The sequence below is a fragment of the Pezoporus flaviventris genome, unplaced genomic scaffold (assembly GCF_033815535.1).
Source record: "Pezoporus flaviventris isolate CSIRO_AGI_PZ_B2104156 unplaced genomic scaffold, CSIRO_AGI_Pfla_v1 ptg000050l, whole genome shotgun sequence".
Lineage (NCBI taxonomy): Eukaryota > Metazoa > Chordata > Aves > Psittaciformes > Psittacidae > Pezoporus > Pezoporus flaviventris.
This window is the reverse complement of record NW_026892598.1, coordinates 1,206,641-1,273,236: the sequence shown is the minus strand read 5'-3', so window position 1 is coordinate 1,273,236 and position 66,596 is coordinate 1,206,641. Positions and strand designations below refer to the sequence as shown.

At 38.0% G+C, this 66,596-nt stretch overlaps 1 protein-coding gene across 4 annotated transcripts; it reads right to left on the bottom strand.

The window, feature by feature from the left end:
* Positions 1–24,986: 24,986 nt before the first annotated feature.
* On the bottom strand, positions 24,987–65,602 carry CEP120 (centrosomal protein 120). Of its 4 annotated transcripts, XM_061468667.1 has the most exons (21): positions 65,516–65,602; positions 63,356–63,512; positions 62,384–62,498; positions 60,553–60,694; positions 58,906–59,054; positions 57,512–57,709; positions 55,303–55,530; positions 54,840–55,047; positions 53,610–53,723; positions 52,214–52,388; positions 49,722–49,871; positions 48,675–48,857; positions 46,315–46,411; positions 46,075–46,227; positions 45,301–45,390; positions 44,680–44,772; positions 42,833–42,994; positions 39,372–39,494; positions 37,867–37,965; positions 28,161–28,306; positions 24,987–25,590 (listed from the first exon to the last, which is right to left on the bottom strand). In XM_061468667.1, exons 1-21 carry the CDS (start codon positions 65,565–65,567, stop codon positions 25,356–25,358), a joined length of 3,069 nt encoding a protein of 1,022 aa, XP_061324651.1. In that variant the 5' UTR covers positions 65,568–65,602; the 3' UTR covers positions 24,987–25,355. The 4 variants fall into 4 exon arrangements, with proteins under 4 accessions (XP_061324651.1, XP_061324654.1, XP_061324652.1 ...); XM_061468670.1 differs by lacking the exon at positions 39,372–39,494; XM_061468668.1 differs by lacking the exon at positions 53,610–53,723.
* Between the last annotated feature and the right edge of the window lie 994 nt (positions 65,603–66,596).

Here is a 66,596-nt window from a genome sequence, read left to right as displayed (position 1 = left end):
ATCCTTTCTTCCTGCCATGGTGAAGGAGAAGGCTTCCTCCCCGCAGGAGCTTAGCTCAGCAGACAGGCAATTCTGGGATATGAACAAAGCAGCTCTCACTGCAGGACCTGGGGCTGGTCTTCTGCCTGAGTTTATGGGTTTAAAAAAAGAAATAAATTAAAAAGCCCCCATAGACCCAATCTGGATTTCTGGTAAGCAGTGATTGAAGCACACATCTCTTTGCATTGCTGCTTCTGCTTCTCTTTTGCTCCTCTCATCTGCTCACACAGCTCCGCCATGCTTCAGGAGATGTCACCTCCAAGACCCTCTTCATCCATGCCTCTGCAGATTGCTGCTTTGGACAGAAAATTGATTTTTTCTGGGTTGTGGTGTGCAAGGGAGCTCTTCCTTCCAGACCCAGGGCACAGGAGAGCTGTGGCGAAGCGTCATTAGACTGTTCATATGTGAGATGCCAGAAGCACTTTTCTGGTGAAAGAAGCACGTATGTACTGCTGTGCCCTTCATTCTTGTCTTTTGGGTATTCAAAGGACATGTCTCTGCCCACACATTGTAACTTTGAAAAGGAGGGATGAATGCTGAAATCTTTATTCACATACGTACTCACTTTTGCACCTGGGAGCAGAAGTGAGACTGCAGTGTGCTTCTGCTGACAGCAGAACTGTCCATGACAGCAAGATTTCTTTGCAAAAACTAGAAAGTTCAGATGAAATCTTGTTGCTGTGAGAAGTCCAGTGGTATCTGGTGACCAAGAATGTTTGAACAGGCCACAGAAAAAAAATCAGACTTGTGAAGATTTAGAAAATTGGAATCTGCTACAGCCTGACTTTCACACTTTTGCTAACGGTTAGAGTACTCTTTGTGGTCTCTATAGGTAATAGAAAGACTCCCTCAGCTAATTTTCATACTCTCTTGGTGGGACAAAAAGACAGCAGATCATTCATATAATTTCAAGTCGGAAACCTTTGTTTAAAAGTCTAATTTTCTGGTTAAGTGGCTGGAAAACATTCAATAATATTTTTGGAGGTATGGGAGACAAGTACCATAAATTTGATTTTCAGATATTGTGGATCTTTGGTGATAAAATTTAAACATAAATAATAAAGCATCTTCTCCAGATTATTTAAACTGCAAAGGCAAGTGTACCTGCTATATATTAACACTGTCAGCCACCTAGGCATTACAGTGGATTTTTAGTGTGTTTCATCAAAACACTTAAAGGCACTTTTTAAAATATATGACCCCCTAAATAAAAAAACATAAGACATAATCTTCAAAGCACACTGATTAATGCAAAATTGACTTGAACAAATGCAGCTTATGGCCATAGTCCAGGAAGCTCTCTTGGTGCTAAAGAGTTTCATACAATAGCTTTCCATTTTCAAAATCAAATCAATTTTTACTTACAACATTTTGAAAACAGCTACAGCAACTTTCAGTCAACTGCCCAGCAATAATTTAAAATCCCTTACTATTAAATTGTAAAAGTTTGAGTCATGGGAAGAGGACAGTGCTGTAGAGAGCTGATTTCCTGACTGTCATCACCCCAGAGCTGTCAGCTGCTGTGCAGTATTGCCAGTGTGGAGATAGAGATGGAGTGGGCCAAATTATTCATTATGAATAAGTTATGTGATGAATTGGTATCTCTCTTTCTTTTGCCATTTTTTTTTTTTTTTTTTTTTCCTTCATGGACCTCTACTGATTTCTCCAGATATCTCCTCAACAGATAGCCCCAAAATATTTATGTGAGCAAAACTCAGACTAGCATTTTTGGGTGAAATAGTCATGTGTCTACTGATGTTAAATGAGTATATAAAAGATATCAGATCATATGAGATGGTGTCTGCCTTACCTATGCAGTACCACTTTGAGGAAAATATCTGAAATTGTTTGCCGGATTAATCTTTGAATGTCTGCAACATCTGAATGTCGGACCACCAGATAAAACACAGGCAGATATAAACACAGGCAGACATAAACAAAGATTTAAATTGCAAAGAGCTTAGCCAGCATACAAACTTTGGGAAAATGTAGCTAAATACTTCTTGAATAACACCTTCATGCAATAGGACAGTCATAATGTATGCATGCCGTGCTCGGTCCTGGGGCTACAGCCTTAGCAGTGAAACCATCAGGCTGTAGCACAAGTCAATGGGGGGCTCAGCCAGGAGCGGCAATTGGCTTCTGGTTTCCATTTTGGAAGTTAAAACTATTTGAAACAGAAAATTACAGTCCCTACTCTGTGCATTGGCTGGAGCACCTTGTGATGACATGGGCACAAGTGCTTCACAGGAAGGATGTTTTTCATCTTGCAAAGCCAGCAACAAGACCATTCAGGGTATGGATGATTTGTGGTGCTCTTTCTAGAGGCCTTGAAACTGCTTAGAGGGGTTTGAAGTGCCATTTTTCTCCCCACCCAACGTCACGTTCTTCCTCTCCTTTCAAGGAAGCACAGGTCTGATGAAGATGTCCTTCTCACAGCTTCTAAGAGGTCACAGATGCCTGGTGGAAATTGGGGATGGGCAACATGGAGGTGCTATTTGAGGCACCTCACCCATAAGTGGATCAAAAACCAGTAAAGCTCTCATGAAATGGCTCACCACATACAAAAAAAAGAAAAACAGGAAATGAAAAGAGAAGCAGAGAGAATAAAAATTCAGAAAAACTTTTCAGGGTTTCAGCATCAATATTCTTTTTTATAAGACAAAAATGTTTGAGTAATTTTTTATGCAATGAAAAGCCTATTTTATTGACTGATGAAAACTTTATGATAGCTTTATGATCTGGTCTATAATTTCTAAATTGTTCAGGAACTCCCTCCGGAGAGTCTCTGATGGCAGCCTGGGGAACTTGCAGCCTCAGAATCTAACAATGTCACAGCCACAGCTACCACTCTGAAAGAACACAGAGCAGGAAAAGATGTGGGCAGCATGATGTTCAGCAGAGTCTTTGTCAGACAGGATGATCTTTTGCACTTGGTAAGTGGAATCACTGCAAGGCTGCTGTAGAGTTTGGTTTTCCTGCAGTCTGTTTCCCATGCAAGGAAACGGACTCACATTTTCATCACATTTCCCATGTAGGGGAATATGGACACGCTGGAGACTGGGCAGGTGAAACCCTCTAAGATGAGCTTTCCTATGGGGCTTAGAAATGGCTAACAACTTCCATGGTCAAAGCAACATATATGCAGTTGGGACTAATCAGAGCCATTATCCTGTGAAATAAAGGCTGTAGTTGTTTAAGCAATTTCAAGAACGAAATTGGGTAGTTCAAAACCGATGGAAGGACATCATATGCAAGCAGCATGTATACTGGGAGTGCAGCAGCCTACAGGGTTCCCATGTGTGAGGACAAGGAAATCTTTAAAACCTAAACTTGAAGTCTATAATGAAAGACTTGCCCTCACTGGGTCAGGTCTTTCAAAAATACATGCAATAAGAACATTTTCTACTTCACAGTGATTCACAGCTGCCTCTGGGGGCCACTGCAATAAACTGGAAGAACAGTCTTGGACATTACAGCTCAAGTAGTGGGTGGGAACCAAGGGTCATCCCATCAAAACCCCTTTCTCAGCCGTGCTGGATCACAAAACCCGAACGCTTGAGTTGATGCAAGAGCTATAAAGCTCCTCTTTGCACAAAATGTGTGTTTTATATCCCCCCACTGCCGTGATATACGAACAGTTCCAAAGAAATGACATGGTGGCTCCTACGTGGCTTCAGCAAAATGTGTAGGGGGGAAGAAAAGAGAAAGATGATATATTTTCCTGCATTTTCCACTAATAAATCTCCAGTCCATGCAAAAACATTAGGATGTTTCTCTGCATGTGTGGTGTAAGAATGAATGCATCGTTTCTCACAATGAAGAGTTACTGCTTTCTGTTGTTGACACAGTAATAGCTAGATGTGTCTTCCAATTACCCCAGTGCTGTAGGCTTTTTGGTTTTTTGCGTGTGTGTGATTTCTGGGTTCTTCTGGGCTTTGTGAAAACCTGGTAATGTCATGCATATTCTGTCCATAATTTTATACAGGGAGGTTAATGAGTGCATGCAACATGATAACTATGGCAGAAGACCACTGTGGGCTGTTGCCAGCTCAAACACAAGTTGATCCAGATCAAATAAAGTTGTTCTATAGCATCTTGAACTATATGATGCACTTACTTAGAAAAAAATACACATTTCCTTACAGAAAGGAGTTTACAAAGGGTGTGATATTTCTATGGGAGTAGTCGGGGGCCTCTGGGGCATGGCTGGTGCCAGGGTGCTGAGGGGCACTCTGTCACAGAAGACTAAAAACTTCAGGGTAATTGGGTGTTTGGCACTGACACTGTAACTGCTGAGGGATACTCCTCGTGTTGCCCATCTCCACCTAGCAGGACAGCAGCAGGCTCGTGCTGGAGACAAAAGTCAGGGCTGCCTTTCTGCCTCCCTGCTGGGCATGCACAGTGCCTGCCCCTCCAAAATGCTTTCAGCTCCTCTGAGCTCAGTGAAGAGAACAGCCTTCAGCTAGTTAAGCGATTTGTTTGTTTTCTTCCCAAGGTTTTTACTACCTTTCACCCTATAAAACTGTTTTCATTTTGATGTAGGACTATAAGTATGGATTAAAGACTTTTGGTGAGGCTAGATAAGTGTATGGGATGGTTTTTATGCTCAAGATGGCAGTCTTGAAGCTCTCTCCAAACTTGGTTTTGGTTGCTGCTGAGACACAACATATTGAAATATGTTCATTATTTCAATAGGGAAAAATAAACTAGAAGTAGCTAAACTTATATAATGTTTTTCTTTCCTTCCCCTGCCCCCATTCCCTCCAAACCTTACATTCTTTTGTGTTGTTCAAGTTCCCCAGTGCTTTATACAAGGATTCAGAAGTCTGGTTCTCTGGAAACAATTGTTATGTCAGCTGACATTAACACAGCAAGCACTTTAACTATTTTTCCAACATATCCATCAAGTGCAATGGCCAAAACATTAATTTTCATTATGCTTTAACAAAGTTTCTCATTTTCCTCTAATTCTGTCACCAGACTGCCTCCATGCAAGACTACTTCAGAAATATATTAAGTCATTTAACTAAAAGGACTTTGGGAAGCTTTATTTTTAGTGACTTTGTGCCTATATGTTTGTGAATGTTCTAGGCCATTTATGACAAAAATTTGATCCCCTCCTGTCCTAAGTTAACAAAAACCATGTATGCTTTAAATCAGCAAAAAAAATGTAAAATTTTATATTGCTGTTATTAAATTGGAAACTAGGCATAACCCTCTAAGATCAGCAGAAAATACACAGAAAAGAATAAAGATGAACTCAGCTGCCGAAACATGTATCAAGACTTTCTTGCTACCTACAAGCATAGGGCTGTGTGGGCTACTCCTGAAGATCCATCAGCCAGTTTCAGAAGTCTCAGTTCTGAATTTTTGCTCATTGGATGAAGGAAGACACTGTTCAAGGATATTGAACAAGTGTTCAGCTTTCACTGTTCAAGAAAGTGCAAAGCAAAAATAGATGGATTACTACTTTTTTTTAGTCATTATTTAACAGTTATAGATAGCTATCATTTAATACTGAAGATGGGCAAGTCTAATGTTTGAGAGCTCTGATTTTCAGAACAGTGACAGTGTTTTAACTGGGCTGGTCTAAGGCAATGATACATATGAAAACTTAACCACAAATAAATAATGTATGTATGTCCACTGTGAGATATTGCAGTTTCACAGTGGGCAGGGGCTAAAAAATACCAATAAAATCTCAGTTTATTATTATAACAACTGATACATGTTCCTATTTTAGAACTACAATACAGTAAATGCATTAAGCAGAGGCTGTGCTTACTTTTTAAATGAATCATGTGACCCCATCTGACTCACCAAACTGTACTTTTACCTTCATATATTACAAAAAAATGTGCCTAAGAACTGAAGTTGAAGGAAGTAAGATGCTGGTCATGCCACTGGGAGAAGAATCATGCCAGATTAACTCCCATGTGCTTTCTGGGTGTGCTGAAGATTTATAAAATAAATTCCCATCAACATTAACAGAGGTTAGTATAGCAAATTGACCTTGTAAATCAAGAATAGAATAGACCCTATAATATATATTTTGAGGTATTTATCACTTTGCTGAGGCAGACAGGATTTGAGCATGTAGGTCAATATCATGGTAACAGTAATTCTGCATTCCCCTGCCTGCTCAGCTCATGCAGTCGCTGGCACTGCTCAGACTGAAGGCTGGGAATCATTTTCCCCTGGTCCACAGAGACCAGCACAAATAGGACAAAGTGGTATGTTGAATTGCATCGCCTTTTTTGTTACTTCTGCAAGTGCACTTCTAATTTTCTATATATTTTCAACTGCTCACTATTTCCTCTAGATTTCTTCCAAGCTCCACAGGATTTTCTTTCCTAAGGAAAAGGTATATTTAGGTTATTCTCAGTTTAATCCCATGTCATGATAGAAAAATGAAGCAGGCCATGGTTGAATATATATTCAGAAAATTTCAAAACATTTGAAGTGGAATAAAATAAATAATCCTGAGGCAAATGACATGTTAAAATCTCTAATTCAACTAATATATTTCAGAAATGCGCAATGACTTAAAGAATACATTGCAGCCTTCAGGTGATTGTTAATGCACATAAGTGTTTTGAAGGAAAAAAGGTATTTTGTGTTATCTGCAAAAAGCCCTCTACAGTAAGAGTCCGTATCTCCAGGTATTTCTTTTAAAGGGGAACAGTTTAATAAAAACAACAAAGCTAGAAACCAAGAACATTAACTTTCACTTTGCCTCGCTACATGCTAGTACTCTTGCTGTAATTATAACACAGAGGTCATTCCAAAGGAATTACCAGCCTTCAAATGATATGAGACAATTATTCTCCAGGGAGACGGGCAAATTTGTAAGACAAATACAGTTGAAATTTCAGACATCAATCTCTTTTTTACCATAGCATGGGAACAAGGGAGCTGTGAAATGTAATTTTACCCTAAGGCCCAACAAATGATCACATTAAAATGATTTTTAAAAAGACTTTACATCTATTATATCTTAGAAGTGAACGTAGCATTAGATTTTTCTAAGGCTTCCTGTGAATAACAGTGTTTAATAAAATCTGTAAAAAAGCCACTTTACAGACGCCCAAGTTTCCCACTAGCCCTTAAGCAGGGCAGCTGGGCAATCACTATAGGCAGCCTCATGTGCGGCAGTGCAGGCATTGGGTGCTGTGCCCGCAGCAGAGCAATGCCAGGACCTGGTTTCCTCGCCCCGTGCAACGCCGTAGCCGCGGGGGCTTGAGTCAGACCCTGCCACACCACCTCCCACTGCCATGTACTTCTGCTTGCAGTAGGTCTGTACAGGATGGGGCTTCCCAAAGTGGATGTCTTCAACGTGTCCCAGTATTCCCCAGACTGGAGGAGGCTGAGCTGGTTTCACAGGAGTTAACAAGAACCTGTGGTGGACAGGAGCCTTTTTTGCCTGGTACTGACAAGTGAGAGTGCAATGTTTAAGGGAAAAAAACCCCTTCCACTTATCTCCAAAGCACCTGGAAGAGCTTTCAGTGATCACCCCAGGCAACTGTGAACCACAAGGATATCTGTTAATGGAATACATCACCTGAGGGTGTAGGGGAGGTAATAAAACCTCAAAAGGTGGTAACTGTGGACCCGTTGCTTTCTACACTTTTGTCCTTCAGCTTTATGTCACCTCCCACCAGCTCAATTTGACATTAACCCTGCACAGCTTAAGCCTATCTGTCAGAGAAATCTGTGATTGGTAAAACCCATCCCAAAAATTTGCTCTCCCCTCAATGTGGGACTGGTGTGCCCAGGCACAACAGCACCAATACTCATGTGCAGAAAGTGGAAAACCCTCTTGCAGGGAGTCACTCAACCTATCTTCTACATTTACACAGTGCCACTCATGCCAGCATCAATTTGAGTGGACTACTTATGTAAGCAGGATTTAGCCCTGCTGTGTGCCATAGTCAAAGTGGTGAATTGGAAAATGGATATAAAGGAAATGGTCTTTGGCTAAATTTTGATTTACAGAAACCTATAGCAGTCTCATTCTTCAGATAAGTGCCATTATCCAACTGCTATTACTCAAGAAAACAGGTTCCTCAGAAATCTCTACAGCTGACATATTGGAGTGTGACCTTGCACAACCTGGCAATGCAACTCTGCATGTTTTTATTGTATTTAAATAGGACCATTAGTTTTATTCATATGTGGAACTTGGACTTAACTTTAGCATCATTCTTGCATTGCACATGCAATGTGCCCATGTAGGCATGTTTTCTGCAAAGCAGAGGAGAGAAGGCATGTGTGAGGAGGGTGTGCATTGTATATTTGTGTACATACTTGCACTCATTTTTTCAAGGAAGCATTCCTGTCCCTGTGACGCCTTCAGTTAGCTCCTGCCAGCACGATCCCAGTGTAGCCTCTGCAAAGATTTAGGTTTACCTACTGACTTCCACTGCTTATACAAATAATGCTTCCCAAATGGAAGCTGACAAATTAATAAGAAATATAATCACATCCTGGTTTAAATGAGTGAAAAGCAAAGCAACAGCTGTCTGACTGATGAAGATGATTGACTGTGGAGAGCTGTGATGAGTTTCTTTGGTGGGGAAAGTAGTCAAAACATGACGACCAGCCCAAATAATCTCATTCTATCCCCACACCACTTTTTTTAGGGTACAGTAACTTTCCCAAGAGATATAATGAATTGTCAGAAAAAAAATAGAAAACTGGCATGATGAGTGCTAGGCATCTCAAAGTTGCCATATGATGTCTCACCAGCAAACACTTTGACCACCTTATTGTAGGAACACTTTGAGTGCCCCTGCAAGTTCCCAGAAGTATAAAAAGTTATGAGTCCCTGATGCTACATAGTTTCCCAAGTCAGCTTTAAACTAACACGCTATTGTATTATAAAACAGGCAAAAATGAAAGGAGCAACACAAGCCAGTAAAAAAAAGCAATAAACCATAAACCCCCCAAAACCTTAGAAATATACCTATTTTTTACATACATATATTTTTTTTATTTGTCTTAAATTATTCTTTACCCCAAAACACGGGTGACAAAACTTTCATCATTTGCGTCTTACCTGCATTTATTTTAAGGGCACAGGAAGTCCCACTTGATGAATTTGGTGTCAGCAGACTCAGCAGCCTCAAGGGCTGGGAGAAAACTGGTGACCTCTTGTCTGAGAGTAGGGCAAAATGAAAAGTGAATGTCACTACATGGCAATGACAGAATACATGGAGGCACCTGAAGGAGGTGTCACAAAGAGGTCCAGATATGGTAAAACAAAACTGTCTGAAGATTCCTCTGTATCAGAAAGTAAGCTAAACTAAAACTCCATCTCACCAGGTTCTTTTGCGCATGACAAACAAAATCTCCAGTTTTGAACAACAAAACTGTGAAGAGCTCACAGCCCTGATTAGGAGGGATAGCTTCCTACAAATATGGAGGAAGTCCTTCCTCCTTACTTTTTCCATTATCTGATTTAAGAGAATTTTAAAGTATGCATCTAGCACGTTTGTTGCAGGTAATCATATTTCTTTATGACCATTGTACACTCTCATTTTTTCTATCACCTTTTACTCTATTCAAATGAAATACTCATTTGCCATGAAACTAATTGGAGGGAGGGGAGATGGGGGAATTACCTAAAAGCTCTGGAATCTTAGAACAGCCAGAGCCACATATGTCCATAAGGATCCCAGAATTCCTTAGAAAGCAAAGCAATTTTAAGGAACTGATTTTATTTCTCCTTCTACCAGAAAAAGAAGAAAAACTGCGAAGAGCCATTGAAAGACTGTTTTCACTGTAAATCAGTACAAACAGATTCAAGAACTGCTGTACTTGGATCAAGACTGTATCTAACCCATAGTCAACCCAACAATTTAATTTTCAAAACTTGGCTTCCAGTATTGGAAGCATGAGATCACGCCAAGATACGTTGCCAGCAAAAGGCTGGAGCTCAAAGCCAGTGTTGAATTACAGAGCCCAGAAGGTTTACGGAAGTGTTTAGTGAAAATTGTTTGCAAATGGGTTTAGAAAAACTTTCTGCCTCTTGCTGGCTGCTTCACGATCTGGCCCTGTCAGAAGAGAGTCTCTTTTCTGATCAGTCTGGCAGGAATATGGAGGATCTGCATGTGTGCAGGCAGCATGCTTTGTGCCCAAACCGACGTCCTCAAATGAAGCTTGAGAGTCATTCTGAAAGACGTGCTGTAGCCAAGGCAAGTGCTCTCCTGCCAAAGAGGCTACTGGACCACATCCAGGCATAGCTGGATGAAATGTAAAGCCCTCTGATAGACAAAAGTGAGGTTGCATGGTTTAATGGTCCCTTCTGGACCCAAATATTCCACCAAAACTGGCATATTTATTGCCTTTTTTTTTTTTTCCGTCTTTATCAGATGCACTGTTAAAGTGGAATAGTTTAACAAGGAATAGAAGTAAACTATGAACACAGGATTTTGCCCTGAGCAAACCAGATTTGTGTTGGATTTCTCAGGTTTGTTCTTGTATCTGATATCCATTTAAAGGAATTTCATGGGGCCTGTAGGAATTGTGCTAATCAATGGATAGTAAATTAATGCTTCTAAACAGCTTTGTTGTCCCTATACCCAGTACAGTCATCACTTACGTCAGGACTTGCACAGGAGTGGTTTTGGCTCTACCTCTGTTTCAGGAAAGCCCTGGGAAAAGGTTGCTATAGTTAAATGTATTGTCCTAGCTCATTCAGAGCAGAACAGAAATGGGAGATACCCATCAGCATAAGCAGCTCCTAGAGGTCACAGGGAAACATATTTGCATTTCATTGAGATACATTTATTTCTATTCCTTTGCACAGCAATACAGACGAGTGCTTTTTAGTGGAACTGATTATGTTTCACTTGTAACAGCACCTACCTATTTGTGATTACTGCTTTCTGGGTTTTTTACTTAAAAATTTACTTATTTTTTTCATTTGAAATCTTTCTGAGATTTCCTGCTTCTCTCTGTACTCACTGAGCTTATGTATTTAGCTTAAGTGGGGGGAAATGTATTTTTCAAAACCTACTCGTCCCCTCTAACGAAAGCTCCAGCTTTGGTGCTGTGTCTAACATTTGTAAGAGCACATTCACCATGTTGTGAAGATAGAGTGCTTATTAACTGTGGATGAAGTACTTTCTGCCAAAAGTCACTAGGGAATCTCTCAGAAGTGCTGACATTGCTCAGATCAAGGGTTTTCTATATGCATTTCTTAAAATAACTCTGGGGACAAATCATTCAGAGCTATTGTATCATTGTGTATTATTGTGTATGGCTTCTTTCTCTCCTCTGCACTTGTTCTGCTAGGCCTGTTCAGCACCCCATTCAGCACCTATTTGTTTCCCAACATGATGTTCCTAGAATGCAAAGCAATAGAGGGGGACCTTGCTGTACTGAGAACAATGCAATAGGATTTCTAGGTTTTTTCCTATTGAAAGACTGAACATTGCACTTATACAAGCTGGGTGCTGGTCCCAGCCATGCCAAATGAAGTCTATTTGTATGTATCCTTGGACATACATAGGGAGATGTGTGCAAGCACCCTCCCAGTATGAGTTACCATGGTCTTATTCCATTCTTTTCTCATTTTTTTCCCTGAAATTCTCCACATGGCACCAAACCAGCAAGGAGAGTCTAAAGTACAGGTATCTGTACTTCTTAAACCATGTGCAGGTATTCAGATTTCTTAAACTAGACAAAATGCCACCTAGGTTGGTAGCACAGGACAAACAGCCTGGCATCTGTCCTCAGCCCGGCCTGCATTACTGTGGGGGATGTAAACCACTGAACATGTAGTTTCATGCTCAGCTTGGTGCGCAAAACGAGTTCTGTAGAAGATACAGTTTTCACCCATTGTGTTACCAAAGTATCTCAGGCTTAGTCTAAAGGGGCCTTCTAGGAGCTTGGGCAAGTATCTGCGGGGGGATGAGACATTTGCACTCCAGCTAGACTTCTGCTACAGTACAAGAAAAAGACATTAACCACTCGACCTCTGCTTCTCTGTCAGGAAAAGCTCACCCTCCTCTGACCCTGCACTGGATGTGAAAATACAGAGACAGGAGCTGTGCACTATCAGCACAAGGCAAGTAGGGGGCTCTGAAATGCCAGCTGGAGCCAGGTGCATACTTGAGATTGCTGTGTGGAGGCACTGGTCTTGCTGCATCCCTCAGTTTGCCCATGTGATGCTCAGCATTGTTTTGACAGCAGGGTCAGCCCCTGTGCTGAGATTTTAAGGAGAAGATGCAAAGAAGTCAAAACTAATTATTTCTCTCCACAGCAAATAGCTCCTCACTGAGGAGGAAAAACCCAAGGCATGACACCTTTCCCTGTGAGTAATCAATATTGAGCCATGCCAGGCCATTTCTTAAAGCTGAATCCTTTTAGCCAAACAAAGGATAAATGAGACTGTCCCAGCAACACTGTAATATTTAAAGCCAGCTGTGCATGTAAGTGATTTCCTAAATAACTGGTCTTAAGGAAGCTGATAGTGGTTGAAAGATCCACTCACTGATCACAAGCCTGTTCTGCTAATGCAGTATTTTTTTTGTCCTTGAAAAAAGGCATGTTTGATATTACATGAAAGTTAGGTTTAAACTTTAGCGATGGGCTGATTGGCTGCCTGCTGTTTTATATTGAAAAACACATTGCCTGCTTACCTGCAGCACTGTTCTCTCTAATTGATTCTTTCCTAAAGGTATTTCCCACTCTTCTACATCTTTCCTTCACTCTGATTAACAATCATAGCATGATCTCATCAGTGCTCGACAAGTATTGATGTGCTACAGTATCATGAGGCTAATAAAGTGTATTATCCAGTATTTTCTGGTGACACATAAAAACTCCCTTATGAAAGACGCAGGAGACAGAATATAATATAAATGCCTTCCTGGTAACAGCAGAGTACTGTGGGCCCCACGGCGCTGGTGTGAGTGCATTATTTAATGGAGTTCTGTTGGGCAGCATGGTGGGGGGGAAGGCAAAGGACAGGGCGAGGGGGCCCTGGGGCTGCAGACCCTGCTGTGCTGTGGCTGCAGAGGATGGGACAGGGTCAGGCAGGACCTGGAGCACTTTGTGGGAAAGCAAAACCCCCAGGTACTCTCCCTGGGTGCTGCCCCAGCACCTCAGCAAACTCCTCTGAGACCAGCAGACCTCTGTGAGACTCTGCTTGCTGCCTTCACTTGCTGCTGCTTTCTTTTCCCTGTTACCTCCACACTGCCCTGCTAATGCGAGAACATTATTAGAGTACAATATTAAACATTCACTCTGTAAGTCCATTCCTTTAAAAAGGATGGGTGGAAACATACATCAGGTATTTTGTTCAATTACCCTTCCTCCTTATTTACAATTATTCCCTGAGCACGTGTCAAACATTAAGCAATAAGGGTGAAAAGGCTGAATTACTTTCTTGTCTCTGCCGTGTCATGACACAAGCGTCAAGCCCAGCAAAGCCACATGCCCATGAGGACAGCAGCGTTGTTCAAGGCCATGAGCAAAGCCACGGCTCCAGCTCTGCAATTCTCTGCTAAGTCCTCTGGACCCTCAGCCATACCGGGGCTGGTAGAGGCAGGTCTGTGCCTGGGGCAGGATGATGGAGTAGTCCCCCAAAGACTGGGCGAGCACCCAGCCACTCAGCAGGTGCCCTGCTTGCACCAGCCTCCCTAGGGAGGTGTGATTTGGGTTATGTGCTCGCAGAGCCCCAGGGTGAAGCTGGGCTGAGCTGCTTTCCCCAGACCCCCACTTCAGGAGAAGCTCCTTTTGCAGATGATCCTGAGCCTCTCCCCTCCCTTCCCCTTCATTTGCCAGTAAACTGATTGCTCCTTTATTTTAAAAAGCACGGATCCTGAAATTCCCATTCTTGAGTGGAAGGCAGAGGAGAGTCACAAGGTTAAAAACTCTCAGCCTCACTGGGGCCACTCTTGTGATGGAAGGAAAGAGAGCGAGAGAGCGAGAGAGAGAGAGAGAGAGAGAGAGAGAGAGAGAGCGAGAGAGAGAGAGAGAGAGAGCGAGAGAGAGAGAGCGAGAGAGAGAGAGCGAGAGAGAGAGAGAGAGAGCGAGAGAGAGAGAGAGAGCGAGAGAGAGAGCGAGAGAGAGAGAGAGAGAGAGAAAATCCAACAGGAGGTGCAGCAACAAAGAAAATCCCTTTCCTATCAAGCCCTCTTTCCCCAGCATCTGTGAATGCCTCACCTCCTGCACAGTCTCCCAGTATAAACTTTGTTCAGCACACTCAGGGTAATCTTTTCACATCATAAAACTTATAATCCTCCTAAAGTGGTTTCCTAGGGTTTGAGGTATGATGCACTTATCAAATAACTGAAACAAATAAATCAGCTTATTAAGGCTATGGTCAGTGTGTGTGTAGCTGTGTACGCAGGGAGGAAGCCAGTGCCATACCAGCATTTGTATACATTAGCAACAAAGCTGTCTGTGACAAGCTGTCCTCTGCACAACTAAATATTTAGTTGCATATCATAAGTAACTTCTTAAGTGATTAAAGCAAGAGGGTACTCCCTGTGCCTGCGTGGGGAGCCAGGGTGTCGGGGTGAGCAGACGGATGTGGAAAGGAAGGATGCCCATTGCTGCAAAGACCCAGGACCCTGTAGTGCAGCTACTCACTCCATGATAGCCCTGGCTCCATCCAGCACTGGGTGGCCTGGGGCATGCTCTGCTGTCACCCATCTCTGCTGAGGAGCTGACTCCAAGTAGGGTCCACCTGGCTCTCGTGCATATTAAAACAGAGTTCAAGCTTTCAAATAGTTGTTGCCATGTTTTACTGGTGTTATAGCAAGGTTTATTTTTAACCAGGCCTGTATTTATGGATTCCCATGGTGGCATGTGCAAAATTTAACTAATAAAGTGATTTCATATTGAAGAATTATAGACTACATGCTCCCTATTCAGTATAAACACCTTGTTAATAAGCTTAAAGCCTATTAGCTTGTAAAAACTGACTTGGAACAACAGGCTAGAAAAGCTATCCTACAGAACTTGCTCCCTGTATTTTTTCCTGCATGTATATTTAAGACTTTTTTCAGCGTTCAAGAATCATTACAACAGTGCTCACTTAAAATGTTGGTATTGTTGGCATATAGATACCTGCTTAAGAGTATCTCTTGAGTTTGGTATTTCAGCTAGAGAAAAAGAGAAGATATCAAGCCTGCCTTAGGAATATGGGCCCAGTTTTTTGACGTAGGGGACCGTCATCCTCCTGCTGCCTCCTGCCCCTGCGCCTGGCTTTCGCTCTTCAGAAGTTGTTTCAGTCCTTCCATATTCTGAGGAGGAACTCCAGAGGCAATTTAAACTGTTTTCAAGATCCCTGATGTTGTTTCTGCCTCTGATGTTGTTTCTGCTTCAGAATGTGCCATGTACAGGCAAAGGGCAGACCAGAACCAGGCCGTTGCGTGACACAGATGAACCACCCCTGGAAGAGGGTTGGCGGAGGCTGATGGTGGCGGTGACTAGGGAGCATGGATGGGGCTCTGCCGCACTCCCAGGTGACTGGCACATCATCCTGCCTCCCCACCAGCCCCAGGGGGCAGCCCCTTCCCTCCCACCCCTCTCTCAGGTGTCTCAGCTGACAGGGAAGCTCCAGCTGTGCTGGGCCTATCTGGGCATCTGGAGTACATTTTGCAGAGGCCAGTGTGGGATTTGGGCAGCAGCTCCAATGGGGACAGCAAAACCCCAGCACTCTCTATTCCTTGTGGAGATGTTTGTTTACATCCAGAGGCCGAACTGGCAAAATGATTTCAGCTACCAAGAAAAATGCCTAGTTTGCTCTGTTGTCCAAAGCATGGAGAAACATTTAAGACTTTGCTTCCATGAAATGCTTCTCACAGACTGTGTAAGTTACACCCTGGAGGGCAGCATGAGGAAGACAGTAGCACGCATAATTTTCTTTTCTAGAACAAACTGGGTTAATAATAATAATAAAATTAAAGCTAAAATAAGTATTCACTAGAACATAATTTCAGTCTGTCATTGAAATAATCTAAATTTATAAGTTATCTAAAGTAAAGTGAGCTGTACTAGCCTCTAGCAGCTCTGAAACCATTATGAATTATTGAATATGTCATATTTTTTATTATTATTGACATAATAAATATATTTGCTTGAAAACATCCAGAGCTGCATAGGCATGGAAGTATTTATGAGCCTGGGCTCTTTATAGCACTGTTTTACACAGTGCTGTCAACTGTGGAGGGGAAATAGAGAGAAGGTTTCACCTCTGATGTTCTTGTTAACAGATACAGTGCTTCAGTCAGCCCCATCTCTACAAGACCTTGTCTTCATGGGAAATAATAAATAAAAAATAAAATAAAATAAATAAAATTAAAAATGCAAGTGGTGTGGCTGGATTTCCTATATTTTTAACTATTAGTTCTTGAACCACCATCAAATCTGAGTTCCTGCAAACTGAAATAATACTGCTTTTGGTAAGGCAGGGCATCTCAGGCTTTAAGTTACCACCAGATCAGCTCGGGAAGTCATGAAACCTAAATACATGGTCAAAATAATGGTAGACTTGTCAAGCAGTGTTGAAAACCTTTGCATGCAGCAGCTGTGAAGGTGCCTGCAGACACAGCAGAAGCTGCCACTGCTGGAGAGACTTTCCCAGCTTGGGTGGGATCTCCTGTTCCACCGCATGCATTTTCCCAGAGGATGATCAGCCTGAGAAACATTGAAATGTCAGGTAAAAAATACTGCGGTGGGAATTGCTGGGCAAGACAGTGTCCACACACAATGAAATCAGTCCTGGCTGAGCACCTTTGCAATCCAGACATCACAGCTTAACCTCACCACAGCACCTGGTGGGTGCATTGGGCGCTGCTAAGGCCAAATGCCGACTACCTTCTGCATGACTTCACACTCCTCTCTGGTACAGGGTGCAAAGTACCTGTGGGGAAAGTTCTCCTTCTGCAGCAAAAGCTGCATTTTCTTTTTTTGCCTGTCTCCCTAGGTAGTAAAATGTATCATCAGTGGCTCTTCAATTTCCCTAAGTAAAAAAACAAGCAACCATTAGCTATGAAATCACAGGAGTGCTTGCTATAAGAAAAAAACCTAGCAGCATATTTTAAAGAGCTCTCCTCCCAGGAATGCAAGCCCAGACAAAGATTTAGCCTGTTCTTTAATTTAAGTCTGGTGGAGCAAACATGTCATACCTCAGATACTGACCACAAATCAGCCTTTATTCAAGTGTGAAAATTAAGACATAAATTGCTGGCTGCTTAGCTCTCAGAACAAAGTCATGCTACAAAAAAATGTGGTATTTTGAAGAGAAACAGGAAAAAATTTATCAAGATTTTTGTTATTATTGCATTAGCCTTCCGCTTGATCTTACTAGCTATAGATACTTGATGTCGGCTTAAGTGCTTTCCATTCTTCCCATAAGCAAATTCTGGTTGAATACTATATATCATTTTACTCTTGCTCACTGCTAGTCTCAGTACCTCATTACAGCAGAGCACTTTTTGAAACTGAGCTATAGCCTAGATACATGATTGCATAAAGTTTTAAATAAACATACAACATCTATGTTATGTTGTTTCACAGGGATGATTTATAGTCATTTTCTTCTTCCAGTCCTGAGCTCTGGACATAAAAGACACTGAGCTCTCTGCTGTTTATCCAAGCTAAATCCTCTGTTTGTTCTGCATAAGCGTTCTTGATTCTTTAATATATTGCAGGCTTTAGCTTCAGGTTTATTCCCTCTGGGATGGTGGAATTAGATGCATTAACTGACAAAGATAAGGTACGGACATTGCAGCTTAATGGCCGTTAAAACAGATACTGTGATAACAAAAATGGAGATAGGAAAGGGAGTTGAGGTTGTGATGTTTTAAAAATATGTATTTACAAGATTTAGATCAATAAGTTAAGATTTCAGAAATCTCCATAAGGAAACCTCCAAATGACATTGGGATTTTGGTTGGCTTTTATTTCGTAAGGGTAAGAGAATCAGAAATGTAAGATATTGTGAACTAGGTTACACATTGCCTCTCATGTCTCCAAAGACAGCACTGTTTCTTCCTACTAAAATGACATTATGTAATCTGGATGCTGTACCACCAAAATACTGCTCTGTGCTACAGAAGAAAATTAAGAAAGTTCTGTAAGATAATGCAAGTCTCTCAGCCTGAAGAAAACCTGGGTGGATTCTTTCCTTCTTTCATCAGCGTATTTAAATACATACGTATATATACGTTCAAACCACATAGGGGTAGGCTGTTTACTTCATGCTGATATTCTTCATTGTAGCCCTTGTTCTTCTATTATAAAAGCAGATAACACTAAATGACTGTTTTCTTCTATGATCTTAAATATTACAAATTTTGAGTGAAGCCCACTTAAAGTTTTTTTTTTTATTCCAACTCAGTATTCATTCTTAATTTTTCGTGTAAAAACAGTGCTAGCATTTAAAGATCTAATGTCTGACACAGAAGAAAGATTTAAAGAATTACAGTTTTTAATGTGACATGCCCTAAATCATCTCTTACTACAGTATAAAAATTAAGCTCAGATTTTAGAAACCCTAAATGTACTTTTATTTTTTTTCTAAGTCAGGATTAACTGACATATAAGTAACAGCCCAGGCACTTCCTCTGCCAAAAATTATCTAACTAAAAGTTTGAATCTGGCAGTGTAAACAGCAGCCCCGCTTGTACTCATACAAGCTTGTTATTTTGTGGTACACAAGCTGGTATGTTCTCCATGCTCTGTAATAGATTGCATTCCATAAAGCATGAAATCCGTTTTTATCTGAAACTTGAGTGGTAAAATAAACAGCAAGGAAAATAAAGACATGGGCAGTCTTTTTTTTTTTTTAATTCCACAAGCATTTATTTTAGCTCAGATGCTTTCCTTTTATAGTGGTGGGATATATCCAGGAGTAACGGGCAGATGTTGTGAATTACTTATTCAGTGAGCATGAAAGGAAGGGCAAAAAAGAAAAAACCCTCAGCTCTTTGTGAACAATTCCTTGAGTATGCATAAAAGCTATCTTTTCAAAAAAACCCAGAAAACTAATTTTCTGTAGATGCTGATCAAGATTGAAGTTATGAAGTATATAGAGTAACATGTAATTTCTCTGCATATTTAATTTTCTTTTTTTTAATTATTCTTAATTGTAAAGAAATCACCCAATTTGTTTATTTGGAAATCTGTGGTTCTCTTCATTAGGTGTACAGGAAAAGTCAAAAAAAGGGGGAAAGGAGGTAAGAGTTCACTCTGGCAAAAAAAAACCTGGGAATTTGATGGTATACACAGAGAGGTTTAGCTTTTGTGAGTGGCAGCAAGTGGGTTTCTTCCCTGTGACGGCAAGTGCAGTGGAGCAAAACCACTGCTTCCTCCTCCTTCTCCCCCTGCTCTCTTCTGTGACCCAGCAACCCCTGGGTTTTTTACTGAGCTCCAAAACTGGATGTAGAACTTGTGATCACCTCATGGGCACAATCACATCTGGCATGGGGGCATGGGTAATCTGCTCAGCAGTGGCCAGTTGGTTTTACAACATTTCAGAGTTATGTTGCTAAGAGTTGTCCTCCTCCCACTTTCAAGACTCATTTCCAACAGTGTCTGCCATGTTTGTTAGGATAATAAAGATTTGCTTTTATTATTATTTCAATACTAATAAGTTATGAAATGATTGTCCTGTAAAAAGTTTTCATTAAAACCCTTGCAATTACTTATTTGCTCAATAGACAAGATATGGCAAACAATGCTTTACTTTTTCTTTTCCGAACTGTAACAACCAAGCATTAGCTAGTGTCCTGGGTTCAGGACGCAGGCCTAAACCACAACAGCTAGCTATTCATCAAAACATCCACATAATGAGGAATCACCTTTATCTTACTACCAGAGAGACAAAAGTAAACAGTACTGCCCCAAACCATATATTTTGCCTTTTTTCTGCTTTTTTATGTTATTTAATGAATATGAACAAGATTAACCTAGCCTTTATTGGAAAATGGTATGCTTAGACTCCCTTAATTCCCCTGCAAATTAGAGAGTTATACATAAGGATTGAAATATTTTCAATTTTTTCTTACAGCACTCACAGGAATTGGTAATTAGCCAGAAGAAAGAAAGAAGATACTGATTTGTCTACTAAAAAAGAGCAAAATAAATAGGTTGTACTCATTTCCTGAAGAGTAGAAGCTACTAAATACCCCTTTTAGGGCATTAAGATGACTGTATCCAATACAGATAGTCTGAGTTTAAAGCCATTTGTGAACCACTTAGACAGAAAAGCTTTTCCCACATTATTCCCATTTTGCTGATAGGAAGTGGAGGCCCAGATCCCTGTTCGAGATCACTCAACACCCCTACAACCAAGATGGGCAGAGAAACCACAGACTGTGCCCAACCCTCTGCCTACCAGTGACAGCTTCTTCATGAGCAATTCAGGAAAGATTTTGCCATGTTGCACCAAGTATTGCAACACAAGTTTTTGATCAGGATGGCAAAGCATTGCTTTTCTCTTACAGTTAGAGAGATAATGTCTTTGAAGGTGTCCTCTTGCTAAGCCTGCCTATTTCTGCTTAGGCTATGACAAGCCACCTGTATTCATCATGATGATATATGTAAACGAAATAGGAATCAGTAGCATAAAAATGTTTATTCTCAGGTAAAACTCTAGGACCATTTTAACGATTTGCTGTATATAGGCAGTAAAAAGATACAGTCATGGAATTTAAAAAAAAGACCCTCAACCAACTATCGGTTCTGCAAGCTGTGGTAGGATGGGACAGGTAGAACTCCCTCTAGAGGTGCACAAGCGTGCTGCTGAGGTGTGCAGTTTTTCCACAAATAGCAGTGCCCTCTTATGGAGATACACCTATAGACACATACACCTACGAGCTCCCTGTGGAAGTGGTATCTCTTGCTTTTTGACATCCTGGCTTACGTTTTCATTTATTTTGGGTTATTAGCACAACTTCTTCAGTGCAACAATTGGTTTATTATTAGAAAAGTCAGGATAAATGAAAAAGTAAGAGTACTTAAAACATCAAGTGACTCCACATTCAGAAAAACTGCCATAAAAAAGTCATTGCTCTACGAGTATCAAAAATGTTACACAATTCAAACAGCACATCCTCTACACCACGGTTCCTGAAGAAGGTAGGCTCTGGGGTTTACACCATATATGCACTGATATTCGTGAAAGCACAGCCACAGCATTGGCTTAAAGTGCTGGCTCAAAGAACAAACTATTAAGCTGTCTTATCTATTTGGATAAGATGCATCATGTCAACTTCATGCCTGGTATGAATAGGACTCAACCTTCACAGGGTGTGTCTGATTATAAAGCTTATGGTGCCTTTCAGCCCTGATCTGCATGAGCTTTTGTACCACAGTATTAGTCTTGTTCCCAAAGACTGCCTTTTCAGGTGAACATTATCAATGGTCCAGTGTCCAATACAACCAACATCTCAAAATGTGATCAATAAAATTATTTTCTGTATCTCCAGAGGTGAAAAACAAAACAAAAAAATCCCCTCAGTTATGCTAAGCTATTAAGCAAATACCTCCAAAACCTAAACTCTACAAAACATTCAGCCCGGAGAAGAGAAGGCCACGTGATGGTCTCATGGCAGCCTTCCAGTTTGTGAAGGGGGCCTACAAGGGTACTGGGGAGGGACTCTTCATCAGGGACTGTAGTGACAGGACAAGGGGTAATGGGTTCAAACTTAAACAGGGGAAGTTTAGGTTAGATATAAGAAGTTCTTTACTGTTGAGCGTGACGAGGCATTGGAACAGGCTGCCCAAGGAAGTGGTAAATGCTCCATCCCTGGCAGTGTTTAAGGCCAGGTTAGACAGAGTCTTGGGTGACATGGTCTAGAATGTGTGGTGTCCCTGCCCCTTGTCCTCTGACAATTTTTACAGGTCTTTTCATAACACAGTTGAAGCTCTGTGCACATACAATAATTGTGGAACTCCATCTCCCCCTGTAAACCCACTTTAAATTTTGATGCCGTATTATTTTGTCAATGCAGTTATGTCTTGGTAACTGCATCACCCTCTAGTCAAACATTCAGTAACACTACACTTTTATAATCATCTACTCTCTATGTATATTGTTAGAACAGAACTTTTTGTAGTAATACATAAATTGTTTAAAATGCTGTCAAACTACTACAGGTACTTCACTTGGAAAAAAAAAAATACTGGACTACAAAGCAGTGGGTGTCACTTTTCCAGAAGCATTATTAATGGGGACTATTTTAGTCTTCAGCGATGGAGAATGATAGGCTGTAGCATTTCTTCAAGTTAAGAATAGAAAAGAATTGTACTTCCAAGAATTCAACTACTCTGCATTAAAGCCACCATGGGGTTACTGTACATTTATACATCAGAAAGTCAGTAAATTATTTTTCTATAAATTAGTCTCTCAAAGTTGACTTTTTTTTCTTTCAGTTCTGAATGCCAAACTCCTGACTGCTTCTCTACCACAGAGACTTCATATCTGGATAGCCGACATCTGTAAAAACATTTCTAATGAAAACACTACTAATACAACCCCCTGGAGAAACAAATGAAATGAGATCTAAGTATGCAGCCGCCTTTCTTCAGTTCTGTCTTTAACAATAGCGAGGCTAGTGCTTCGCATCCAAGCCTTGACACAGGTCATGATCATTTAGGCACAGTAGTAGGAAAATAAATAATTGTGTAAATATGTAATAACTGGTATAAATACTTCAGCAGCACTTAGAAGATATGATAAAGGACTTCCGTCTTTAGTTGTGCATTAGGGTTTATCTTGGGGACTGGAACAGAGGAGCATTCAAGCTGCAGGAAGGAGAATTATGGATTCAATACTTGAAGTTCAGTGCCAGACGTAAGACTACTTTCTTTTCCACAACAGCAGTTTTGAAAGTGTATTAGTATTGAAAGTATTTAATACCTGCTAAAGTATTGTAGAAACAGTGATTATACCTTTTATCCCAAAAGCCAATATACTGGAAGGTTCAGTAATGTACTTAAATAAACCAGTTTCAAAGCAAACCACTGCCAACTGCTTGCTAAAATAATTTTTCATATTTTTCCATAATGCATTCCATTGGCTAAGAATTTAGAGAATTTTTTTCTGATAAACACTCTAACAATTAAAAGGGAAAAAAGGTCTGTTTATTTGTAACAGTTCTTAAAATCTTAGCTAATGCTCCATATCAAGGTGTATAAACATACTGCTTTCAGTTTCTCTGCCTCAATTTTCAACCTGTACTAAATAATTTGACCCAACTCTTTGATAGTAAAGATTGGTAATAACAAATCCCCTCCCAGTGTAAGAACCATTAGCACATATGGAGACAGGAGGGGGTATTCTGCCTGAACATTATCATAAAAGAGAACAGTGTTTCTAACTGCTCTCACTTTTACAGGGGCTAAGGCTTCTCCTGTCACATTACTAGAAACAGGAAACAAAACTTTCTGCTCAAATACATAGTCACAAACCAGGCATAAAATCCTTCATAGTTATTAAAATTTTCAATTTTATTTAAGTAACACACCTGAAAAGTCCTAGGATACCATTTCGTAAAATAACCAATTACAAAAAAATCAGTCAACACAATGTGTGATCTTCAAGTCTAAGGCACCCTCCAGCGTTTGAAGAAGAAACTACACTTCCAGCAAGTGAGCAAGCATTTGAAGACAATCAGCATGAGCAAGTCTCCTGTCAAAATAGAAGCTCCCCAATTAATCTGCAGTAATTGCAGATGAACATGCATCAGTGATATGACAAAGCCATGATGTTAGAAAAGTTGTAAAATTATATTTTTAAGGATTTGTATTGGATTTATGAAAGTGTTATTTGCTAGCGGAGAGGGATCTCTTTAAGCACACTAATCTGAAAAATATAGGAGTGTGCAAACTATTAGAAAAGCATTTCTTACGAAATCTGGTATTGAAAAGTAATAATTCCTCACAGAATATGATCTCTGTGTTTATACGGCTTGTTTAAAACTTCTCTAAAGGAACAAAGAGTTTATTTAACAGGAGATGCGTCCATAGTAAGGAAGAAGAAAACCAATACACCTAGAGGCAAAACCAGATACAAGATTAAAAAAATAATTTATAATTAATATGATACAAAACAGAAAGGTCACATGAATACAGCCACATCTACAGAAGCTCACTCATTTTTTGTAAAAAATAATGAGAACTTTTTTTCATTGGTATCTTGGTTCATTCTCAAAGTAACAAATCCTAAGATGTTTTCAGTACTTGGCATTCTAATAGAGAAACATTCTGCCTACAGAACAGACAAAAATGCCTTTTGAAAGCACAGTGTTGTAAGGTAATGATATTAGTTAGATCTGCACAAATAATTTTAAAATTACTGAAATAGAATGAAAGCTGGAAACCAAAATGTTTTCAACTGTGATTATGCTAACAAACCAACCTTTCCTGCAGAATTGAACACCTTGAGACTGCTCACTTTCATACTTACATAATAAAACAAAACCTTACATATAATTTAAGTGGTAATGAGATAATGCTTTGAAATATATGTTAAGTAAGTGCAAAGTGGTTGCAAAGATCTTGATTAAGGAAAACATCTTTATTTAGAAAAGCTCTTGTTTATGTATGTGTTCAGAATTTAAAGTGTATAAATTCACTGAAGTAGTACTTCCACTATCTCATTAGGGATGAATATAAGAATGCATGCATACTTTTGAACTCCTGGGTTCACCTATATAGGTCTAAGTGCAAAACTGCTAGGATTTTCACCATGTACAAGCAAACAAGATACTCAGTAACTGATTCAGTTTCATAAAGTTTCAGAGATATGCCCTCAGCCTCGTCTCTTCTTTCTACAAAACTTAGTCATGTTAGTTCATTACAGTTAGAGAAGCAAAATTTGATTATTTTGTGATTTAATAAAAAAGTGACATATGGCTGGTGCTGCACTTAGCTTCAGAATTAAGAGTTCTGTAATGGAAACAGCTGATGTCACAGCTGAAGGAATCTTTTCAAAAATTGAATGAACTTATGACAATATGGACCAACAATCTTAGAGTACATACTAAAAACATTACAAATAAACATAGCCATGGTGATGCAAAAAGAGGCAGAAAACATTTCAGAAGAAACTACAAAATATAAATATATTTACATATGTATACACATGAGTATAAAAACATTAAAAAACAGCTGTCACCACTATAAAACTTAAAACTGCACTTAACTTCACATTTTGCAAATATTTACATCCACTTCAGAAAGACCTAACAATAATGTGCAAAATTAAGCATTACCTTATGTATTTGTAAGGCAATACAAAAAATCACTCTGCTCAAATTTTGGTTTTTATCAACTCTTGTTTGTGTTTATTTAGTGATGTTCCTTTTTGCAATAGCTTCTCTGATTTGACGATCAAGTTCACTCACAATATGGTCTTCATGATTATATACTCCTGTTCTCAACAGGGTATCCCTCTCTTCTATTAGACGAGAGAGATAATCATCTGTGTTCTCATTTAATTTTCTAGAATTAGAAATTCTATTAGCAGAATTAGCTCTAATATCTTGCAACTGCTTTCTTTCTTCTTCTTGTTGCTTTAGCCTGATGTTGATAAAATGGAAAGAATCAAAGGATGAGCTGTATTAAAACCCTCTCTGATTATGTTCATATTAAGTCTGTAGGTTATTTATCTACTTAGTAAAATAAAGAAATCTACAAAAGGCAACAAATTACCCTCTCACTTGGGAAAAACAACCATAAGTAAAAGAAATCTTAATATAATACTTAAATTCTAACAATACTTTTTCATAATTAAATTCTAATAATATCTTTTCTATATGCATATGTAACAAATAGCATGCTATCAAGGCTCCCATTCTGATAGTTCAAGCAAGGTTCAAGGTATAACAACTACTGCAGACAAGTTTTCAGAGGAAAACATTAGGTAGATTGACAATTTAATGTGTTCAAAATACGAACACTTTATTTTCTTAATGCAGCAATTATCCATAGAACAGAAGGTTTGAAACAGAAAAAAGCCTGATGCTGTACAACTACGACTAACATGAAAAACATGTACAGTGTCCTTAATCATACATTTTCTATACTGCAGTACTGTTACATTTTATAAACGTGAAATCTTTACCTAAGGGGCACTAAACTGTGTTCTTTCAGTGGACTGACAGCCAATTATTACCTTCGTTTCACAGAATCATAGTATGGTTAAGTGTGGAAAGGACCTTAACTTCATCTAGTTCCAGCACTGCTGCCATGGGCAGGAACACCACAAACTCTAGACTACGTCACCCAAAACTCCATCCAACCTGGCCTTGAACACTGCCAGGGATGGAGCATTTACCACTTCTTTTGGCAACCTGTTCCAGTGCCTCACCACCCTCACAGTAAAGAGCTACCTATCCTGAACTTCCCCTGTTTCAGTTTGACCCATTACCTTTTGTCCTACCACTACAGTCAGTCTCTAATGAAGAGTCTGTCTCCAGCACTCTTGTAGCCCCTTCAGATACTGGAAGACTGCTACGAGGTCACCACACAGCCTTCACTTCTCCAGGCTGATCTGCCCCAGATTTCTTAGCTTGCCTTCATAGAGGAGGTGCTTCAGCCCCCTTATCATCTTTGTGGTCTTCCTCTGGACTTGCTCCAACAGCTTCATGTCCTTCTTACGTTAAGGACAACAGAACTGTACATAGTACAGTAAGTGTGGTCTCACGAGAGCAGAGTAGGGGGCAGGATCACCTCCTTTGACTTGATAATCACACTCCTTTTGATGCAGCTCAGTACAGAGTTGGTTTCTGGGCTGCAAGCGCACACTGAAGGCAGCTTATGTTCAGTTTCTCATTACTGACCAACACCCCAAGTCCTTCTCCACAGGGCTGCTCTGAACCTCTTCTCTGCTGTGCCTGGGATTGCTCTGACTCAGGTGTAGGACCTTGCACTTGGCTTTGTTGAGCTTCATGAGGCTGGCATTGGCCACCCTCTCAAGCATTTCAAGGTCCCTCTGGATCCCATCCCTTCCTTTCAGTGTGCCAGTTGAATCACACAGCTTGGTGTCATTGGCAAACTTGCTGAAGGTGCATCAATCCCACTGTCCATGTCACCAACAAAGATGTTCAAGATTGGTCCCAACACTGACCCCTGAGGGACACCACTTGTTAACTGCTCTCCAATTGGACATTGAGTCGTTGACCACAACTCTCTGCATGTGGCCGTTCAGCCAATTCCTTATCCACCGAGTGGTCCATCCATCAAATTGATGTCTCTCCAGTTTAGAGACAAGGATGTCATGTGTGACAGTGCTGAATACTTTGTGTAAGTCCAGGTAAATGACGTCAGCTGCTCTGCCCCTGTCCATCAGTTCTGTAGCCCCATCACAGAAGGCCAAACTTGTCAGGCATGATTTCCCCTTAGTGAAGCCATGCTGGCTGTCACCAACCACCTTATTGTTTTTCATGCGCTTTAGCATGCTTTCCAGGAGAACTGGATCCAAGGTTTTGCCAGGTAGAGGAGAGACTGACTGGTCTGTAACTCCCCAGACCTTTCATATTCTCCTTGAAAATGGGATTTTTCTGCCCTTTTTCCCTGTTGTTGGGAACTTCACCTGAACACCATGATTTTTCAAACATAATAGGCAGTGGCTTAGCAACTTCATTCACCAGCTCCTTCAGGACCTGCAGATGGATTTCATCAGGTCCCATGGACTTGTGCCTGTTGAGGTTCCTAAGATGATCTTGAACCTGATCCTCTCTTACAGCAGGTCTAAGATCTTCATTCTCACAGTCCCTGCACCTGTCTTCCAAGACTTAGGTGGTGTGGTCAGAGCATTTGCTGGTGAAGACTGAGGCAAAAAAGTCATTGAGAACCTCAGCCTTCTCCAAATCCAAGGTAGCCAGTTCTCCTGTTATCTTCCACAGAGAGTCCACATTATCCCTAGCCTGTCTTTTGTTTGCAACGTATCTATAGAACCCCTTCCTGTTATCTTTGACATCCCTTGCCAGACTCAGTTCTAACTGGGCCTTAGCTTTCCTGACCTGATCCCTAGCTTCTGAGCCATCTTCCATTTCAAGACACATGGCAAGAAAAGAGAGGGGAGTGGTCAAAAAGACCAAACCAAAACAAACACCATCAAATCCCAAGCCTTACAAACGCTTTCATACCTGTTAAGTTCATTTCTGATATCTTCCAACTCTTGACGGTCTGGTTTCCCCAGCTCTTTTTCTTCTGCTGCCAAGTAGCGCAACCTCATGTGCTCCAACTCCTGTTGCTGTTTTTTAAGGTAAGCCACTGCATTTTCTTGTTCACGCTAACAGAGGGGGTGAAGACATAACTCAGTTGACTATGTGGTTACATATAGAAGTGCTAATTACAGCAACACGAGCAATACTTCAGCCGTATTAAAAATGCAGAATCTCTTACTGCATTATAGGCATCAAGAGCTAACACAAGTGACTACCGCAACTGCAGTAAAAATGTCCAGTCTGGATCAGCTAAGTCCAGTCACAGATACCTTCCCATTAAGAAACCAGCAAAAATGTTAAAAACACTTTTACACACTCTGGCTTAAACCAGTAAACAAAGTTTACACTTTTGGAACTGCTCAAGGTGCTTAGATTTATTCCTTTATTAATCCTTAGATTAATTCCTAAAATTGTAATTTTAAATCACAATTTCAGAAATAAAACCCAGAAAAATGCTAAATCACTGCAGGAAACTTCCATCATCAGCCCCACCAGTGCCTAGTGCCAAACCTTCAAGCACTACTTTTTGAAACTGCAATTTGTGGTTAAGAAAATAAGCCTTGAAAACAAAACTGTGGTGAGGATTCCTTTTATGTTTGTCTAGCTCTGTGTGAAACTCCAGGTAACTTATTCTGCAGATTAAATCCAATCAATCTATTCATTCTAAAAGTTTATTTGGATCTATATTTTCAAGCTCTATGCAAACACTGTAACAAAACTAGGGTCTGAGTCCACTACCACTTCGTGACATTAAAGTGTCTTAGTAAGAAGTATGGTCCCCTCTCCACTTGTTTCCCTTCTGGTCATTTTCCTTATGACCTTGTGACAGTCTTACTCTGAATGACACAGAAGACCTAAGGTAAAATGACATTTCTTCCTGTAGTTAAAAAATAAGGCAGGATGTTATACAAACATCCTGGATCTAGACATGTTGTGAAGTACAATGTTACCTTTGTAATTTTGACACTGCTTTCATCTGAAATATTTGACAGTTACTATAGTCAGTTTCATATTTATTGTAGGGCTAAAAAAATTTACGATTTCATTTGATGTGCGAATATATTCATTATGCAGTCAAACTAATAATATTTGGAAGAGTCTAGTCAGGCAGTTCCCTGTATCTCAGTCCCCCAGCATCTTAAGTACTCCCTGTTGATGATCAATAAGTGCTAAGAAAATCTGAATTTTACAAGGAATTGGTATTAACAAAGACTCTTAATTGTTAATGTCAGCAGGAAATAAAACAGAGAAGTACTTGACAAGAAATCATAGCATGTAAGTAACCCCAAATTACTAATACTAAATATATTATAGTATATTTCTTATACTAAATCCAGCACAGCAACCAGGCAAACTGGTAGAACTGCAGTGAGACAAGCCAGAAAGCCAGAACAACAACTTGTTAAAGTGATACATACTAATAATATAACTAGAAGAAAACATGGCAAAAGAGTCTACAGCAGATAGATGATCGAATCATAAAATAATCACACAGGGAAGATAAGGCCATAATCCTTCCTTCCTCATCAAGAGTTCACTGCAGAACATTCCCTATTTGCGAGGCACCCTTTTTTATGTAGGAGAGGTTTGAAGAACAGTCTCAGATTGAAGTAGAACAGGTATTAAAGCAGGAATTTACAAATACACATAGCAAATATTAACAAGTCACTACAGCTGGCTAATATTTATCCAAGATTTTTCTGTAATTCTAGTGAAATTCAAACACAAAGTCACAAGACTAACTGGGGATGTAATCCATCACTACAGTTGGTGTTGACACCACAGAAATAATTATTTCTCACTTTTTATTTTATTCCTTTTTTAAACAGAGGTCTTAAGGATACCCAGAAACTACCAGCAGGATTTACTTCCACAGTGGCCAAGTTGAAACCATAACTAAACCAAAACTAACAGGATGCATGGGTACACCAGGAAGAATGAATTCAGCTTTTGTTGAAAAGTCACTTCTATCTGAAAAAAAAAAAACCAAAATAAATCCCCCAAAACACCACACCAAAGAAACCACCTACAACCAAACACAAAACTGAGGTGTCACAGGGAAAATCCTCTCAGATTATTCACAGGGTTTAGAAGACCAGATAGCACTTAATCATTTCCACAACAGCAAGAAAGCAGAAGTAGGCTCCACAATAATGTACTCTTTGATATATTCATAAATGAGGAAGTCATTCTGCAATAAACAGTTGGCTGCCAATGCAAAACTATTCAGTGGGGTAAAGTGGATGTGAGAGTGGGACATGATAGGGACATACAAATTAGCTTGAAAAATAAAAATAAATTGCAAATATATTCACTGACATCTGTTTAACATGACAGCCTGAATGCAACTGCTGGCTCATGCTGTTCTTTATAAATTGACGGAGGGCAGCTGGAGGATATTCAAAGATATCCACGCTTGATTTCTAGGTCTTGTGCATCTACTGCTGGCCTCTGCATGGGCTAGACTGATATTTCATATCATATTGGCTAGTTTGTTTTTTTTTCCCACCCAATGAAAAGCACTAGCTGAAAGTCAAAACTAGGTAAACTCCCACTAGAGACATGATTCAAGTTATTAAACCAGTGGAAATTAATCACTTCAGCAATACAGCAAACATGTTACAGTCTCATAATCCCAAAATGTTTTGAATGAAGACAGATACTTGCATTTTAAAAAATGCCACAGATGAAGCATTACTTTAACAAAGACAGAGAACGGTTATAGGTGTTTTTTTTTAAATCCCAGCAAATATTATATCATTCTCTGGCTTCCAAGCACCTGGATAAGCAACAATATGCAGACAGTAAAGCCAAATTTCAAGATTTCAAGTATGCAATGGGCTATGAAGATTAACGGAATTATCTTAACTGTTTTGATAGTTGTACTTACCTTGCATTGTTTGCTTTGCTAACTGTGGATAGTAAGATAAAATGCTGAGCATGATCTAGTTTTAAATAGGTTGGTATAAAACCAGTACAAATTCAGCTATAGTACAAGTAAAGACATAGACAGCAAATCTGACTATCTCAAATTACCCACAATCTAGAAGCAAACTGCCTCACCTGTAGGAAAAAAACAAAACAAAACAAACAGCTAAGAGAATAAAGCCAACATCTTCCTCTTAGATTATGTAAAAAAAAAACCAAAAAGCACAAACTAAATCTTTTGCACACTTAGCTTCAATTTTCTCTTATTTCTAGCCCTTCTACTTATGCTGATTTGTAGATTGGTTAGCTTCAGTCCTATGCACTGCTACAGATGGTAAGGAAAGGATTAATTTCAGAAAAGAAAATCTTGCTCTGCAGTTCAGGTTATTTTAAACTAGGACTACTGTCATGAGCAGCAGGGGTATAAATGTAAGTCTGTCAAATTTCTGTATTAATTCTGTAAGAGAAGTTTTTTTGAAGGTACATTGGGCAAACATTACCTGAAAACTGAACACAGGAAAACTAACAAAAATCAGTGTGGCACTTACTGCACAGCAAAACTTTTAACATGCCTGCAGTAAAGGACATCCCTGCCTACTGCTAAAACATTATAATGCGACACATAATACACACAGATCAAATAGTGATCACTGAATAGAAGTCTTCTAATCCAGTCCTTCAGTTTGTGTAGTGTGTTACCCAGATCTATAAAAAAAGACTTTGAGTGTTCCTACAATTGCAGCTTCAGAGGAAAGACATAACTGTGTGTTCAGCCTAAGAAGAATGGCAGATTACTCAGTGATCCAGAGGTTTCTGCTGTTTAGCCACACGCTAACAATGGCAATTCGATCACAAAAAGAGCATTTTAAACTCAAAGAAAAGAGTATACATTAGAAGTACATATACTGAAGGTTAACAGAACAAAGTCCAAAGCTCAAACAGACCAGGAAGAAGACACAATATTCCTAACACTTTCCTATTTATGAGAAGGGTTCTCATTTAGTACTTTGGTCCTTCATGCCCTCACTGAACTAGTTAGTTTCAGAACCACAAAGATATCTGATAAAGAAGCATCTTTAGTGATGTTCAGTAAAACCAAGAAAAGGACAAAAGAGAGGATGATGCAAAAGCCAAGGAGCGATGTAGGAAAAACAAAGCTTTCCTGAAGAACCCTTTGCTCATTTCGTGATTCTTTTGATGTTTTTCTGCGAGGAAAAAGTCTGTGCAAAAAAAAAAATAAAAATAAAAAAAATACCCAAACTAAACCAAAACCCAAGCAAAGAAAAATGTATCAGTGTCACTAGTAATCATGCTCATTGCTCAGAATGATACCCATAGATTTTCAAGGAAGTAAGTTTGAATGTAAAGTGTTAAATTCTCCTTTTCTCTATAGAGAAAAACTCTTTTCAGTACATTTTATTTCCAACTTAACTGGGTAGGACTTCCTTTCAGATAAATATGATTAGAAATTTAACTTGATTTACTAATACAACTGTGATGTAAACAGGACAAATATCTGGCATTTCCTTATCTGGGAGGGGAGAGGGAAGAGACAACATTAATTTTAGTCCTGTAGTAGTGCAGGTCAGGAATATCTGTAGCATGCTATGCCATGACCCTGAACAGTGACATTTAAGCCCAATAATATTAAATTCACTAATAGAAATCAACATTTTTCTGAGGCAAGATTTCCCTAGCATTCATTTTAAGACAGTCCCACTTGGGAGTGGGGGGGAAACACATGAAAGAAAGTCAGGAGGGATTTTGCAGATTTGTTTATGATGGACCCTGCATGTAATTTCAGTTGCACAATTTGTACTCTTATTCTCAAGTGTCTTTCCCAACATTAATCTTGACTCCTTTAAAAGTCTGTCATAACAATTTGCAGGGTGCATAACAGCAAACTTGCTCCGTGTATACCATTCATAGCAGAACAACAGAAACCCATTTCCTAATAATCCACCAATACAAGAAGATGGCAAGAATTTACAAGAGTTGTTTGATCAGAAGTGATGAATGCTGATTATGAATTAATTTGTATACAGTTTTGTTATGATGCAATTGAGGGCCATTAAAAAGAATGAGTTTTGTTACAGTGAGAGAAAGAAGGATTTCTTATTCATCATAATGATGAAATTGGTGCCACCTTATCAGGGTACATTCAGATATTAGATCAATTTTTTCTAATCACAGTTAAAATATTCACTTAGCCACAAGCACTTTCTGGGCAGTTTTTTGTTTGGTTGGTTTTGGGGGTTTTTAAAACCAGGGAAGGAACTGAACTCTGCTGCATAGTAGTACTTGAAATACAGCAGAGTTAACTATGCCATCTTCCAAAGTGAAAAAAAAAAAATTAATAAAACTTCTGCACATTTAAAGTACTAATACAGTCCAACATTTTTACACCTACCTGTAACATCTTCATGTTATTCTGTGTATATTTAAAAACTAATTAATAATTATTTAAGTGTACCTCAGTGCACAAATGTTAATACATACATACTCATATGCTTAAAATTCTCAGTCAAGACTTACTAACACACTCTACATTTCCAGACAGAATATGATCTTATATTATTTCCTAAATAAGGAACATTTAAGATTATTTTCAGCTGCTTATTGCAGCCAGTCAGGTTGTTTTAAGCCTCAGTGAGAACTATCATAATTTTAAACCTTTAGAATTTTCTATTTGTAAATTTCAGGTAAGGGAACACTTGGACTCATCAGCTGCTGAACTAAATGCAGCTTTGTAGGGATAAGACCCACCAGAAACTTTACTCTTGTATTACCACCTAATTATCATCAGCAACTATCCCACACTGAGGCAGCCATAGATCAACCAAAGGTATCACGTGCAAATTACTCTGACAATTATTTCTGCAGTATGCTCTTAGTTGACCAAGATACCTTCTCCTCCACTACTTTCTCTAAGCACTTCTAGTTACAGTATTCCTTTTGCTCATTTTCTCCCCTCAGTAAAACTTATCACCAATATTCCTTTCCTTTATTAATCTGATATTTGCCACCCTCCTCTTATATACCCATAAACAAAATAATCCAGTCCAAATAAAGCCACATACTAGTCATCATTTACTTCAATGTTTTACTTATTTTCTTCATTAGTTTGCATCCCTGATGTAGTGCTTGAGATGTAGAGTAATATTTTAGGAGCTTGCACAGTGGAACTTTTGAAGCCTATGGTACTAGAGGAATACCAGCATTAAACAAAAATTAACCATCAATGAAAAAAAAATAATTCAATTATAATTTGATTATAAATGAATCCCAGTATGCTGCCAGGTGCTCTAGTTAAGAGGCTCTTCAATCAAGGAAGCACAATCGTTATTTTGCCATGGCTGCCTATAAATCCAAAAGGGAGATGTAAACATACATACACTAGACTAAACAATGGCTAAATAGCAGCCACTATTCACTCTCCCACTCACACATACCATGCAAGTCTGTGGGAAAAACTTACGACTGAAGCTAAGGGACTCAAGTAAAGTTTTCTGAAAATAACCCAGAGCTGACAAGTCAGTAGGAGGGCCTGGATGGTTTCAAGACACAGTTTTTAACCGAGACTTGGACCTCCAAGATTTTTTGCACCCTCCTCCCACCATTTTTTTTTTTTACTCTTTAAAAAAAAAAAAGAAACAAAAACCCAAAGATTTACATCCTATCCTTGGCTAAATTACTTATAAATTAATCAAATTAATTACTGAGTGGATAAGCAAGACACTGGACAAGACAGAATGAATGTCAGCCAGCCAATATGGTCTATGTTGTTTTAAACAAATGCATCAGTGCTAGTTTTTCAGATGTCTAGGGCACAAACATTAAAAGGTTTAAAACCAGTGTTTTTCCTACAACAGTGCATAATGTATGCATGTATATTTTGAGATTTTTGTTTTCTACATTATAGCGGAGATGTCAACTGATGAAAATGACATTTCTCCCAGCTTTTATTTTTCTTTTGTTACACTGTTTCTTGCAGTTAGGTACTGAATTTAACAACTAAGATCTCTGTAAAGAGATATTACGCAATTTTGTGTAAATGGTTTCATTCCTCTCAGAAGTAATGCTCACATGCATAAAAGTTATGGAAGTCTCGTTCATGTAGCATTGAGATCTCCCAGTCAGCAAACTCTGAAAGAGTCTGGAAATGGTTAAGTCTACCTGGGTGATTACACAGCTAACTTTTTGATATTTTTCTCTTCCTAAACCTGAACAGCATATAATAATACAGACTTGCAATGAGTAACAGGGAGGGAGGAAAAATAAGCTGGGTGAAGTCTATTTTCACTCAGCTATACAAACTTTGTTAAAATTCAACTAGCTTCTGTATTTTGTTAAGCACAGGTAAGCTTGACATATGTGTGTTCTCATGCATTTTAGATCTTTTTCTGATTACCACTGGCCCTGTGTTTAGCATTCAAAATCCTGATGTGGAGAAGTTTAGAGTATTTTCTATTAATGGTTCCATACTTTCCTAAGTTATGTACTGCACAGCTCATATTCTGCAAAATATAAAACCATCACAGATGTGTGCTAAGAACTAGTTCCAAAGTAAAAGGAAACTTTTTAATTAAGGAAACATTGACTTTTATGGTTGCAAATCAGAGGAGCATTTCACTGAATGCTTAGCCTGTAGATTATGCTGCTTTAATTCACAAATTGACTGTACTAGGTCACCTTTGAGTAATGGAAATCTCTGTTTAAACATTTTTTTGGCAATGGGCACAAAGCATTAGATCGCATTTCCAAGACTTACCAGCTGGGTTTTGTCATTAACATTTATTAACAATCTAAGATACGGCTTTCAACGTCTAATCCTCACTACACAAATGTTTTGTATAGTTCTCTAGAGAGCTTTGGTGTGACAAATTACTGGCACAGCTTACAGCCCTGTGGCTATTCACCAGGGGCAATACAAAATTAACATCGTACTAATCCAACTTAAACAAGAAATTGGTCGAACAATTGCACAAATCATCTGAACTAAAGCAAATCTAGAATTCATGAAGCAACAGTTTCCAAATTTGTTTAAAACACAGTAAATGGGTTTTGATCATTTCTGCTTCAAATTTAATTTGCTCTTTGAAGTCACTTAAATCCTTTATCAATAGACTAAGTGTAAGATCAAGCACAGGAGTATAAAAACCAGAAGAAACTACTTTGAAAGGGTTTGTTCTGTAGTAGAAAAGTTTTAGGTAGTGTAATTCACTGTACATGACAACTTATTTTATGGTTCGGACTTTCAGCTAAAGGGTCACCTGAAACATTCTAATATATTACTAAATTCAGATTGCCAGGTCTGCAGTGATGAAATCTATAATAAATAAAAACCTGATATGGATATACACCAGTGTTACTCTGGCAAGCAGCATTTTTTTCTTTTATCCTATAGGAATTTTTGAATATGGCAGTAAAAAACACAGTCTGGGCATTTCATGGATGCAGAAAATAAAAAAAATCTTAATCAGGACATAAGATTTATATTTTTCTTTCTATCATCTCGTCAAGCATGGATGCTTCAGAAACTGAGGATGAGAATTCATGACTCCTTTTATAACTAGGCAAAAAAGGACCAACTTGAAGACAGCAAATAAAGATGAGGTTTTAATCAGTGATTATACAACACGTTCACTTTCTTCAAAGAGAAATATAGATTATAAAAGGTAATTATCAAATAGAAGAGTATGAGCTTAGAGTCTTACTATTCAAAAACTGAACAGCAGCAGGAATAAGGTAGGAACTATAATCCTTTAAAAAAAAAAACAACAAAAAAGGAAACAACCCAAACAACAAAAACAACCAAAAAAACCACCAAACCCCACACAAAATCAACAACAACAAACAAACAAAACAAGCAAACCCCGACAAAACCCCAAAACCCAAACCAAAACAACCAACATTTCCTAAAGCAGAAGGTAGGTGTGAATAAAGGTTACAAAGACCTTTTCCTAAAACTTGATTTCTGAAGCTTTATGCCTGTGTCAAGGTTTGTTCATCAACTGGGATTAATGATTTACTAATTTGTTTGTCAAGGCCAAGGAAAATGCTTGCCATTCTTACACATACTGTTTAGCTAATGTTTACTACAATTCATGAAAGACAGGCAATGACAAAAAAAAAAAAAACCAAAACCTAGAGGTACATGGATTCAGTGAGGATGAAGTTGCTATTCCTGGTTTGAGCTGAGTCTTTCAAGTCATATGTATACAGATACCCAAGCTCTGTTAAAACACAGCAGCAAAAGGCATGCCACATTAGTATGAGATTAGAATTTCCAAAAGCAGGAGGAAGCTTCACTTCCAGTTTCATTTTGCAGTATTCAGTAAGCCTTGAACCATTGTTTCTAAAAGCTTTGTTTCCCATCTTTAGTCTTTATTCATTTTACTGACGAAGATGGTTGGGACATGCTTGCTTTTTAGCTATGAGAACCTTCTTTGCAGGTCTGAGGCTTGATCTTCCCTGAGTACAACGTCAAACTAGAATCAATTTTTCTGTTCTCATTTTTGTAGAAAAGTGTAGCTCAGAATTTTGATTTCGTAAAGACAAACACTAATAAAATGAAAACCGCCAGGAGTTACCAGTAATTATAAGTTGCTTCAAATACTACATTTTGCAGTTGTCTCGCATTACAACCTTGGTAATTAACTTGGTTGTCTCATACAACAAAAGAAAACCTGCATACCTGTTTTAACCTCGCAAGTTCTTTCAAAGCCCTTGTCCATTGTTGTTTGTAGTGGAGCTTTGACTTCGTAGCTGACTCTAACTTTCTTTCAAGTTCAACCTAAAAGCAATTAAAGTCATACCAGCTGAAGCAATAACAGCAGTAACAATCACTGAAAGATGTATATATACAAAAGGTCTGGCTTAAGAAAAGTGTTTATGTAGTGCAACATACAACATCTTCAAAAGCTGTTATACAATATAACATAAATATTATGGCACACGAACATTTTCTTGTTTAAAATATAGCCTTATTTTTATTGGATAGCTGTCTATAGAAGAAAAAAAATCGTTTTTAGCACTAAATCTGCTGATGTAAATTTTAAGTCTCTCAATTTAGCAAACCCTCTTTTTTAAGCTAAGATTATTAACACTAATTTAGCAGAAACATTGATCAATAAATCTTGCCTTTAAAAGGTGTGTAGTTGTTCTTTTCTTTCCTGCAGCTGATGGAAGATATTTATTACATTCTTTTCTTTGAAACAGATATCTGTGTAAATTGTTCTTTACAATCTATGCATCTGGTGTGAATCTTTGATCTCACTATCTAAATAAATCTTTAAAAAATGTTAAACACTAAAAAAAACCAAACCCCAATGCATTCAGTGAAAAAAACAACAAAAACCCCCCTCGTATTAAAGCAAACAAAACCAGTTATGAAGCACACAAAACAGTAACCTGAAGAATGAACCATTTTTAATTAACCCTGAGGCATGATATTTTCTTTTAATCAGAAAAAAATTATTCACCATTAAATTTGTGAAGAACTTACAGCTTAACTTTTTTCTTAAAACTGACAAAAGTAGGGAATCTAAAAATATTTAAGCTGATTATTTAAAAGGTCTATGGAGACAAATAGATTCTGAATCATTTGCCTGCACTATTAGAAGTTATTCAAGCATACAGTAACAGACAGACTGTCCATATAACAAAGTGCATTTTGTGCAAAGAACCGTGGTGCGACTTTTTTTCCTGTTTATTCAGTCAACAATTTTACTCAAACTTCACAATAATTCTGAGCAGAAAAAAACCTGTGATTCTAATTAAGCAAATATCATCTACTAAAGGCTTATGATAGTGAGTCCATTCCACTGGTAGCTAACAAGCTTTTCAGAAATACTAAAAAAAACAATGTATGTAATGGAATACCAGTCTAAATTAAGCCTCACAAGAAAATCTTCATTTTTATTTAGTTTTACAAACAGAGTACTTGGAGTCCCCAGCATAAATCATGATAGCAGCAATTTAAATATTTAGGTTAGGTTTTTTTCTGCCTTAACCTCTCTCTCTACTACTTCCTGTATAGAAATAAGGTCACTGTTGGCCTTATTTGTGTCTGAATACTTAAAGTCTGAAGAAATCGTTTGAAAAAATAAACCAAAATTGACAAATTAACCGTTGTATCATGCAAGATTTTTTAACATGGCCCATTGTGACAGTTTTAAAGACTAGAAAAATCAAAAATACCTTTTCTAAAGCGAGAAGATTTATTTCCGACTGTAGCTTAATTTCTGGTTTGCTACTTTGCTGTTCTTTGTATTGTTGGAACTCCTTCTCCAGAATTTTATGCTTATTTTCTGCTTCATTGAGCTACATTAAAGATACCAAGACGTAAAGCAAGTTAGCAGAAAAACCCACTCACAAAGTATTAGGTTACAGAACTTAGTTACTCATTAGTCCCTCGAACAAACATCTTGTTGTCAATTATCTGATATAAAACAGACAGGGAAAGCTATACATTCACAATTAATGCTTTCATGATGAAGGCATATAGCAATGGGAAGAATTTTAAAAGAGGATCTTTGCTCACTACCGGGAAGTAGATCAAGAAGATACAGAAGATCAAGATTTATAAATGTGACTGTTCACATTTATGTAACATCTTGCTGAAGAAATAACAGAAAGCCTAACTACTCAGATTTACACACATCTCTTAAAGAAATCTAGCAGTTAAGTTATCCACTATATGAAGTTTTATTACTCATTCAATTTCCCCAGCACAACTTTTTTAGGAAAGTCTGGAAGAGGAAATAACTATTACTTTGTACAGCCAAATGATTTAGAAGAAAGGATAAAGTAGAAAGACTTCAGTGACTAATTACTTAATGCTATGTACCTCTGCCCTCACTGTGTACTTCCACAGTTTCATGAAGATTCTATAAAGAGAGTGGTTTGCTCTTCATCTTAAAATGGTTAACTTGATAAATGATGCCAAACCACAATAATTTTGCTAAAAAGAAATAAAGCAAATCAAATGTTTAACAGCTTTTTTCACTATACCATATTAAAACATGGTATAAATGTTTTATGTTTAAGAGTAGCTTACATTCTTCTTCTGTTAAATCTTATTCAACTATGAATACCTTAAAACAGCCAATGGAAGTGGTGCATTGCATCACAGAATATGGTCCCATATGCTGCCTTTGTATTTATGTTCAAGTAAGTTAATTCAAGTATTTCCATGAACTGTATTTTCAACAACTTAGAATACTGAGCAAAAATGTTTCAGAGAATTCATTTCTGTTTCAAAGCCTACTTCCATTAGCACATAAATATTTTGATTCTTTGGATCTCCTTATTAGGGCACTTCTTTTTTTTCTTCCAAAGTTTCACCTTTTGCATTTCTTATTCTTACAGAATTGATGTAAGAAAGATGCCTCCTAAAGAGAAATATAAAAATGTATGCCACAGAAGTTACTTTACATATACAACCACAATAGCCAGCTTTAAAAGTATATTGTTCTTTGCCATCTTTCCATTTTTACCTATTGCTTTTTAAAAGCAAATACACAGACATGATGCCAAACACAAAGACAGTAACTAATTTTTTTAGCTATGAAAAATGCTGGCTTTCCCTAGAGTTTCTACCATAATGTTTAATTTCTTGTTTGGTTCTGAAAACACTCAAAAATTATATTTCTTATGAGACCTCAGGTTCCTCTCCATTAGGGAACTGCACAAATCACACAAGGAACAACTTCCTTATTCAGGAAGTAACAGCAATGTTCAAGGTGGATGCCTTAAGGGTCTCCTCCTGCATAGTAGAGTACTATGCATATTACTTCAAAATAAGTTAGACACTTAAGGAACTCTACAATTCATGTGTGAAAACTGTGTACTGACACAACTCCTTATACTGAAGCATGAAAGTGATTCAAAATAACAGGAACAGCACAGAGGAAGACAAACATGATGATCAGCTGGAAGGAATGATCTTCATACAAAGCAAAACACAGTGGGATCTGTGTTTGGAAGAAGAAACAGCATGACAGGCACCCAAGTAATCAGGAACAGTGTGTAGCACAAGCACTAAATGATTCTTAAGCAATGAGATTAAAATGAACAAAAATAAGTTTTTAAATATACAACACAACTAAATTTTAGAACTCTCTGCCACAGGATGTTGCAATGCTAAAAACAGAAATACTTTTTAAGATTGCATGAGTTCAGGAAGAATGCTTTCACTGATGGCTCGTAAATATGAAATGCTGCCACTGGCTGAAGGCATATGTAACTCTTGATGGTATTGCTGATATACCAAAACTCTATTTTCCCATTGTCCAATTTCTTATTTTCTTGCTCTCTAAATGTTATCATTGCTGCAACAGAGTGTTGAGCTAACTACATCTTTGGTCTGATACAGTATGTCTGTTTTGAATAGGAAAATATAAAGTGATTGTGACTGTATTGCAACCTAGCTAAAACCAATAGGAGTCAAAAGAATGAATTTGGAAGATGACTCATAGGTGGTGACAATTGGCCGCTTCAGCCTGAAGAACTATCAGCGATGTACCTTGCCTGGACTGATACAGCATTGATAGCTGTCAACAACACATCTATGATGCAGAAGTGATCAACTTATTACTTTGAAGAGGACTACATTTTGCAGTTTGAAACTGCTCATCTCAGTTCAGTGATTGCCCAGTAGCATAGTCAAGACTAGCAGCCTATATATCAGCAACATTTTTGTATTAGCTGTATTTTAAATAGTTCATTATACGGTGGTTAACATACACTGACATGAATAGTAGTAAGTTAGTATTCGTGTTTAATAAAAAAAAAAACACAAAGAAAAAACAAACCAAAACCAAACAAAAAACCCAAACCCAATGAAAAACCTCACAAAACCCCAGCACAACTCTTTCTAATACAAAAATATGCCTTCGGCCGATACAGTTCTTCAGCTACTCACAGGTGTTTGTGGGATTATCACTCATGTATCAGAAATGAAAGATCACCAAAGCAAGTAATTAATTTACATAAATTAAGTACTTTGAAAAACAGTTGTGCATTACTAAAACTTAATTTACTTAACAACATAATGTCTAATATTAAAACTGCTCAAAAAAACCTGTACTGACTTTTAAAATTTTACAGTATGCTTTAACAGGCAAGAAAATCAGTTAGACTAGCCTCGTAGTTAGTGTAAAAGCTAGTTTACAGGACAAAAGAATGTGGTCTGAAGTTCCCCAGTTTCATTAAACTACTACTTTCAGAACAGAAGATCATAACAACAATATAATTCCCACACACACCCCACCCCACTAAGGGTAATAGAAACAATTCCTTTGCAATGGAACAATAAAACAAACTCCAAAGTCAAGATACCTACATGTTTTGCTATATGCTAATTGCTAACAATGTACTCAGTTACTGAAATGTAGAACCTGAACAGCAGTATACATGTAATGTACGCTTGTAATTGCTGCTTTATTTTCAGTGTTATAAAAAAAATTATAACCACTGCATAGCAAACTGAGCAAGACTGACAGATATGGATCCCAGTACACAGCTCACCAGACAAAATATTTATAACAAAGCTGCCAGAAACACTTGCCCCAAACCCATTGCTCAACTTAGTATGCTTATTTTAAAAAAATGCTTATTTAAATACGTAAATGTTAAGGCAGAAATTCAAGTGTACTTACCTGCTGCTGTAAGCGAAGCTTGTCTTCTTCCAGCTGTTTGATTTTTGACCTTTCTAGCTCAACCTGGTGTGCACATTCTACTCTGGCTCGCCGCACAGAATCCTGTAGCTCCTGCAGCTTTCGTTCATGCTCTGCTTGCAAGTCTTTCTTTACTGTTTGAAGCTTAAAAGTGAGATATATTTTTATTAACCCATACTTGCATGAGCTTTATATTAAGAGCCTCTTACAACTGTTACTACTATTCATGCCAAAAATTGCTGTCCTTTTTAGAAATTAAACAACAGAAATTCCATTGTTATCTATATCTATTGTTTGCTATATATTCTTTTATTAGCTTTCAGTTTAACTAATGACCTGCAAATTACAATATATTCTTGCTTGACTATTGTAAAATGGAGCTATCTGTACCTCTACTGTACTGTCTACACAGGATTGCTAAAGGCAAGTTATATATCCATCTTTCTACTACAAACTAAAAAGCTAAAAAGCTACACCTTCATTGCAGAAGTGATAAAGTCACAACTACAACCAAGATGACTTTAGGTCACTGCACTATTCAAACTGAGTGTACTGAGAGAATTCTTCACTGAGCTAAACAGGAAAACAGTCCTTGACATGTCTGAACTTTCTAGAAAAATGTTACTGTCCCAGATAATTGCTAGCTGATTAGAAAACTCTCCAAAAGATCCACTTTTCAAACTGTATAATTGCTGAATGAACCCTACATCATATTGCCTAGACATTCTTGGAATCCACTGATTTTTATTATCTCTAAACCCTCAGGTCAGAATTTTGCTAAATTTAAAACAAGTTTTGAGATAAACACATATGAGACTCAAAATAAATACTTTTACTCAGACTGAACTGCATTCAGCCAAACCTAATCACCAGATTTTTTGCATAGATGTTAAAGGAAATTAAGACACCATTTTACAGCAAAACTGCACCTTGAGGGGTACAGGAAACCTGAGTACTGAACATGACAAAGGCTCAACAAGCCAGTCCATGTGTTGGGAGCTTTCTTAACTTGTTCACAAGCACGGGAGGGATAGATATATCAAAAGATTAATCTGGGCTAAAGTAGGAGAAGATTTGTTGGACTGCTAAATCACAGCAGTTTATTAATAGAACTGTGAGTTTGTTATGAAGTACAAAACCAGACAGTTTTGTTTTCCTTCCTTCCTCCCTCCCTCCCTCCCTCCCTCCCTCCCTCCCTCCCTCCCTCCCTCCCTTCCTTCCTCTCTCTTTATTTCTCTTTTCCTCTCTTCATACAACTAGTTTCCCTGGGTACTTGCACCCCATTTCCACATTTTGGGGAAGTTCAGTGAGATCTAGAAACAATGGTTTCCCACATCTTCTTTGGCCCTTCACTACAAAAAAAGTAGTATAAAATAGGAACTCTATCAAACTGCTGGGTAATAAAACCTGGGCAATGTCAGTTTCTCCCAGGTCTCCTTGTCACCTTCTATTTCAATGGTTAATTTAGCAAAAACTATTTGAAGTAAAGAACTCTTGTACGCATGTACAATGTTCACCTGACAGTACTAAACTTAAAATTGAGAGATGGTAACATTATGTGTCTCCATTGACACTCTAAGTCTGTTAAGTGGAGAAAATTTACAGTTCTGTAATTCCAGCAACCCATTTAAATTCACTGAATTGCCATTTCAGTAAAAAAGTACAGTTGTAATAAAACTTGGCTTAAATTATTAGTGCTCCTATGTGTATTGGTATGAATGTGTCTCAGTTCTTATACACAGGTCACAACTGTCAATATGAAAATTCAATAAAACTTTCAAAAATAGCTCATGCAAATGCATTTTTTAAAATGCCAAAACACTTTTTACCTCCGATTCAGCACTAAAAAGCTGCCGTTCTCGCTTGTCTAGATCTCTCAAGGTTTTCTGAAGTTGTTCTTCCAAACCAGTATATTCTGCTACCTAAAGGAAAAACAAACAAAAAAAAGTGTTTTTTTCCTTGTGATATAAATAATGGTTTAGGCAGGCAAATATTTACTCTTGCTACAGTATAAAATGTTAACAATTTGTTTACAGATTTACATGGCCTTTAATGAAAAAAATCACAATGGAGAGCATTTATACAATAAAGGTTAACCAGTTTCCATGCACAGCTGGGTTTAGAAGTGCTTTTTGATCACACAAGTGAAAGACAAAGTTAAAAAGCCCCCAGTGAAAGCAAGCTAACTTAAAGGCATAAAACGACAAGTATGATAAAGGGCTACTTGCAATTTTTTGCACTGTTGTTGACTAGATGCAAGCATACCAGCAGGTGTGAAGAGTAATCACAGACCCTTTGTTCTATGTTATAGTTACGGAGCATCTTGTTAAATTTTATATTTATATTTAAATATTTATATATAGATATATATATATATCTATATAGATACATACAGATATTTATATATAGATATTTATAATGAGACATTCAGCAAGTATGAGTTTCCTTACCTTCTTCTTCACTAAAGCTTGTCTCTCTCTCTCTCTTTTCTTCCATTCTTCTGCAAGTACTTGCATATGGACCATTTCCTTCTTCTTAAGCTAAAAAAAAAGAAAAAAAAAAGAGAGGGAGAACAAAACCCAAACCCATAAAACCAAATCAGAACTGTTGGATGTACAACTTTAAAGGAAAGAGTACTAGCAGAACTAAGCCTTGAAACAGAACAATTAAAAACAAAGTTTTGTACACTTACTTATGTAACAAGGTATGATTTTGATAAAGGTAAGATATTTTTAACTTAAAGTTCAGATATATCTTTCACTAAGTAAAAGCCCAAGTTCAAGAAAAATACCAAAAAATAGACACTAGATTCTCAGTATCTTTTAAAAAGAAGCATGTGCCTCTAAAAACACCTAGAATGAATACAGGAGTAGAAATGCAGCAATGGATTTAGACTGAGAATAAAGAAATGCAGCATTAATATCTAACACCAGTAATTTGAATCTGGAGTATCTACTGTAATTCATAAGGAGTAAGGGGAAAATGTGAAGGGTGTTCTGCATTTTACTGCATAGTACCTACTTCAATTACTTACACAGAAGAGAATTAACCTTCTGCATTAAAAGTATGGAACGTATTTGTGTACGTCCGAAGTTTTAATATTCTGCATGAACAAAAGTTAATTCTTATTTGAAACAGTGGCAAAGTTTAAGAAATATTCCTCTCATCAATTCTGTTAAAGCTTCTCTGGCAGTCAAGAAGTTTAGAAAATAAAGAATAAAAACCTGATTTTCAAAAATGTCCTCTTGCATTTCCTTCCACATTTCCAACTCTAGTGCAGCTTTGTATTCAAGAGTTTCTCGAGGTTCTGGAGGATTTTCTTGGGCACAGCAAGGCTGAATGTGAGGGACATGCCATTGCTGACCAGCACCTACACACTGACAGAGTAACATTGGATTTTTAACTGAAAACCCAACTTCTCAAAGGAGCATACAAGGGGGAAAAAAGATTTATGTAAAATTTACTTGAGAAGAATCTGACACCAGAACTTCTTGCATGCTCACAAGCCCGTGGTCTTCCAAAGTGATAGCATATGAAAGGTCTGCTATTCTGCTGCCTGACCTATAAATAGCATTAGAGTATTAATAAAAACTGTCTTAAAAATACAGAAAATGAATTACAAGACAACACACAAACCCAAAAAGCTGAAGTGCTAATAAGTTCCATGTAAGCTGAGAGACTCTAAATGTTTGCCTATGCGACAGCACAAACATGCTCTCCCATGTATACTGTTTTAACTCGAGGACTAATTTATACATCTTCAGTAAGCTTTCTGACTTCAACAGATAACTTCTCATTGGAAACGTATTTAACTAACAGCTTACTATAAATGCTGATTATGTTGATTGCATCCCTGCAACAGGCGAATGATGCTAAACTGTACCTGTAGTCTTAAGTCTAACAAATATACCTGTTGAATACAGGCATTGAGCTTTGTTCAAGACATTCAATGAATTCTTAAAATGTTATCAGTAACTTCCTGTTATCCACAGTACAATAAGTCATTTAGCATATTACATGTGGTAAGCCATCCTCAGACTTACTATAAAGCTCATTTCTGAAAGCTTCAGCACACAGAACTGACAACTTTGAATACACTTATAGGTTAAGTACTACCTGCTCCTGCACAGTGAAAAAATGTCTAGATAACAGATATTTTTAATAAACTAATTTCAAATTAGTCACAGTTTCTGCTTAAGTAGAACAGTTTGTCTCTGGCTGCCTCACTGCTAATCGCTGACAAAATGTAGTAACCAAAGGTATTTTTCTGCACAGAATTATACTAAGAAATACGCACAAATCATGTAACTGAAAGTTATCACTAGTCTAACATGAAAGCACACTGCAGTGCAGACCTGTACTTGGTCAGAAGCAAAAATATCATTTCAGTTATAACTATGCAATGATGCAAAGGCAATTACACAGCCACCTAAATGGCAGAAGCTGCAACATTACTTATCAAGCAATTTGTAACAAGGCTGCACGAATTAACCATGGCTGTAGTTTTCACATAAATTCCCTTCCAGCAAATACAGAAAAACAATACTAAAATATTTTTACAAAAATGCAGTCTTCTACACAGCTATTTGCAAGGGAAAAAACCCACCAGAAACATTTGTATTTCATGTAATTTAACAAAAATTACTGCATCAGATTCTTACAACTTTCTGTTACTGTTTAAAAAAGAAAAGAAGATTCAACTTAGTGGATCTTGCAAATCTGAGTAATAGAGTCAGTTTAATATGTCAGTATAAAAAGAAGAATACACCAACAAGAGCAAAGCTAGCAGTGTACCAGCACAACAAAATGCAGACCTGATGACATTCTGAGAATGCCATCTAGTGGTTATTAAGTTTTGTGCAAAACCAGATTTCATTTCAGCAAACTTTTTCATGAAAGCGTAAGCCTTCATATACAGTGAGATCATAAAGTAACTCTTCACAGAATCAGGGCATGCTGGCTTTCACACAGAAATGTTAAAACAAAATTAGATATCAATTTTTTACCAGTTGGGAGGGAGATGGCATATGAGTCTCTGCGTCAATAACCCGAAGTTTCCTGCGCATCAAGTATGTTTAATTATCTGAAGGATTAGAGGTTTAAACCCAACCTCAGTCTTAACAGCAATTACATTTATTTCTAAAGGCATAATCAAGGTCCATTACCACAGAAAAAGATTAGGTTTAGACACTGATTACTAGCACACTTTATACCTCCAATAAGGACATGGGAGAGAAGTAACTATCAGTAAGATTCTTCAGATACACAAAAAGGATCAACACTCCTCTAGGTAAATGAACATTTATCTTCAGATAAAACATTAATAAATAGCACTGCTCCTTCTGATGTACACAGGCTCAAGCCCCTGCTGCTATCACAGAGTATAACCCTGCAACAGAAAACCTCTTCTACTCTATGAATATACCTGTTTTTCTAACTTTCACTGAAGTCAGTAGCATCAGTAGCATCTAAAAGAAACTATGGATAATTAGCCTTAACTATTTTCTGGGATATCAGCAGTATTTTGCAATTGTTAAGTATTTAATTTCCTCAGGAAGGTGCCTCAATAACGTTTTTTCCAACTATTTTTTTTTTAATCTGTAAATCTGACAGAAGATCATGATTGTATAAAGGTCTATTATGATGACTGTGGTAGTGGTTTGGGGTAGCACAATATGCCTGTGGCAATTTAACTTTTAATCACTTGGACGCCTGCTCCCACCCTGCACCCTATAATGCAGTTTACTCATATTCAAGTAAACACTAAGCAAACAGTTCTTCAAAACCTGCTACAGAGTAAGTAGGGTTTCTTAAATAGTTATACCCTTGTGCTGCTGTGACACTGACTGTTTCATTATAAGTCTGACGCCAGCACTGTTCACCATTACCACCCAAGAACCGGGTTTTTTCTGAAGCCAAAACATTCGAAAGCTGAAGCTTCGCCATCCCTAGAAGTAAGTCTTTAGCTGTTTTATCCTTGTGCCACAACTCGACCAACAGAGGTAATCTGAAACACAGAAATGATTCTTAGTGTCAGGCATCAACACAAAAGAGGAAACATTCCTATTAACTTAGGAAAAGGACTTCATGTTCTAAAAGTTATTTACCAAATCAGTGATGGTCCAGTTGTCAAGAAAAAAAAAAAAAAAGAGATGGATTTACTGCCCCTCATTCAGAGGAAAAAATGACTGACTTTATCTTCTCTGTCACTTACTTTCATCAATTTATTATTTCTTTTTCCAATTTTCAGAAGAGACAATGATACAGTGAAAGCAATTGGCTGAATAATCTTAACAGATCTAGATCATCTTCATTTATAAATATATTTCACTCACTGCCACTCAGAATACATCTCCTCCACCTCTTCTTTCAAAATACCACTAATTCGATGATTCTTTATTCTACATCTTAATCAGTGATCAAAAGCTGGTAGGACTACTGGGAAAATGATACCACAGCCCTCAACAATGTACTCAGCTTCCTGGGTACCTGCTGTATTTTCAGGAACATTGGATATTCATCATGCATTAAAAACAAAAATTAAAAAAACTTACCTATTCTATTTGAAGCAACACTTTGTTAAAACTACACTATCAGTGTTTAATTTAACAACTTACAGCACTTGTTTCTGTAAGCAATGATCCCTGCATAAGTACTCCAGATAAATGCAAGAATTTTAGTCCCTGACTTTAACTGTAAGTAACTGAGAAACTGGAAGAGCAACACATTAAAATATTCACCTGCATTAACACTTGGATTCCTTACTAAATTCCCAAATTTATGATCCTAAGTAAAACACTTGAACATGAATGTATTTACAAAAAAAAAATAGGCTAAGCATGATTAAAATAAAAAGAAACTAAGTTATCACCTCAAGAACGTATCTTGAAGCTGATGAGGTATAGTTGCAAAATCAAAAGCACAGTAGGATTGTGGAAGAAAGACTTCCATGTTTTTTCTAACTTCTACAGGTGGGCTTGTCATAATAGGCGCTGCACTGCCAAAAAATGGATATGAGTACCTAATAAAAACAATAACAAAGATAATGAAATAATAATTTATTTTTTTAATACTTTCTGCAACAAGAAAACCAATTTAGACATTTTACTAAAGCTCAACTTGTACAAAAGTTAGCAAAATTTACACAAATTTGTAACAACCAAATTTGGTCTTCAAATTTGGGTTTCATTTACTTCAGCACTGATCCAGCTTCATCTATATTCATTGTTATTTTGACAAAAAAAAGAGCTTTAATAACCTGTTTGTTCATAACCATGTGAATTAATCTACTAAAATTCTGCAATTACTATATAAAGTGAGCAGAGAAAAATAAAGGAATATTATTTTCAGGTGTAGATTACTACTTAAAAGATCTGCAACTGTATTTACAATTAAGACTGGTTTAACACGCAGTAACTGATAACTGAGTATACACACACACACACAGTTTCAGAGCCATTTGAAAATTTCAGTAACATTTGAGGAATTAAGGTTTTAATTCTCAGTTTAAATCACTGAGGAAAGTCAAATCATTTTACGAATATTATTTACAATGTGGCCTGCAACTATTTAGTCTATGATAAACTATTATGATAAAAGGGAGGCCAGGAACCTCTCAAACTTCACTTTGGTCAAATTGATCATGCTGTCAGCCAAGTTACAAAAAAAAAAATAAATGCTGCATCAAATGCTGCCACCTATAAAATTCCACACTTCAGCTGTTTGTGCAGAACTGTTTAAAGAGCTAGTTTAGACCTGAATGAAATAATGCTCCCAATATCCTGCAAAAATGTGGCTATTCACCCTGCAACTTTTCTTAGCATTTACACGTTTGGATGTTTCTCCTCTTTAGCTTCCTGCCATGTTCACCACTGACTGTAAAAATTAAAGTGCATGAAACAGTAGAATTTATTTGCTGTCACTCTTCTGAAACAAATCATTTTAATGTTATGTGACAAAATTCCATCTATTGTATGTAGTTTTACACATACTATTTAATAATATAGCCTATACATAAAACCATTAATGATGTTTTTAACCATTAAGATAGTTGTTTTAAAATAGTACAACCCAACCTCACCATTTCACCCCAATTCAAACAAAACTTCAAGAATCATAAACATTAACAAATTTCCCAATAAACAGTTAAAACTGTATTGAACCAAACTCTTGTCAGAACAACAGATGCAAACATATATGCATAGCCAGAAACTCAACACTGTCGAACTGAATCACCACTTATAGGTATGCTTCATCATGTGCACCAAAAGGGTCCAAATGGAAACTAGAAGGCAAACTGTAAAAACTGTTATGAGCCACTGAATTCACAGATGCCACCGATACACTAATATTCCATGAGTAGGAATTTATTTATTTATTTATTAAGCTACAAACCCATACCTATATCTACAAACTCCTTACCTTAAACTCTAAGTTTACAGTTGGTAAAAGAAAGTTTCTATCTTTTCTAGCAATGTTAATGGCTAGAATTATTTCTAGCAATGTTAATAAACCAAACAAACCCCACCTGCATATAGATACCAGGTTCAATACCCTTACTTTTAATTAGTTCATCTTTTTAGTTCTTATTCGTCCAACTTTGCACCCACCTCCCAGCTACCGTCTGCTTATTCTCCAAAAGTGCTCCCATACTTTCATTTCATGTTGACATCAGTAACAAATTAGTCTAAGCATTTGTTCAAAACCAGCACTGGTAGTTTTCTACTTTTGCTTCAGTCACAAACCTCATGTATCCAAAAAGCTTGTCTTTTTTTGTAACCTCACAAATGAATGCAACAAAGATGCTACTTCTTGCTACTACGATTTGCTTCTTCTACTCAAAGACCCCCAATACTGCATCTCAGAATGATAATGTATCTATTTCACTGGTTCTTCACTTTAAGATTAGAATGCTCTTCCTTTAGATTCACTGTCACACACAAAACAGGTGATCTGTCTCTTACTTCAAGGAGTTCTTGGTGGAGCTATGGAAAGCTACTGAAATTACTCCCTCAGCCACCTGGAAAGGCAGCCAGAAAGTAAAGAGACAACTAATGATTTTTTTCCTCTAAGGACTGATTGATGATCTGTATTGTCTGAGCTCAGATATTCAAGTGAGATTTAATGCAAACTACAGTGCAGGTGAAGTGTTACATACTATCTTTAATGCTGTAATGCTCACAAGTTTAGTGATGAGTCAGATGACCATTCCAAGGAATCTGATACTGAAAATCAGCTACCTAAAGGTGAAAGATATCAGGCAGCATACTCCAGCAATCATTCAGATTATGAAGGCTTTGTATTGAAAAATAAAACAAAAATACTGCTATTAAACAGAATAAGATCAACAAAAATAAATTATACCTTAAAATGCAATTTATTGGAAAACCAACTTCCAAACCACGTATACTTCGCAGATCTATTGAAAAGCAAAAATGGTGAGAGGCTGCAGGAATAACAATTTTCTGTGCTGAAGGCTCAGAAGAACTGGATGCACCCACAGGGACAGGCTGAGATGCAGCTACTGGACCATTATCAGCTGAAAACACAGAGGAGAATTTGTGTGTATTTTTAATTATTTCTTCTGATCAAAATAACAATGTATTAAAGCTAGGTCTCATATTTTAAATGCAAGTACAGATAGGTTGCTTTTCCAACAGATTTCAATTCTTTGCAATATAAGCTAATATTATGAAAAACAGCCACTCTATTTGTAAGTTACTGTTTCCAAAGAAAAAAAAAAAACAAAAAAAAACAAAACCCCAATATATTTTAAATCTTCTGAAAAGATTCCATAGTATTTTTCCTTGTTTTAATTTTTAAAGCTATGCAAGTCTATCTCACTGAAGTTTAGAGTAATATCCAACACATTAAATTCTTCAGGATGCTACAAGATTCTGGTTTTCACCATTTTACATAATTGCTCCCAGCCAACTTGAGGGCATGCAGAAGAAGTGGGCTTATTAAAAAAATTATTTGTTTTAATTTAGTTTGCTTTGGATTAATTTGCTTTAGTTTAGGACTGAAAAAGAGAATTAGGTCAATTAGCAGTGATCATGTAAGGCAGAATCAACTGTGGTTCCCACGCTTAGGTTTAACTACTGAAATAAACTAATGTTCTAGCTTGGTCTGTAAAGCATATCTGCTTATGCCCTTTGAAAAGAACGCACCCTCAGTGACATCTATTTTATAATTTAGGAAGTAGAAGCTACGGTTAGTGACTGTATGATTGCATCCAGGCTTCTCAAGTCCTTACAGTGGCACCTGATACTGCTTTCAAAGGGTAAAAGGCCAAACTACAAGTTTTACAAAGAGTCACCAAAGGTATCCTCCAAAAATGTTTCAATTAGTAAAGCAGAGAAAGAAAGGAAAAATGTGTTAGAGCTCAGCTGCCTTTTGTTAAGTGCTAGTTGTTCTATGAGTCTTTCTTCATAATTATTTAAAATGTTTCCATTTTTGCCATTTTAAAAGAAATACATAATTCCTAGAATTGACTTTATTTTTTCCCTGCATGTTTATTTGCATTAGCAGTAACAATACAAAAAAGGATTCAACATCAGCTAGTTAGCACAACATAGGAATAAAATAACTTTCAGTGATTTAGGTAGTGTCACTGAAGTGCTTGGCATAATGATACAGCTGAACAGGTGTTCAAAGTTGCCATATGACAACATACATAGGCTGCATACAAAAATTTATTTAAGTTGCTACTATATTAAAATTTCCTTCTATGTACTAAATGCAATAGATTTTCCATTACCAGGATTTTGCAGATCTGATGACAGAGGTGACTTTGGTCTGTTCTGTGATTTGAAAACTGGAAGCTCTTCAGTACGCTGTTTGTTAACCACTTGACAGGACTCAGCCACCAGCCCTGAAAGATAAATGTGAAATTACATGTTTTACACCTTACCAAAACAGACAGTTATAAAACGATAGCTATTCATAAAAAAGCACAATCCTGGATTTCTTAACTGCAAATTCAAACCAGCTGCTAGGTTCACAATACATTTTCTTGATATATTCATGTAAAAAACTTAATTTTTGCTTAGGTAAGTTAGGATTAAAAGAAAATTTGGCTTAATCAGCAGACAAATCCTGAGAACATGCTCTGGGACACAGATTTTCCTCTATAGAACTCAGTGTCTTTAGGATCAATCTCAAAAAAAAAAAAAACCCAAGCAAACAGTAATACAAGTATGATTACAAAAACAGTAATTTGGCTTTATTCATAAACCATCTCTTAAGATTCACATTCAGTAACATTTAGCAAAATAACATTCTTTCTTATGAGCTTTACTCTATCATGATAGCAATCTTTCTTCTGATCCTTTCTGGCATCTCTCCAGACCAGTCCTCAAATCAAAAACAAAATGAGGGAAGTCTTAGAAGGCTATGTGGGATACCAAGTCCCTACAAAAGGATAATGCAAAACCACACAAAAACTTCAGTTGCTTGGTTGTGTCCAAGAACCTGCGCAGTACGAATGTTTGTTTTCAGAATTATCCACATAGTAAATTCCTTAGAAATCTTAAAAATACCACATTGCCCCTGCCTTTCTACTTATTAATTAAACTAATTAAATGCAAACATTAGACAATTTCATCTCCTCATGCAAGTCAGTTTCTTCACGAGTATTGTACTGAACCTTCCCATTCTCAAATTCAGGGAATTCCAAGCATTTATGTTATTTTTCATGCTCATAACCATCCACACCACTGATTACCTACATACCACCCAATCTCTAATCTGGCTCTTCCAAATGTTTTCAAAACCTGCCATATTCAAATTGCAACATTTATTTCCCTCCTGTTTGTTTGTTGTTGGTTTTTTTTTGTGGTGGGTGGGGGGGGTGGTGGTGTTTGTGGTTTTGTTGTTTTTTTTTAAGGCAAGTGGCTCTTATATTCCTGGAATCACCACAAATGCATAGTACGCGATCCAAGACCACACTTGACAACTGGATAAAGAAAAGAAGTTACATACTACATACCCTTTTTCTTTACTTTCATGCCTTTTTCAAACTTAAGACTTTCCACTTCACTTTCTGTTGCTTCATCTTGTATTGAAGAAGAGTGGCTAACCTGAGATGGAGCATTCTGGGATCTCTGCTGCAGGCCCCCTGTTTTCCCTTTAACAGCTGACAGTACTTTCTCCTGTGGCTGATTAGGTCCAGTTGGAGCATTTAAGGGAATCACAAGCTGAATAAAGTAATATAGTTTTCTTATTGATCATGGCTTGCACTGAAAAATTCCATCTACAACATTTTTACAGTTTGAGATTATTTTCCTGACACAGAAAAATGAAACAATGGAAGGAATATTCATATAAAGCAACTTATTCTTTCAGGTTCTTTTATATACTTAACTGTGAAATATGACTTTAAATGTCAATTATTTTTTCTTAAACATGAAAATGTACAACACTGTCTAAAACAAAAAATGTGTAAGCTATACCTGGGCACTCAAGCTCTCCCTTTGCAGAATTACGGATACCCCAACAGTAGGAGCCATATCCAAAGGCAACTGTGGCAGTTTCTGTTCAGCTCTATTTGGTGGAACAAGGACAAATGCTCCTTCTATTGTCACAGGATGTTGATCGATCTCTGCATTTCCCTTCTTCAGTAATCCAGACAGGGGTATTTCAGTGTTTCCAAGAGACTGGTCCCCACAGCAAAGATGGATCTGCACACATACAAAGGTGTTTGAATGTAACTGTGTGTCCCTTTCCACTTGAACTGTCTGATCACCCTCTACTATAGGTAGTAAAAGCATAACACGTTAAAATGAGTATCCCTAGTCCAGTCCCTGTATGCTGAGAACATGTGTTTTGAGAAGTACAGCAACAGCTATGAAATTTCAGTATTGAGAAGGTAGGAACTGCCCAGTGCTAGCACAGTAGCAGATCACAGCATTGCCCTTCTAAGGGCCTGTCATGCCATCCGTTTTGGAAAGGAATTAAGTAGTCTGTGGCTTCTAAACACAGCACAGATTCTTGTCCCTGAAACAGTGACATTCAAAATGCATGACTGCAAAGTTCAGCCTTTGTGTATATATTTAGACACCACCTAAAGAGCAAGGATTTTGAATAACTGTGTTCTTAATCCCTAGTAAGAAGCATTATTCCTTTTTCAAAACTTGAGTCAACTCTTTCTTCCTTCCATGATTAAGCATTTATACACGTAAGTAGAAGATGATCTTAAAGAAACCCCACAATCTAAAGTAATGTATTTTCCTCAGTGAAAGTTACTCTTTGAAACTTACATATCACTTCTGTTTTAGCAGATGAGAACACTGTAATCTCATCCTTAATGTTTATAACACTTTAATGCTAAAAGGTGTCAGCTGCCAACATACATACCTAAGTGGGTATACATACGTACACATATATTACATATAACACCCCCCTCCCCGAGTCTGGCAGCTAGAACCTTTTACAAATAAGGTCTTAATTCTTGGAAAAAATATATTAAATATTAAGGATCAGAATACCATGCTCTGTTCCTATATCCTAAATTTTAAATAGCTGGGTGAGAAGTTGGGGAAAAAAAAAAACCTGTAAATCAAGATGTGGATCTGACCTCATGAGAACTTGTTTAAAAAGTCATTCTTTAATATGATGAAAACACACAGTTCTCTGTATGTGTACATATGGATATGTTATATTAAATACTTTCTGTCAAGACCATAGACTAAGTTTAAATTCCAAACATCAGTCCATGTTTCTTCCAAAAACTGTAATTAGAAAAATATTTAAAGTTGAGGTAAAAAAAAAACAGAATAACCTGAAACAAACAGATTTAAACAGGAATATTCTTAAACTCGGATAATAAACTAGAATAGTCTGTACAAGTTTAAAGAAAAATAACTTTAAAGGGTCCAGATTCAAGACTTTGTATAACGAACACTGTCTTACTTACCACCTATGTTATTAGAAACTATACTACCCTCAATCAATCTCATTTTGTAATGAGTTAAGTATGAGCCATACACAGATTGCCATAAACACTCTCTATACTATCTAGTATTATGCATCAGAATAATTTCGATTGTAAAATACTCTTAAGATCAACGAGTACAACTGTAAATCTAATACTGCAACTCCACCACTAAACCATGTCCCCCATTTAAAAGCATAACTAAAGATAAGCAATATCCTGCAACAGCCCAAATATGGCTGTTGTGTATTTAAAAATAGTATTTGCTTAATGAGTGGGGAAAAAAAGCCAGACCTCCCTTGTTATTCAGAAAGGGTGCTGAAAACACAGTGATTTTAGAGCTTAAGAAAAAGTGACCTGAGCAACTGGTATGGGTGAGGTTATCACAAGCAGCACAAAGCAGGACTGTGGGTTGCAGGTGGTCTGATTGCAGAACAAGTCCCAGAGCTACATGCTCTTGAGAACGCCACATTAACTCTTTGGGAATATCATGTTTCAGCAATACCTTTTATCACATTGTGCAACCCAGCTTAGTATAGCAACTGTACTGAAGAGACAGCTCTCCGTCTAGGTGCTGCTAGGGTTTCCTTCATATCAGCAAGGGAATCAACTTGTATTTGAGCAAAAATACTGTAATACAATCTAGTTCTGGAAAGAGAAATGTTTTCTGGTTCCAGCCATATTCTATTTTCATTATTTTCATTCCCATTTGAGAAGAAACAGCTTACCTGCAATTTTGACTGTGCACAAAGATAAACTTGAAGGACATCAACAGTACTACGTATTCGAACTGAGGCTCTTTCTGGCTCAAAGTTTGGATTAATTAAATCAGTGAAAGGCTCATTTGTGACATCATTTCCCAGTAATGAATAGTAGAAAAAAAACTCAGGCTGCCGCTCTGGAAGCTTCATAGTAGTAGGAACTAACTGAAAAAAGATGCAGAAAAGGAGATACCATCTTCATTAAAGTGCTGTTACAGTAATCCTTAAGTATTAGCTTGGAAATTAAGAGCTGAAAGTGATCTCAACCTACCAAGTAGCTGAACTAAATCCTAGCTTGCACTACACACACAAAATGAAAATATTAATAATCAAGCTGAAGAGAAAAATATCTTATTGTACAATTATACCAGTAACTTGCAAAATGCCCCAGTCTGAACTACCTTTAAGATTTATCAGCACCAGGGGCTGTAACTGACATATTCAATAATGCCAAGTACTGCACAAATATTCAGAAATCAGCAGTGCCTTCACAATATAGTACAAATAAACAATGCAGATTAGATACTGAGTTATGTAACAGCTTACGTGATTGAATAAAAGACTGGAAGAGCCAGAAACAGCTACTTCATCCTGTAGCCACTGCACCTGTGAATTCAATGCCTAGAAAGGAACAAGCTACCTCAGACTGATCACAATAAGTTTACCTCACAAGGCCCTATAATTCTGCCATGGAAAAATATTTTCTATGTAAAAATATGAAAAGACTGAGAAGAGTTTTTCATATACTGTAAGTTACAGATCAATTAAAATCACATCAGCTTGGAGTCATACCTTTCACAGTAATTTGGGCATACCTATATTTTTAAATCGGACAATGTGTATCAGTGTGGTACGGTCCAGCATGAACGCAGCAGCTGAAGCCTAAAGCTGAAATAATCACATCAGCATGGCCCTTAATTCTACCTAGTAAGTCCTTCCTTAGCAACATACAAGCTCTACTGTTTCATATATCTTATGGATCTGAAAGGTACTTTGTCTTCATTGAACTTCAGCAAATGTGGGCACCACACTGAAGACTGATATTATCCATAAGCATACTTTTAATACTATATTATAATATAAATGTATGCATTTCATTGAAGTTCATAATTTTAAAAAAAATGCCATTTTAGTTCTCAAAAAGCATTCTGATCTTTTATCTGTAATTTCACATGCACTACATAAAAGTTTAAAAATCCAAACTCATGTATATTAACTCAATATGGGACAAAGCTACTTAGTACAGGAAATTTCAAATATAAAAATTCTAACTAGAAATAAAGCATGTCATGGCAAAAATACCAGCATGAGACAGTACTTCTTAAAAACTATAAAACAAACTTAAAAGGAACGAAACAAACCTGTTCCAACTGTGCGGCAAACACAATGGTCACAGACAAGACAAAGTAGTCTCTGCAATATTCCGCCGGTCCAATCTGATGACAACCTTCTTCTTCATTCAAGACTGGTACTATACTTTTAGGGTCTATTCCAGAAAGAAGGGCAGATGCTAAGAGAGAAGAAACAAATTAAGTAACTTGTGGCAGGAATCTTACCTATCATTTTATTTTTACGTATTGTACATGTGAAAAGAAAAATTACAAATAGAAGGTCTTCTTGATGCTTCTAAGGCATTTCAACACAAAGAAGTCCCTAAGTATACATAAGTATAGCTACAAAAATAAAAAAAAAAAAATTCTATGGAGTGAGCACAGATGTTATTTTGAACACAGAATGCTCCTGTGTATTTCTATTTACTGTTCCAGTGAATAACATTACAGTGACTATTTCACTGCATTAGTCTACCATGCTGTTTATTTTATTCATGAAAGGGAATAAAGTAACTGCATAAGGCAACCTGTTCAATTGCTGAAAGTATGTCTCATTCCACACACCTGTAGAACATTTAATTTAAAGATTTTTCAACTGAAGACTTCAGTGCATAAAACACTGACTATATTCTGGTAAACTAGTTTATAGTGCTAGTAATCCAATACATTCAAGGCATCTCAGATTACACCAAACAGTAACAATCACACAGCACTTTTGCTAGTTAACCTAAAGGCTTCATTTCAAACACTAGAAATTTTAGACTACTTAGCTCAGTGAAGCAAAAAAATAAAAGAAAATAATTAAAAATACAAAGGAAAACATCTTCTTAACTATCTGAGTACACTAGGACTGGGTAGTCTAGCTTTGCCACACCCAATGCTTGTAATATTAACGTTAAGCCTGTGAAAAACCTGCACATCAGTTTTCCTCCAATACCTAAATATGGCACTAAATAACCTTGAGATAGCAAAAGAAACAGAAAAGCTGGCAAACTTCTTTGAATCAATTATTCCACAGAAAGCATGAGGTAGAAGTCAGTGCTGGATGAAAGCATATGGGATTTCTTGTATTTTCTCCCAGTGTCATGAGGAGATTGTGGGCAGAAAGATCACAAGGGAAGTGCAGATTAACACATCATTTATAATAGTTCCTTGCTCTTTTACAACGTTTACAGTATGCAAAATTCCCTGTGCTTTGATGTGAACCTGAAAGGAGGAAGTAAGCTAACTAAGGGAGTTTTTTTTTACAAAACCAGAGATCATGATAAGCAGATGATAAATTTAGCACTAGGAAAAACCCTCAAGGCAAGAATACAAAATAAGTAGTAGAAAATCCACTAGTTGCATCAGAGGCTCAAGCCTTTGGAAGTTATATAGATAGGCTTTTTGGGTGGGGGATAAGGGGGAGATAAATCTGTTTTTAGTTGGTGTTTTTTTTTTTTTATTTTAACTTTCCTACGGGTTTGGTTTTGTTCTTTTTTTTAAACTATGAACTTGCATGCAAAAAATCCCAGTTAAAAAATTGACTGAAAAGCACAGCACGTAAGGACACCTACTATCAGTAGTATCTGAGTTCTAATATATTTTTGACACATTTCACTAATTACCCAAGAGGCATGTACAAGGGAATCCAAAAGTGAGGATATTTTTCAAAGAGAGTGATATTATGTTACTTACCTTTCCCTTCTCTAGGAGATGCCTCCTTTGCTTTAAAACCATCAACCAGTGCTTTTGAATCAGTCTCCAACACAACACCTACTTGTATTTCAGATTTAAATTTAGTGTACTTGTTACTAAGCAGAGGATACCATTTGGGTGCCTACATGATTAAAAACAAAAAGGATTTTAAAAACATTAAAATAATATGATACTGTTACAGGAAAAATTGCTCTAGCTTTTCTACTACATCACTACTTCATTTGCTGCAAACAGAGCATGGTGCATCAGCCTGGGCATGGTGTGACAGTCTGCACAGGAAGGTGTGCAGGGAGGACTCCTCTTTGGAGAAGGGACATTCAACCTGCCAACTGCAGAGACTTCAAGCTCACATAACCCAGCAACTGGGCACCAGTCCATGACCATCTGCACAGCTCAAGGGCACTCATCTTACCTGCCCCTCAAGGCAGTAATGGTGGGCACCCATCACAGAATAAAGGCTGCAGCACCAGTTCAGGGGTCTGCACCATCTACCCTGGCAGTAGGTGATGCTTCCACCCAGACAGAGCTGCTATAGGGAGAGGCTGCAGGAAGTTCCCTGCCCTTTCTTTTGGGACAGAGACAGGCAGTAGACCTGCCTGCAGACAGTGTGCTGAGGTGGAGGACCTCCTGCAGCAGGTGGAGCCTGTGTAACACCAGGGAAAGGCAAGAAGGAATTGGATAGCTGATTCCGTGCAGGCTGCAGCAGACCTACAGCCAAAAACTGCCCACCAGCACACATAGAAGGGAGAGGGGGCAATAATGCAGAAGAACGGAAGCTTGCAACGGCAAGGCCCTGCAGGAAGACAAGACTTCTCCCAGTGCTTGAGGTACCCTTGCAGAACCACTTTGTCATTCTGCAGACTGAAGATGTAAGACCCATCACATCATGAGATAAGCTGGAGCTGAGTATGGCAGCTTGATCTGCTCCCTGTGTAACAGCCAGCACAACTAAGGAAAGGCAGTGCGTGATAGTAGTAGGTAACTCTCTCCTGAGAGGTTCAGAGGCACCCACTTGCTGACCTGACGTGCTCCTTAGAGAGATGTGCTGCTTACCAGGGCCTCACATCAGGGATGTAATCAAGACTGCCAAGCCTCACATAGTAGACTGACTATTATCCACTGCTGTTGTTTCATATGGACACCAATGATACAAGAGCAGTCTGAGGAGTACCAAGAAAGATCACAGCCCTGGAAGCAGCAGTAAGGGACCCTGGAGCACAGGCAGTTTTTTTTTCTCAATCCTCCTGGTCAAAGAGAAGGGGTTGGAAAGGGCCAGTCAGAGCTGGCCAATCAACAAATTGTTACAGGACTGATACCTCAGCCACTGGCTTAGCTACTTAAGACCATGGACTCCTAGTTAGGGGCTGGTGGGGCACATGAAGCTCAAGGGCAGCCTTGGCTACAATGACCATGAAGCAGTGGAATTTGAGATCTTTATTATTCTTTATTATGGAACACAAAGCCTTAAGGACACCAGGAACCTTACAAAGGATAAAATAAGACACTGTTATGACCTGTATCACAGTAATGTTTTGCTCAAGCACAACAGAATTTTGGTTGAACTTGTATGTATAATTACGCTTATACTATGCTGTGCTAAGGGACTAGAACTTCTGATTGCCTAACATATCTTCCACAGAGGCCTATTAAAAAAAAAACAACACAACAAGAAGAGAAGTAGGTGATCACTTAGGAGTCATACTCCAAAATACAACTCAATTTTTGCCTGTACATTAATTGAAATTCTATTATCTGTAATGGTACCAGCATCAAAACATAAGTTTTTAAAGCTTTAGACCCCATAACATACCTGTTTCTTTTCCTGTACAGCCCTTAAATCAAGTACAATATAGCCTATGTTATCCTTAGACGAAGATACAGGATCCAACACACAACATTGGAGTTTGATAGGTGTACGCTGCAGCCTGAAACAACAACTCAGTTGAAATCAAAATGTAAAAGTTACCTGTTCACAAATTTACATTTCAAGCATAGTAATAATACAAAATTTGTTAAATAGCTAGTTTCTGTAGGTCAGAAACTGAATTGATACTGAAGGTCTAAAATTCATCATTAAGAGATGAAATGAAGTGGATTGATTTTGTCAGACGAGTATACCAAAGTCTCACCAAGCCTCAAGTGTTATTAAAGTCATTAGTGACAAATAAATGCAAGATTGTCCACATACGAAAAATAAGCACTGCACCTCACATGAAAGTGGAATTTTACTTGTAAAGGTATCTTAAAAACAGGACTTATGCAAAAGATCTTTGTGACAGCACCAAACAATACTTAGAGACATAGATAAGGTATCTAGCACAAGGTACATTAGGCATTTTTTTCTCAAAGATCACATGGCCTTTTTAAATTCTTTGAAAATACAAAGGTAACATTAAAATCTGTCAGCCTAAATAAGAGTCATAGAAATCTTATTCAATTTTTCACATTTTCAGAAGCATTTAAAAATAGGCATTTCAGGCTTGAAGTTAATTCTTTGTCACTATATACATGAGAAAGCTTGAATCCAAAGCTTGAACTACAGAATTATTAATTTACTATAAGCTCTTGTTTTTTTTTCATTAGAGTAAAAACATACCCTTATATCACTCATTTTGCTACATACTACTTTTGTTTCTTGTGGCAACATTATGGTAGGTCAGGGCACAGCTAAAAAAAAAAAAAAGAATTCAAATGACAGTAACAGAAAAACTGTATTTCAGTAGCTGTAAAGAAAAGAAAATTAAGTTTTATTTCCGAATTAGACTGAAGTTTCTAATATTACCTGTGCTGATGAAGCGCTTTTCTGTCAAGTTCCCAAGCCAGCTCTGTAGCAAATTCTGGCTGATCCGTGTGCTCGACAGGATCAGTAGCCAACTGTTCACCATCAAACTTTGCCTCAACTATAAGCAGGTGCTTGGGTCGTTTTGGAAAACAGCGGCCTGTAAGAGAGTAACTGCCATGTGCCATCACCAAAAAAAGAAGTGAGAGCTGAGATTTCTGACATAAACCAATGACATAAAAACATATTTCCTTTGCCGTCTTCCCTGCACTTACTCTAAAGCTCTGTTCTTTATATTAAAAGAATTAAAAAAAATCTTCCTACTATGCAGGCACAAAAAAAAAAAAAAAGAGACCCCACACATTAGCACATGAAACAGAATATTTGAGAAGCATACAGAAACAGCAAGACAAGACAAAAACAAAGAACAAAGAGTAAGAAACTAGGCAACTGGTATGATTTAATTTTGAGAAATTGTGACTGGATTTAGGCCAAGTGAACAGGTGAGAGACAGACCAAATGTTTTTCCTCTACTGCAGATTTTATCTCTGCCCCACACTAATGCAACAAAATACAATCTCATGAAAGCAGTGAGAAGTGGATTTCCAACTGTCGTAAAAAAGAAGCACTACTTGATTAAGAGTGCCTGAAGTTGTGTAGGATTTGTCCTGTGCTTAGTATCCTCTCACATTCTGATTAATAATTTAAATGACAAAATGAATACTTAAAATTTACACATATCAGCGTGGCCTATGTACATGTTTGAGAACAGTATCCTATTTTAAACCTGCGTTGGCAAACTACCTAAATGAACAGAGAGGATTTACTTGACAAGGAGAAAGCACTCAGCCCCTAAAAAACCAAACAACCCAAAATATAAGGGGAAAAAATAAACCCTTCAAAAAAAAAAACCCATCATACCCCACAGACTATCACACTAATTATACCTCAGTAAGTAGAAATACAAGATGAAGCGTGACTAAAAAAACTTACAGTAGATGGCTAATATGGGATTAGAGACACCAGAGTACTACTTAGAAATAAAAAGGGGGCTTGAACTGACTGGGATTACCACAACACATGGGCTGGACTACACCGTTTTGACCCCAATGCTAAACTGTCCTGACATGTGCTGCCTGACTGCATTGGCTTCCGGCCAGCCAGGGAGCACCAAGGCTGTGCTGCTGCTGCTCGCAGTTGGGGCCGGAGGGCCGGCACAGCACAGGGGTCTCTGTCTGCACTTGGGCTCGATCCCAAAGGTATGGTGGGAGCAGCTGCACGTCAAACGGCAACACGGGCCAGGTGAGTTTGGTAGTACAGAAAAGGGAGGAGGCTTTCACAGAATCAGCTGGGTTTGAAAAGACATTTCAGATCATCAAATCCAACCATTACCCCAGCAACTACCAAGATCACCACTAAATCATGTCACTAAGGGCCTCATCTACACAGTCTGCAAACACTTCCAGGGACAGTGCCTGCACCCTGGGCAGGCTATTCCAATACTGGATTAGCTTTCAGTGATGAAATTTTTCCTAATACCCAATCCAAGCCCCTCCTGGTGCAGCTTAAGGCCATTACCTCTTGTCCTACCACCTGTTACTTGGTAGAAGAGACCAACTCCCACCTCACTACAACTTCCTTTTGGGCAGTTGTAGATAGCGATAAGGTCCCCCGTGAGCCTCTTCCCCAGACTAAACCTCCCCAGTTCCCTCAGCCGTTCCTCATCACACGCTCCAGGCCCTGCACCAGCTCTGTTGCCCTTCTCTGGACCTTCTCCAGCACCTCAATGTCTCTCTTGTAGTGAGGGGCCCAGAGCTGAACACAGTACTTGAGGTGCGGGCTCACCAGTGCATTACAGGGGGATGATCACTGCCCTGGTCCTGCTGGCCATGTCACTTATTTTAAATATTATTGTACACATGATTTTAAATAATGCTTTGGGTAAGTACCCCAGAAACAAACTGGGGGTAGTCTATCCTGCTTCAAGAGATGCAGATCCACCACGTTATTAATTGAGCAGTTAACTAAATGCAGCGAGTCTCAGCTCGCTCATTCCATAACATAAAACGCATCCTCGGGCACTGAACCGCCCCCCCCCCCAATTTTCCTTCCAGAACGGAAACATCGACAAGCAGCTGGGAGCCCGCGAACTCCTCCGGTTACCTTCCAGCACGGAGACGACAATCAGCAACCGATCCATGGCCCTGGAAACCATCTCCCCCTTCCGCCCGGGGACTGCTGCGGCGGCCGGGAAGCTATAAAAGCCCTGCCGCCACTCACCTCCCTTTTACCGCCTCGGAACCTTTAAACGCCAACTGCCACCGGCCACTGCACTTCCGCCTTGCCACTGCGGCACCGCCTGCCGCACGGCACGGCGCTTCCGGCGAGGCACTACAAGGCCGCGCCCCTCAGCGCCCTGGGCCCGCTACGCGACTCAGTGGTATGCATCTAACCAGTTGCATTGTTTCGCGCTTCTCTCGTCGGCTGCTTCTGGTTGGATTGACCCGTCGGTCTGTTTTGTGGGTTAGCAATGGAACGATTCAGGCAAGGCATCCTGTGTATTAAAACAGCGAAGTTTCCTTATGTTTCCTATTTCTATCACTGTGATGCGTAGCAGGGGAGGATACTGCACCTGGCTCCTGAGAAGTGCAGCTTTGTAGTGCTCAGATAATTTCTTAAAATAGTCTATCTTCCGATGAGGTAACACCCAGTTAAGCAATAATAACCAGGTATCAGTGTGTCCCCTGGCATCCTAGATTACATGTATGCTGTGACTGTGAGGCAAAAGAAACCATTTTTATTTTACAATCTTCTGTTTCATAGAATTACAGAATGGTTTGGGTTGGAAAGGACCTTAATGTCACCCAGCTCCAACCCCTTGACACAGGCAGGGACACCTACCACCATACCAGGTTGCTCCAAGCCCCATCCAACCTGGACTTGAGCACTGCCAGGGATGGGGGCAGGCACAGCTTCTCAGGGCAATCTGTGCCAGTGTAATATGATCGTTACAGTAAGGAATATCTTCCCAATATCCGGTCTAAATCTACCCTCTGTCAGTCTAAAGCCATTCCCTGTTGTCCTGTCACTACAGGCCCTTGTAAGTAGGCCCTCTCCAGGTTTTGTATACACCCCTTCAGGTATTGGAAGGCTGCTGTCTAGTTCCAAGTCTAAGTCCTAGTTTCTAGTTTATTAGATAGCCTGGCAAAAACTTTGCACTGAACTAAACATCTTCTTTGTTAAT

Bases quoted from the DNA above. Each gene is read 5' to 3' on its own strand.
- CEP120 (XM_061468667.1), bottom strand. From the start codon at position 65,567: ATGGTTTCCAGGGCCATGGATCGGTTGCTGATTGTCGTCTCCGTGCTG. The intron at 45,391-46,074 runs GTTTTTATTCTT...CTTTTTTTTTAG, and splicing joins AGGACATTTTTGAAAATCAG to CTTAAGAAGAAGGAAATGGT. The intron at 39,495-42,832 runs GTAAGTACACTT...TCTTTAATGTAG, and splicing joins AGCTTCGCTTACAGCAGCAG to CTCAATGAAGCAGAAAATAA.